The sequence below is a fragment of the Microcebus murinus genome, chromosome 3 (assembly GCF_040939455.1).
Source record: "Microcebus murinus isolate Inina chromosome 3, M.murinus_Inina_mat1.0, whole genome shotgun sequence".
Classification (NCBI taxonomy): Eukaryota; Metazoa; Chordata; class Mammalia; order Primates; family Cheirogaleidae; genus Microcebus; species Microcebus murinus.
Genome location: NC_134106.1, coordinates 73451887 through 73521793, shown reverse-complemented (window position 1 = coordinate 73521793; position 69907 = coordinate 73451887). Strand labels below are relative to the sequence as shown.

Genomic DNA, 69907 nt, shown 5'->3' with positions numbered 1-69907 from the left:
TGCCACCTGTAAGGAAGACAAGATCATCCTCATTCTGAGAATGAGGGGACAGAGGCTCAGCAAATGAAGAGACTTATTCAAGGCCACACAGGTGGCATATGGCAAGTGGCAGAGGTTGGATTTGGGCGTGTTTTTGTCCAAGGGTTGAGTTCACCTCACTTTCCTGAGACCATAACTTTAAAGATATCGGATAGCGTGAAGAGAGTTGGTTTAAAAAGCAGTTCTCAGGAAGGACTCACTTTTCCCCCCGAGCAGGGGTCAGCTGAATTCAAATCCAGGCCACCCTCTGCTTTTGTAAATAAAGTTGTATTGGAACACAGTTAGGCGTGTTGGTTTACAGAGTATGTATGACTGCCTTGTGAAATGACAGCTAAGTTGAGTAATCATGACAGAGACTGTGTGGCCCCTAGAGCATAAAATATTTGCTGTCTGGTCCTTTACAGAATGTTTGCCAATCCATGGTCCAGAGTGCAAGGCTGTCCCTCCTTCAGGGTTCACAGAGTGACATGAGACTCTCCCGGGTGCTGAGAGCGCTATTACTCGGCTTAATATATTACGACAAGGGTGCATTTCTACTCAGATCTGTTTTTATAAAAAGTAAACAAACAGTACCTGTCAGGCAAATGAGGGAGTTTGGTTTTCATTGTGTTCTTCTTCCCAGGAACTCAATGAAGGGGAAACAGAAATCTCAATTTTGGGGAAATTGCACAGGGGAAAAAGGGGAGGAAATCAGTTTCGACACTCCATTGCGACACTCGTCAGGGTTGAAAGTGACAACAGCAAGGGTTTCTCTTTTTGGAAATGTGAGGAGGGTATTTCCGCTTCTCGGAGTGGGACCGGGTGGCAGCAGCCTGGCTTCGGTGAGTGACTATTTCTTTATAAGCAGCAACTCTGAGCCCACAATGGCAGTCCAGTGCCTTGCTGCGGCCACAGGATGGACATCTGCAGGGGCCTCTGCGGTCACCTAATCTCTCTCCTCCTCTTCCTGTTCTATTCAGAGACAGCCTGCCGCCCCCCTGGGAGAAGACCCTGCAAGATGCAGGCCTTCAGGTAAGGCTACCCTGAGCAGGTAGGCCTGGACCAGCTGGAGAATGGGGTCACATCACAGCTTTCTGGAGCTGCCAGACCCTGTAGGGCCTGAGAACTGGATTGGGGCTGAAGAGGGTTGTCCAGTATTCAAGAAAGAGGCCACTACCTGCACAGGCTTTAGGGCTTGTGTTTCAGAATATCCTAGATGTGCCTGGCAGCTCAGTGAGTGGCAGACACAGGCCAAGGAGGGAGGCTGGACTCGGGCCTGGCGGGGTGTGCTGGCAGAGAAGCCGAGAGGGGCACCGCGGGCAGGATGCAGCCCAAAGGGCCAGGCTGGCTGTTAGCAACGCCATTCTGTGTTGTCACGTGGGGGATCCCCTCTCCTGGGGCTTGGTTTCCCCGTCTGTGACATGAGGTCCATCCGAACTCCCAGTGTGCCTTACAGGGTGGTTGTGAAGATTAAATGTGCAGGCAATAGTGTAACCACGTTCTGTGATCTATAAAGTGCCCGGAAACTATTATGATGTTTAAAATCAAATCTGGGGCTTTGTGAGACGTCACCATCGCTGTTGTAAAAATGACAGTCTGTCATGCTGGTAGAAATGAGAGTGTCATCTACGCATGCCCTCTGCCCTGTGACACCCCTGCCATGAAGCCTTGTTGGAGTGACTCCCCCCGACTGCCATGTTTTTCTGGCCTGAAAGGTCTGCTGCAGGTCGGGACTCTAAGTGTGTGAGTGGCAAGCCCCTTCCTTCCCAGATTGCTTCACGCGGTGTGCCTGGGCCTCCTCTGATCAGCTAGGAGCTCCAGGAGATGCCCCGGAGGCCTCCAGGAGGCAATGCACAGACTAGACTCATCTAGAAACTAGGATAATCACAAAAGGGCCAATGCGTACACACGTAAGGCTCCCCGGTCTGCCCGCCACCCTCACTGACACCATGGAGGTTGCCTGATGAAGTTGGTGTAGTTAGCGCACTTCGCAGGTGAGGAGATGCGGGGCAGATCCCAGGTCACCTGGCCAGAGCTCTGTCTGCCACATCTCACAGCTCTGAGGCCTGCTCTCAACCAGAGAGGCCCTTTACCAAGAAGAAAGGACTGGGAGCCACAAAAAGGTCTCTGGATGAGCGAGGAGAGGAGGCTGACTTGTCCCCAGAGGCAGCTGTCCTGCGGTGCCCAGAGCAGGTCACCGGCTGCTGGAGGGAAGACTCTAGGGACAGACCTTCCCACTCCAAGGCTGGGAGTGAGTTAGCTGCAAGGTGCTCTGTCCCTTGAAACTTCTAATTCTGTGCTGTGATAGCCACCAGTCTCAGGTGACTATTTAAATGAATGAACACAGAAGAAAATCAAACATTCGGATCCTTGGTCTCACTACCCACATTTCAAGAGCTAAGTAGCCACATGTGGCTAGTGGCTACCATATTGGACAGTGCAGATATAGAACATTTCTGCATCCCAGAAAGTTCTGTTGGAGGGTGCTGCTCTGAGCATGCTTTGCTGAAACAGAAGGTGCCTGTCCTGGGAATCTGAGGTGAGGGGCAAGCTGAGGAGAGGAACAGAATGTGAGCTCACCACTCACCAGCTGTGTGAGTCGGGCCCATCTCCTAACCACTGCCAGCCTCTGTCTTCTCACCTGAGGCATGGGTATACTACAATACCACAGCCCCAGCAGAGTTGGATGCAGATTCTTTGAGCTCTGGGGGCCGTGAGAAGGTGCTGAGCACAGGGCCGGGCACACAGTGGCTGTCCACTCCAGCCGGGTCCTTTTGCTTTTCAGGATCTGGGATGTAAACCAGAAGACCTTCTACCTGAGGAACAACCAACTAGTTGCTGGATATCTGCAAGGACCAAATATTAAATTAGAAGGTGAGTGGTTGCCAGGAAAGCCAACGTTGTATAAGCATCAGGCCCCTTTGCCCCTGGGGTGTGCGGCATCACAGTCTGCCCCCACAAATCCTAGGTGTGAGGTTCTAATCTCTGTTGGGTCTTTGTACCTGAGTCTGAAGCTGGAGAGGCCTGAAATCTAAAAGAGCACATATGAGGGCAGCCTCAGGAGGGCAGGGAGGGCAGTGTCTAGGTCAGGAGCCACCGCCTACAAGCACAATGTCCCAGGGGCACAGCAAGGAAGGATGGGGCCCAGAAGATAAAACTGACCCTTCCCTTCCCCTGTGCCTATTAAGCCTCCCATACTCCTGTGTTCTTCAAACCCTAAGCCCACCCCAAATTAATACATCACATTTAAGGCTGGGCTATGTCTCTTATTCCTGGACTCCATACTCAGTCATATTCTGGCCCATGCTCTAAACAAGCTAGATGAACTTGGACAAGCTCCACCCACTCTGTTCTTCAGTTTTCTCTTTAGTAAGATGAAGGCTGTTGGGTGATGGGATGTGCAATTCTTTCTGCACTGACCTTCTAGGCGTTTTCACTTCCCTGTTTGGTACAGTGGGATGGCATTATGTCCATCTCCCCACCCACCCTGCTCCCTTGCTGTCTCCCCCTCGCCTTGCTCTGAAAGAGCACGAAACCCACCTTTCCTGCCTTTCTGGTGGTTCTCATCATGAGCTTTTGGAAGTACAGAGAGGCTGAGAATTTTATTGCCACATGAGGGCAGAGACCCAAAGGGGGAGAGGTGGTTCAAAGTCCCCTGGGCTTCCGTGGAGCCCCACTTATGACCTCGTGTGCTGTTTTCCCTGCCCCTCAGCAGCACACCTGCTGCCCTGGAGCACAGGTATCCTGGGAAAAGCGAGGGAGAGGAGAGACCTCATGGAGCAGAATCTAGAATGGCAGTCCTGTAGGAGTAACTAGACCGTGTGGTTGGTTTGCTCTGTGTGGATGCAGACCAGGAAGATGGGACCTTTCTGTCCTTCTGACCTTGGGGTTTTAGTTGGGGAGAGACAGAAAAATATCCAGGGTCTCTTCACCATCTCTACCTTTTCTTCTCCCTGTTAACCTGGCCCTCCCTTTTCCCCTTCCCTAGAAAAGATAGACGTGGTGCCCATCAAGCCTCATGCTATGTTCCTGGGGATCCAGGGAGGCAAGCTGTGCCTGTCCTGTATCAAGTCTGGCGATGAGATCAGACTCCAGTTGGAGGTAAGGACCTGTCAAACCCCCTCCCAACCCAACGGCTTAAAACAACCACGATTTGTTCTTACAGTTCTGTGGATTGGCTAGGATTGACTGGGCAGTTCTGGTCCACATGGAAGAACATGCTGGGCTACTCCTGAGGCTGTATTCGACAGGGCACTTGGCTGGTGTTGAGGCAGCTGAGATGGTTTCTCACCCTCCAGGCTTTCTTTCCAAGTGGCCTCTTGGGTTCAGTAGTTGGCTTGAGCTTCCTTACAGCATGGCGGTTGGCTTTGAGAGCAACTTTTCCAAATAGATAAGCCTCAATGTTCAGGCGCTTATTAAACTTCTGCTTGCATCACATCATCATGTGGCCAGGTCCAGACTCACATGGAAGGGACTTCCTGAGGGTGAGAAGGCTGGGCAGTGTAGTCATTGGACACCATTCCCATTGTAGTCTACCACGGGCCTGAATCTCTATGTGCTACTCTCTTGCTCAAGGGCCCCCAACCCCCTTGGACCTGCCCTCTTCTAGCAAAGCCAACCCTCAGGATCTCTCTTCTACTCCTCATCTACTCACATTGATTACTCAGTGTCCCATCCAGGGCCCTGCACTCCATGACTCCATGTAGTATTGATGGGCTACCCAGCTCTGAGGAAAATGGCTTTGTCTCAGGGGCTTGTTGGACATGCTCTTAACCCAAATGTTCATGGCCATGACCGTGGTACTGCCTGTCCCTCCACCAGTGTACAGGGACATGGTTCTGGAGGGCAATTGCCTGTTCTGTGTGGAGTAGGGATGACCAAGATTTTGGGTGTAACACGTTGAATGAGCTGCAAGACTCTCCACCCCTCCCTCTCCTTGGAAGCTCAGACCTGACAAAGCACCAGCCTCCACAAGCCTTGGCCTCTGCTGATGCTGCCGTGTGTTGACCAGACTTACTGGTCTGTGGCCAGAGTGCCTGGATTTCCCAAAATCAAGGTGTGACTGTAGGACACCACTTTGTGTCAGTGCTGTCCTATGAAACCTGGGAGCTGGGGTCTCCTGGCAGTGGTCTCCAGGGCCGCACTTACCCCACCACTTACTCTGCATGGTGGGGGGTGGAGAGGTGGGCAGCGCAGGACTTCCCAGGCCTCAGTTCTCACCTGCCCATCTCTTGACTTCCAGGCAGTTAACATCACTGACCTGAGTGAGGACAGACAGCAGGACAAGCGCTTCACCTTCATCCGCTCAGACAGCGGCCCCACCACCACCTTCGAGTCGGCTGCCTGCCCCGGCTGGTTCCTCTGCACGGCGCTGGAAGCCGACCAGCCCGTCAGCCTCACCAACAATCCCAAAGAGTCCGTCACGGTTACCAAGTTCTACTTCCAGCAGGACCAGTAGTACTGACCAGGCCTGCACTTCCCCATTTCTGGCATATCATGACTCCAGGGACCTCCTCTCCACCCTGCCCTGGGGCTCCACTGAGGAGTGGCCTTGGCAGGGGGAGCCCTCAGAAGGAGGCATAAGAGACCTGGTAGCAGGACTCTGTCTCCAGCCTCTGAACTGACCCAACCTCCATGCTGCCTCCAGCGTGGTCTTTCTAACACGCAAATCGGACGACAGCAGCCCCCGCTCGAAGCTCTTCCGTGTCACCTCTGCATTCAGAGAATAAAGTCCAGGCTACCTGCTTAGCATGGACTCCCCCTGCTCTCCTCTGCCCCACACGGTGGTGCCCCAGACCCAGTAGGCCATGCGCTTGACCCCCAACCAAGTGGCTCCCACACCCTGATTTACAAACTGATGCCAGTCCATGGGGGAACTTCTCAAGGGTTTATGGAAAATGGAAATGGAGGATTTCTTGATTTTTAAAATTAAGCAAACTCTATTCCACGTGAAGGAGAGCCCTTCATTTGCAGACTATGTCCTTTCTGGAAGAAGATGAAGGGGATTTAAAATGTTCCCTCATTTGTGAAATGATGGTGAAAGTAGATGGTAGCTTTTCGTTTTTCCCCCTTCTTTTTATAATATCCCAACCTGTACAAATTAAAAGTTAGTGTAGGTGATTACAGTTAGGTGATTGCCCCCTAACTTTTTCCCTTTCTGAGACAGTCCCGTGCTGTGGGCCTCCCTGCCCAGACCCCTCTACCGGGCTCTGAGCTCCGTCTCCACTCCAGATCTACAGCCGCCTGCAGCACTTTGCCTCCTGTCAAAGTTCCCGAGCTCCCGAGGGACTGCGCAGACATGGCTCCCAGGAGTCCTTTCCTCCTCTGCCGGGAGTGATGAATTGCTTCCCGTCCACTGTGGCACTGCTGACCCTCTGAGACTCGTACGACAGATGCCTGTGCCTCTGTCTGTCTCCTGACCAGGCTGTGGGCCCAGGGAACGGGGACCCTGGCTTGTATGTGTCTCAGGTCCCTGCAGGGCCCAGCACCTGGCCTGGCCCCTGGCAGCTACTCAGTGAATGTGTGTTGTATGTGTTGGGTGCAAAGTTCCCCACTTGCTGTGACTTCAGCTCTGTTTTACAATAAAACCTTGAAAACATTTGCTTTGTTGACTATGTCCTTGGCCTTGCCAGGCTTGGGGCATACGGTGCTGATGGGGAAGCCAACAGGGCTTTCTCACCCCAGGGGTCGGGGCCTAGCTGCCTCTCCTCTAAGAGTCCTTTTCCTCCCTGGGGCTCACTGTCCCTGGATAACATGAGAGTGAATCTCCCTGCCAGGAAGGTGTGGAAAAGCATTGCCCACAACCGCCTCCCCTGGAAACAACCCAAACGCCCATCACAGAGGAATGAACACATAAATTGTGCATCTGCACATAATGCAATGTTTGAGAGCAAAGACAATGAATGAACCACAGCCAGCTTGTACCCAAGAAAATGGATGAATCTCACAAACATGATGTGCGTACGAGAACCACAAAGGCATGAGTAGAGAGTGATTGCATTTCTATAAAGTCCAAAACAGGCAACAGTGAGCTGCTGTGTGGGGGATGTAGAGACAGGGGGTGCAGAGAGAAGCAAGGACATGTTCCCCCTGAAAGCTGGATGGGAGCTGGTCCCTGGAAGGTGGAAGGGCAGACAGGAGCACCCAGGGATTTTTAGAGTCCAGGCAACCTCGTGCTTCTGGGCATGGATGTGGCTAGGCAGTTTTCTGTTGGGCTCCCCATTTCCAGGGGCCTTGGAGAAAGGGGTCCAAGAAGCTGTGTTTGGAAAACCCCCATGCAAGCAACACTCTCCTTGAACAAATGAAGAACAGGCCCCAAGGATGGAGGTGACTTGGCTAAAATCAAACAGCAGGCTCACGTTTTATTTCATGATTTCAAGATGCCTAAAACATAAAAAGACTTGCGCCCCTGGGGTGTGAGGAAAGGGGCATCTGTGGGATTATGAGGGTAATGGGTGGGGTGTTGAATTTGGCCCTATAAGGTGTGAGTGCATGACCAGAAGAGTGATGGCTTCGCAAACACACCTCGGCTGACAGAGTGGGGTGAGCGAGGGGTGGGCTCCTTCCTCCTGCACAGGTTCTGTTGGGTCTGCTCTGCACTTGGGCTTTGGAGCCTGAGAGTCAGGCCCCAGCTGGGCCATGAGCTTCTTGGACCCCTGTCTCTGAGGTCCCCAGAAATGGGGAGCCCAAGGGAAGGAAGGCTAAGCGGGCCAGGCTCCATCGCTTGAACTTGTTCCCAACCCATCCCTTGAACTTGAGCCCTCTGCTTTTCTGTGCGTTACAACCTGGGCTTTCCACAAGACTTTGTTTGAAGAGGAGATTTCATTGCTAAAAACAAACTGAACTAGGCTAGTTAAAAGGCAAGGAACCGGAGAACATGTTTAAGGTCTTCTCCAGCTTACTCTCCATCCTACTAGCTCATTGACAATACTGAAAACTCCCCTTTTAACACTTTTAACACTTCCTTATCTGGATTAAAGTGTTCAGTAAAATATTCCTAAGAGAAGAAACGATAAGCTCTCATCATCCTACTAGAATATCAGCCCAACCCATGCAGAGATTTTCATGTGTTGTTCTACTATGTATCGCAAGTGCCAAGACCAATGCTAGGCATGTACCAAGTGCTCAGTGAATATTCGGTGAATAAATGAATTGGCTGCTGATATATCATTCGGAGTTAATTTGCTAGATTGCCCAGCAAATTTGAGAAGACTGAGGACTCAGACCAGGGAAGTTATGAAGGAAGCCTGGAAACAGGGAAACAGGGAAAAAGTCCAGGGTGTAAAGCCTTCCAGGGATTTGGGGGCTGATCCAGGAAAAGAAATGACCACGAGGTGGCAGTAGCACACACAAGCTTTAGGGGTGAAGCTTCGACCAGTTTGCATTGTGGTACGCCCCTCATGGCAGGAGTCTATTCAGAAGCTACAGAGTGGAAATGGGGTCCTAGGCAGGAGGGGAGGAGGACAAGGGGACTTCCGGGGGAGAAGGGAGCTAGATGGGGGGCTTATGTGTCCAGGTGATGTTACCCAGCAGCACAGAGGGGAGTCTCTGGGTCAGAGAGCTCCAAAGGGCAGCAGTGGCTTGGGGTTTTCAGAGCTGGGCTTATCCTTGGCTAGCAGATATGGGTACAGTTTCATAGGATATGCAAAGCAAGAAGGCTCTAAATGGCTAAAATTCTGCTTATTTGGGCTACATTTAAAACAGGTGTGCAGATGTTTGAGTTTGGCACTGGGAAGGGCTTTGAGCTGAGGGGTCTGCTCTCAGCCTGCCATGGAGAAATCAGCAAGTGAGGGGCCGGCTAGAAGAGGCCGTCTCTGGCTCATTCACACCACACAGGACAGGGCACACGGCTCAGGAAGGCCAGACCCGGGAAGCGTGCTCAAGGGAGGCCTTTGTACAATCAGCAGGCAGTGCACGGGCGACCAGGAGGCCGGAGGAGCTCCGGTAGGAGAGAAAAGCACAGACAGGGAGACAGGCAAGTACCCAAGAGGAGTGTGGCCTTTTCTGTCACTTCTAGGCCCGACTGACTATGACACCGTGGAATCCCAGAACAACTGTTTGGAAATTCAAAACTGATTTCAAGTCTAGAAGGCTTTCACAGGTCAGAGTTCCCCTACCAACTAGTGGGGAGACCTTGGCCAAGCGACCTCCCCTCCCTAGGCCTCGATTTTCTCCGTTACGAAGGGAGGGGACTGGGTGGCATCTGCATTCGCATTAGGCTCAACTTCAGGGGCAGAGCAGAGCTTTTAAACACAAATGCCTGGCCTCCCCCCGCCCAGAGATTCTGATTCTCTTGGTCGCGGTTGGCCTTGGGGTGGGACAAGGATGTGAGCATCCCTGGGCCGTGAGACCTTCTGGACCCCTGAAATTTCTAAAATCCCTAAGTCACAGTGACAAATATCAACATGCTTGATATTCCATCCAGTTCTCTCAGAAGAGTTTGGGGAGAAAGATTAAAAAGAGGGAAGATCAGCCTCTTGGTCTCCTGTATGTGGAGATAAAAGAGTAGTGCAAGAAATGGCCACCAGGGGTCAGCATTTTCCACCCACGACTTTTGTCTCCGCTCTGGAAAGAATCTTGAGAAGTCAATTCGTTGAGTTCATGCCCTCAGATTGGTGAGGGGCTTGTTTTTAAATACCTCATAGGAAAATCTGGATTTTTCTGTTTTTTGCCCTAAGGAAAGTTTGTTTTCATTCACCTGTCAATGGAGCTGTAATATAGCCATAATTTGGGCTATTTACCTAATGAAGTTCATGTGGGGCCTGAGCCCTGACCAGTAGCCAATAAATGTTGTCTGCCACCAATGTCTCCTCTCCAAGGGGTGAGGCCCAAGGAGTCCTGAGGGTCTTCTGTGCCTGCATTAAAGCCCACCTCCTGGGGTCCTGTTTCCTGCTCTCACCTGCGAGATTGACTGCTGAGTGGAGTTAACCCTGACCCCACTCGCCCCAAGGAACTCACCTTGCCCCACCTTGCCAGAACTCACCACGGAAACCGGCAGCAGGCCTGCGAGGGAAGTGTGTAGTTCCTTGTGCTGGTGGCGGACAAAGCTCACAAAAGACAGATAGACCAAAACCCTGGACACTCATGACTATGAAGAAGGGGTCGGTCCAGAGGACAAACATGCCTGTACCCTTTCCCCACGGACAGTTGACACAGAGTCGGGTGGCTCAGAAAACTTGGAGTCAGAGCAGAGGAAAGATCCTAGTGGCCAGTGACTTCCAGCTGCCCCACCTCAGTCCACCACCTCTTCTCCGAGGGGCTTCCTGCCAAGAGATGGACATGTGCTTGTCCCAGAGCAAAGGCCCATCTTCCTTGAGCCATGATGGGGTCACACTGGCCTCTTTGCTGCTTTCTCTCCTTGGCAGTGTTCCTTGTAAGTCATAGAAGTTTGCTTTCCTTCCAACACAGGCCTTTGGAGTACAGGGAGCAGGGGAGAGGTAGATCCTGCTGGGCCTGGCAGGCAGTGGTAAGGATTTTTAGCTTATCCTAAGGCAGCAACAGGCCTTTAACTCTAAAGTGTACCTTCACCACTCCACGCTCCACTTTGGAGTGCTCTCTCTCCTTGTCTGCACCACTTGATTCCTACAAAAATCTCTTCAAAGCTAGGCTTTTGAGAAACTTGTTCCATGAAGACATTGAGGACCATCCCTGCTAGCTAGCCCTCAATAACCCACTCTTCTAAACTCCATGAGGACCTGTGGCCCAGATCTCTGATTTGCATAAGTACCTCTGGGGTCTCTCCAGGTGTGCATGTTTTAGCCTTCCCCTGAACACCTTACAGTAGGGACTAGGGCTGGCACAGTGGCTCACACCTGTAATCCCAGCACTCTGGGAGGCCGAGGCAGGAAGATCCCTTGAGGCCAGGAGTTCAAGAACAGCCTGGGCAAAATAGTAATACCCATCTCTACAAAAAATAGAAAAATTAGCCAGGCATGGTGATGTGCACCTGCAGTCTAAGCTTCTCGGGAGGCTGAGGCAAGAGGATCACTTGAGCTTAGGAGTTGGAGGCTGTAGTGAGCTATGATCATGCCACTTCACTCTAGCCTGGATGACAGAGTGTGACCCTGTCTCAAAAATAAAAAAAAAAAAAAAGAGATAGCATTCTACTCCTGAAAGTCACTGTTCTGTACCTTCCTTTGTTTTTCTTCCTAAAAACAATTACCTTCTGACATGTTATATATCTGTTTGTTTGCTTATTTAAGTCTATTTTCCTACTAAATTTTAAGCTCCATTAAAGCAAGGATATTTTTCACCCCCTCACCAGTGCCTGATTATTAATTCAACAGTCTTCTTCATCAAGCACCTCCCGTACTGCAGCCCCAGGTGCTGGGGACAATCCACAGAGTGCCCCCTTAGGGGTTTAATCAGCAATGGAGACCAGCTCTAATATATGAGCATAATTAGCAACATGTTTACGTAGTTCAATTGTATGTCCAGTTTGTCGTCTTCTTCTGTGTTGTGGAATGAATTGGGAAAATAACAATTCCTTCTCCTGCGTGGAGTAAGGGGGTCCTGGGGTACAAATTGGGTGTCTCTCTGTTTCCCTGTGGTGTGTGAAGAAAGCTTGTAAGTCCCCACACTCCTCCTCTCTGTGACAGCAACAAAATCCCATATAGTGTATGTGTGTAGGGGGGGGGCGTAAAATAAACCAAGAAGAATGAAAAGGTTTGAAATAGCAAATAAGGATCACAGAAGAGACCCTGAATATGAGCTGTCCCTGTCCTAAACACTTCCCGGCCATAGGGCAGGCTCCCCGGGCTATTGCTTTGGTCCCTGCCCCTCTGTTTCTTTTTTTTTCCCTAACTGCTAGGTCATGTGGGATCTACCCCTCTCCTCGCTGGGGACCATTCCCCAACGCTGTCTGGCTGTCAGTCCCCAATGCCCATAGTCCTGCTGCTGTCTTTTGGGAAGGATCTCATGTCTCCTGATCTCTTCCCACCCCTGTGGGTCCAAGGCTCACCTCTGCTTCTCCAAAAAGACCAAAGTACTCTGCTAAACACAGGGCCCATCTATACCAGGAGGGCAGAGCTTTAAATCGCAGTTATCTTTAATACCAAATTCCTGGTCAGAACTTTCACCCCTTTCAGACCAGAGCATACCTCCTACTGAAAGTGTGCCTTCCCCCCACCCAACCCCCGGAACACACACACACACACACACACACACACACACACAGTCTCAGAAACTTAGCCAGGAAGCCCCTGCTACAGTGATCGTGGGACACGAAGGAGGAAGCCCAGACAGAGCTGGCATACAAACAGGCCCTTTGCAAATAGAGGGGGACAAGAGTCTCCGGTTTGAAGCCAGACGCTCAGGAATGAGGTCCAGCTACATCATTTAATAGCTGGGTGATTTTGAACAAGCTCCTGAGGGTTCCTGAGGCTCATTCTATTTATTTGGAAAATCAAGATCATAATGCTTTTCAGAATTGTGGTCACAATTAAATAACATGCACATGTGCTCTGGGTAAATGCTTGCTTATTAAAACTGCTTTAAAAATGTTATAACCCAAGTGTCACCAGATGTCTCCAGCCAGTGGATCATCTGAATGTCCTGGTCCTGACCTAGCTCACCCTCCTGCACACACACACACCCCCCTCCACCAGTATTTCTGGGATGACCCAGTGAGGGGAATCTCACTCATGTCCCCCAGACCTTCCACCACTTCCCTCCTCTCCTCCTTCTTTGTCCATGTCTGTGCCGGGGGCAGTCTCTTCAGATAATCCCAGCACCTCCAGTTCTCACGGTGCCCAAGCAAGTTCTAAGAAGGCCCATTTCCCAGCTCTTGAACCACTAGGTGGCACTTGTGTCCCCATGTAGCACTCATTGACACCCTAAGTCCCCAGTGAAAACACGGGGCCTGTGGTCATTTGTTTCAGTAAGACACACATTCCCAAGGAGCGGCAACATTTGCAGGCACAGTGAATGAAATCTGATGCCAACGTACAAAAGAAACCCAGGTGAGCAGTGCGCTGCATGCAGCTCTTGTCTCCCACTCACATCGTCTGCAGAACATCTCTCGAATGCAGCGGTCCTCAACCTTTTTGGCACCAAGGAGCGGTTTCCTGGAAGACAATTTTTTTCCACCGGCTGTGGGGTGGGGCTTAGGCAGTGATGTGAGCGTTGGGGAGTGGCTGTAAATACAGATGAAGCTTCATTGGCTTGCCCTCACCTCCTGCTGTGCGGCCCCCTAGTTCCTAAATTTCATGGAACACAATTTTTCCACGGACTGGGATTGGGGTAGTGTGGAGCTCTGTGGCCCGGTCCCTAGCAGTCCACGGACCTGTACCGGTCTGCGGCACAGGGGTTGGGGACCGCAGCTCTAATGCTTTGTTTTTGGAGAATGGTTTTTGCGTTGCACATGTGCAATCGAACAGACCCATTCTTTGCCCAAAACAAAGGATCCACTTGCCTCAAATGTGTTCCCAAGTTTGCATCCTTCTTGCTTGCTGTTTTGAGATGATGATTTTCCAATTCAACCAACCACACCAAGTTTTTAAGATTAGGACCAAGGGTCAGTCCAAGCTCTGACTTCCCACTACCTTAGAGCTGTGTGCATGTCCTCCCCCCTGGTGATCTCTGTAAAGAAGGACACTTCCCCAGGAGCCTGGCAATCCAGGTCTATGGGGAAGAACCTCCCAGCAATGGCCACATCACCCTTCACAACCCTCTTCCCCCAGTTAACTCAGGAGCAATAAAATTATGCCTGTGACCTTCCCACTGTGGTTTCAGATGGTGTCTGTGACATTAAAATCAAGTGAGATTTCTTTTTTTTCCCCTTTAATATAAATTCATTTAGTCATCACAATCAAGCCCTCGTGAGGTATGAGAGGAAGTTTAGATTCTGAGCAATCAAGAGCCATTCAAGGATTTTAAGCTAAAAGGTGAACAGACTTGATTGGCACTTTTTATTGGAGTACACTTTACATATACTATCATGTATAGATTTTAAATGTTCAGTTCCATGAGTTTGGACAAATGTATATATTCATTTAACCACCGTCCCAATGAAAATTTAGAACAATTCCATAATTCTTAAAAATTATTTCATGTCTCTTTCTAATCAATTTCCCCCACCCAAGAGGTAACTCCTGTTCTGATTTCTATCCCCATAGATTAGTTGTGCCCTCTTTTGAACTTCATATAAATGGAAACACACAGCACATACTCTTTTTTATCCGGCTTCTTCCCCTCAACACGATGTTTTTGAGATTCATCCATGTTGTGGGAAATCAGCAAATTGTTTCTTTCTATTGCTGAGTAGAGTTCCAAATATGAATAAATGACAGCAGTTTACCTGTGTACTTTTGGGTTGCTTCCAGTTTTTGTCTATGACAGATAAAGCAGCTAATCCTTTATACAACTATTTTGTGGACATTCACTCTCATGAGTAAATGCCTGGGAATGGAATATCTGGGTCAAATAGTAGCTGCATGTTTACTTTTACTAGAAATTGCCAATTTATTTTTCAAAGTGGTTGTACAGTTTTACACTTCCATCAGCAAAGTATGAGAATACCAGTTGCTCCACATCCTTATCAATATTTGGTATTATCAGTGTTTTAAATTTTAGTCATTCTTGTGGAGGTGAAGTAATATCTCATTGTGTTTGAATTTGCACTAATGATATTGAGCATCTTTTCATGTGTTTATAGGCCATTTATCTTTTATTGTAAAGTGTCTAAGTCTTTTGGCCATTATTTTAATTCAGTGGTTTGTTTTTTAATTATTTATTTATAAGTGTTTTAAATATTCTTGGTATGATTCTTTTGTCACATAAATTTTTATAAATATTTTTCCTTATCTGTGGCTTGCATATTCATTTCTTGTTTCTTTTTAAAATTTCTAAAATTGATACATAATAGATGAACAGATTTTCTGGGTACGTATGATAATTTGATACATTCATACGATGTGTAAAGATTGAATCAGGGTATTGGGATTTCCATCACCTTAAATACTTATCTTTTCTTTAAGCTAGGAACATTCCAATTATGCTCTTCTAGCCATTTTGGAATGCACACTAGATTATTAACTATATTCGCCCTACTGATCTACCGATTACTAGGTCTTATTTCTTATTTCTACTGTTATATTTTGTACCCATTAATCAACCTGTCTTCATCTCTCCTCCTTCTTTCTCTTCCTAACTTATTCATTTTCTTACTAGGGTCTTTTGATGAGTAGAATTTTTAAATTTTTGATAAAGTCTAATTTATCAATTTTTTTTACCTTTCTAAGAAATCTTTGCTTTGTATAAAGCTGCAAAGGATTTGTCTCCTGTTTTCATTTAGTTGTTTTATAGGTTTCATCTTGATATTTAGATCATTGAGACATTTTTAGTTAATTTTTATATATAGTATGAGGAAAGAGTCAAAGTTTGTTTTGTAACAGATTTATTAACATATAATTGTAAAATACAAATATATTAACATATAAGTAACATATAATATAATTCACCCATTTAAAGTGTACAATTCAATGGTTTTTAGTACTGTATATTCACAGAGCTGTGCAATAATAACCATAATAAATTTGATAATATTTTTGTCACTCCAAAAGAGAAACTCTATGTTCTTTAGCAGTTACCCCCCGATTCCCTCCATCCTCCCTAGGCTTAAGCAACTATTAATCTATTAATACGTTCTCTCTGGATTTGCTTATTCTAGATATTTTCCATAAATTGTATCATACAATGTGTGATCTTTTATGACCGAGTACATTTATTAACATAATGTTATCAAGATTCATCCATGTTGTAGAATGTGTCAGTATTTCATTTCTTTTTATGGCTGAATAATATTCCATTGTCTGAATATACCATATTTTATTTATCCATCCATTAGTTGATTGACATTTGGGTTGTTTTCACCTTTTGGCTATTATGAATAATGCTGCTATGGACACTCATGTACAAGTTTTTATGAGGAGATATATCTCCATTTCTCTTGGGTATATTCCTAGGAGTGGAATTACTGGGTCACATGGAAACTCTATGTTTAATGTTTTCAGAAACTGCCAGCCTGTTTTCCAAAGTGGCTGCACCATTTTGCAATCCCACCAGCAGTGTATGAGGGTTCTAATTTTCCACATCCTTGCCAATACTCATTATTATTAATATCTGTCTTTTTGATAACAGCCAGTCTAGTGCTATATCACAGTGGTTTTGATTTGCCTTTCCCTAATAGCTAATGATATCAAGTATCTTTTGTTTGTTTATTGGCCATTTGTATATCTTCCTTAGAAGACACCCTATATTTGTATATTTTCCTTAGAGAAATGTCTATTCAAATCCTTTGCCTATTTTTAAATTGGATCCTTCTTCTTTTTATGATTGGGTTATAAGAGTTATTTATATATATTAGATACAAGTCCTGGGGTTCATTTTTTAACCATCTGGATTTCTATTAATAGTTGTTCCAGCAACTTGTTTGCTGAAAAGACTTTCCTTTCTCTATGAATTACCTTGACACTTTTGTCAAAAGATGTGTGGATCTATATTTGGATACTAATTTTGTCACAATGATCCATTTTTCTATATTCATGCCAATTCAATTTGAACTATTTCTTCACATTTCCTGTGATTTGTTCTTTGATCTATGGGGTATTTAGAAGTATATTGCTTTATTTCCAAATATTTGGATATTTTTCTAGATAGGATATTATTTAATTCTATTGTGCTTATTTAATTCCATTATGGTCACAAAACATGATCTTATAATTTCTTCCATTGAAACTAGGAGATTCTTCTATAGTCCAATATATGGTAAGTCTTGGTGAACATTCCATGAGCACTTGGAAAGAATATGTATTTTGCCATTGTTGGTATAATATTCTATAATGTCAATTTGGTCAAGTTGAATGAAGGTGTTGCTCAAATCTCCTGTATGCATATTGCTTTTTGGTGTATTTGTTTAATTAATGACTGAGAAATGGGTTTTAAAGTGTCCAACGATGATCATGAATTTTCTGTTTCTCTCAATTTTTGCTTGATGTATTTGAAAATTCTGTTTATAGGTTCATACACATTTAGGATTGTTATGTCTTCTTGATCTTTTTATCATTTTAAAGTAACCCTTTTTCATTTCTGGTAATACCCTTGTATTAAAGCCTACCTTATCTAAAATTAATATACATAGTATATTTGTCCTATCCTATCCTATTACTAGTCTGTGGTTTTATATTTAAATTGTGTGTCTTATGAACACAATATAGTTGGGTCTTGTTTTCTTAGCTTGTTTGACAGCTCTACCTTTTAATTGGGGTATTTAATGTAATTATTCATAAATTTTCTATCTCGCTACTTATGTGTCCCCTCTATTCTTTGAGTTTTTTCTTTTCTTTCCTGACCTCTCTTGGATTAGTTATTTTTTAGTGATTATTTTTATATCCTCTACTGGATTTTACTCTGAGTTAATATAAAATTTTACCTATAATACTCTTACAACTCTCACATTTATCTTCCACTTCTGTTCTTTGGGCTTGTCTTGTTATATTTCTTGCTTCTACATATGTTACTAATCTCCAAATATGTTACTATAATACTTTTGCTTTAAATAGTCAATGAACTTTTAAATAATTTAGTACAAAGAAGGGAAACAGTCTTTTATTTTTATCCATATACTTATCATTCCAAGTGCTCTTCATTCTTTCTCTGTAGATTCTAATTTTCATTTGGTATCATTCCCTTCACTTGGAAGAATTTATTAACTTTTCTTGTAATATTCACAGGTTTTGTCTATTTCTAAACATCTTGCTTCCTATTTTTAAAAAAATTGTTAGTAGATACAGAACTGTAGGTTGATAGGTTTTTTTTTTTTTCCTAACTCTTTAAAGATGGCATTTCATTGTCTTCTAACCTACATGGTTTCTGATTAGAAGTTAGCCATTATCCTTTTATGCAATGTATATTTTTTCCTCTGGTAGCTTTTAAGAGTTTTCTCTTTGTTAAGTCAGTAACTGTGAAAAGGTCTAAATTTGTATTCAGCTTCCAAGATAACTGGTTAACCTGTCACAATTTTAAAGATTCTGATAGGTGATAGAAGACAGTTTATTACTCTCAGCAGTATCAGAGTAATATTGTTGCAAAGGCTCTCTGATTGCCAGTTTCCACAGGGGAGTGTGATCAAGGCCATGTGTCACAGAGGCCAGAGGGGAGTGTGATCAAGGCCATGAGTTTCCTCTGAACACACAGAGGAGTACATTATAGAGAGGAACCCCACTCTTAGGAGGCCTGGATCTTATATAGGGTTGTTGCAAACCTGCCCAGCCTTCCCTTTGGAGGACAAAGATTGAAGTGTCTCTTCATTCTAGGATAGTAAAGATAGAGCCATCACCTTCACTGAAACAGATTTATTTCTAGTCCATTTGGTACTTTATTTAAAAAATTATTATCATATTTCTTCTGAAATTTCTGATTCTTTTCTCATTATGTCCATTATTATTTTTTGTTGTGGGTTCTTTATTATATTTACCATAGTTTTTTTTTTTCTTTATTTCGGCATATTATGGGGGAACAGATTTTAAGGTTTCAATAAATGCCCTCCCCCCCCCACAAATCTGTCTCCAGCATGACCATCCTCCAGATGGTGCACATCTCACTCCTTATGTATATATATACCCGCCCCCCTCCCCCCTCCCACCTGCCCAATACCCTATTACTGTAGTACCTATGTGTCCACTTAGGTGCTACTCAGTTAATACCAGTTTGCTGGAGAATATATCTGGTGCTTGTTTTTCCATTCTTGGGATACTTCACTTAGTAGTAGGGGTTCCAGCTCTAACCAGGAAAATATAAGATGTGCTATATCACCATTGTTTCTAAGAGCTGAATAGTACTCCATGGTATACATATACCACATTTTATTAATCCATTCTTGGATTGATGGGCACTTGGGCAGTTTCCACAGCCTTGCAATTATGAATTGTGCTGCTATAAACATGCAAGTGCAGGTGTCTTTTTTGTAGAGTGTCATTGGATCATTTGGGTAGATGCCCAGCAATGGGATTGCTGGATCAGATGGTAGATTCACTTGTATCGCTTTAAGGTATCTCCATATTGCTTTCCACAGAGGTTGAACTAGTTTGCAGTCCTACCAGCAGTGTAGGAGTGTTCCTCTCTCTCCGCATCCACGCCAGCATTTGTTATTTGGAGACTTTTTGATAAAGGCCATTCTCACTGGAGTTAAGTGATATCTCATTGTAGTTTTGATTTGCATTTCCCTGATGATTAGAGATGATGAGCATTTTTTCATATGTTTGTTGGCCATTCTTCAGTCTTCTTTAGAAAAGTTTCTGTTCAAGTCCTTTGCCCACTTTTTAATAGGGTTATTTGATTTTTTTCTTGCTGATTTTCGTGAGTTCTAAGTATATTCTAGTTATCAGCCCTTTATCAGATACGTAGGATGCAAAAACTTTCTCCCATTCTGTAGGTTGTCTGTTTACTTTCATGACTATTTCTTTGGCTGTGCAGAAGCTTTGTAGTTTGATCATGTCCCATTTATTTATTTTTCTTGCTGCTGTGATTGCCTTTGGGGACTTCTTCATAAACTCTTTGCCTAGGCCGATGTCTAGGAGAGTGTTTCCAACATGTTCCTCTAGAATTCTAATAGTTTCATACCTTAGGTTTAAGTCTGTTATCCAGCGTGAGTTGATTTTTGTGAGGTGAAAGGTGTGGGTCCTGCTTTAGCCTTCTACAAGTGGCTATCCAGTTTTCCCAGCTCCATGTATTGAAAAGGGATTCTTTTCCCCAGCGTATGTTTTTGTCTGCTTTGTCAAAGATTAGATGACTATATGAGGATGGTTTTATATCAGGATTCTCAGAGCTGTTCCACTGGTCAATATTCCTATTTTTGTGCCAATACCAGATCATTTTAATTACTACAGCTTTGTAGTATAGTTTGATATCTGGCATATTAATGCCTCCCATTTTGTTTTTGTTGCCTAGAATTGCTCTTGATATTCGGGGTCTTCTTTGGTTCAATACAAAGCGTAAAATTATTTTTTCTATATCTGTGAAGAATGCTGATGGGATTTTAATAGGTATTGCATTGAATCTGTAGATCAGTTTGGGTAGTATAGACATTTTAATGATGTTGAGTCTGCCGATCCATGAGCATGGAATGGATTTCCATCTGTTTACATCCTCTGCTATTTCCTTCCTCAGTGTTTCATAGTTCTCCCTGTAGAGGTCTTTTACCTCCTTGGTTAAGTATACTCCTAGGTACTTTAATTTCTTTGTTGCTATTGTGAAGGGTATTGAGTCTTTAATTTGGTTCTCAATTTGATTGTTGTTGGTGTATATGAATGCCTCTGATTTCTGTGTATTGATTTTGTATCCTGAGACTTTACTAAATTTATTGATCAGTTCCAGGAGTTTCTTGGTTGAATCTTTGGGGTATTCTAAATATAATATCATATCATCAGCAAACAGTGAAAGTTTGATCTCTTCTGCCCCTATTTGGATACCTTTAATTCCACTTTCCTCTCTGATTGCTGTAGCCAGGACTTCCAGCACTATGTTGAATAGACGTGGAGATAGTGGGCAGCCTTATCTGGTTCCAGTTCTAAGTGGGAATGCTTTCAGTTTTTCCCCATTCAGTATGATGTTGGCTATGGGTCTATCATATATGGCTTGTATCATTTTTAGGTATGTCCCTTCTATGCCTATTTTCTTAAGTGTTCGTATCATGAAAGGGTGTTGAATTTTGTCAAAAGCTTTTTCTGCATCTATTGAGAGAATCATGTGGTCTTTGTTTTTGCTTCTGTTTATGTGGTGAATTGCATTTATAGATTTACGTATGTTGAACCATCCCTGCATCCCTGGGATGAAGCCCACTTGGTCATGATGGATTATTTTTTTAATAAGCATCTGGATTCGGTTAGCTAAGATTTTGTTGAAAATTTTTGCATGTATATTCATTAGGGATATTGGTCTGTAGCTTTCTTTTTTTGTTGCATCCTTTCCTGGTTTTGGTATCAGAGTAATATTCGCTTCATAAAAGGTGTCGGGGAGGTTTCCGTTCTTCTCGATGTTGTGGAATAGTTTCTGCAAGATAGGTACTAGTTCTTCTTTGTAAGTGTGGTAAAATTCGGGTGTGAAGCCATCTGGACCGGGACTTTTCTTTTTAGGGAGATTTTTAATTGCTGTTTCTATTTCAGCAGTTGAGATTGATCTGTTCAGGGAATCTATTTCTTCCTGATTGAGCCTAGGGAGGCTGTGTGTTTCTAGAAATTTGTCCATTTCCTCCACATTTTCCAATTTGTGTGAATAAAGATTTTTGTAGTACTCATAAATTATATCTTGTATCTCTTTGGGATCAGTTGTGATATCTCCTTTTTTGTTTCTGATGGAGCTTATTAGAGATTTCTCTTTTCTGGTTTTCATTAGCTTAGCCAGTGGTGTGTCAGTTTTGTTTATTTTTTCAAAGAACCAACTTTTTGTTTTGTTAATCTCCTGAATAGCTTCCCTATTTTCAATTTCGTTTAGTTCTGATTTGATCTTGTTGATTTCACTTCTTCTGCAGGGTTTGGGGCTGGTCTGTTCTTCTTTTTCGAGCTCTTTGAGTCGTTTCATTAGATTGTCTATTTGTGATCTTTTTTACTTTTGGTTATAGGCATTTATGGAGATAAACTTTCCTCTCAGAACTGCTTTAGCTGTGTCCCAGAGGATTTGATAACTTGTCTCTCCATTGTCATTTTCTTCGTATAATTTTTTTATTTCCATCTTGATTTCTTCATTTATGAAGTAATCATTTAGTAGGAGGTTGTTTAATTTCCACATTTTTGCGTAGAAATGTGAGTTTCTGTTACGGTTGATTTCTACTTTTATTCCACTGTGATCTGAGAAGATACATGGTATGATTTCTATTTTCTTAAATTTCTTAACGTTTACTTTGTGTCCTAGGATATGGTCAATCTTAGAGAATGTCCCGTGTGCTGATGAGAAGAACATATATTCAGTGGATTTGGGGTAGAATGTTCTGTAAATGTCAGCCAGACCCAATTGTTCTAGAGTTTTGTTTAAGTCCATTATTTCTTTATTAATTTTCTGTTTAGAGGATCTGTCTTGTGCCGTCAGTGGGGTGTTGAAATCTCCGGCGATTATGGTGTTGCTATTAATCCATTTGCTTAGCTCCAGTAAGGTTTGCTTTATGAATCTGGGTGCACCTAAGTTGGGTGCATATATATTTAAAATTGTTATCTCTTCTTGTTGAACTGTGCCCTTCACCATTTTATAATGACCCTCTTTGTCTTTCACTACTTTTGTTGGTTTAAAAACTAAATCGTCTGAAATTAGAACTGCCACACCAGCCTTCTTTTGGCTTCTATTTGCTTGGAATATTGATCTCCACCCTTTTATTTTTAGTCTATATGCATCCTTGCAGGTTAGATGTGTTTCCTGAAGACAGCATATATTTGGCCTGTATTTTCTTATCCATTCAGCCAGCCTATGTCTCTTGAGTGGAGAGTTTAAGCCATTCACATTTATTGAGAGAACTGATAGGTAAGGTAGATTACTGTTCATTCTGTTGGGTTGGATGTTGTTGCTATGATTTCTGTCTTGAGCCATTGTAATATCTGGCCTTTAATATCTTTGGGTTTTGGTTGTTTTTATATTCGTGGGTTATTATTATGATGTTCCGTGCGTAACGCTGTTTTAAGTACTTCTTGTAGGGCTGGTCTTGTCTTGGCAAATTCTCTGAGCCTTTGCTTGTCTGAGAATGTTTTTATTTCTCCTTCATATACGAAGCTTAGTTTTGCAGGGAATAATATTCTAGGCTGGGCATTGTTTTGTTTCAAAAGAGTGAGAATGGGGCCCCAGTCTCTCCTTGCTTGTAAAGTCTCATTAGAGAAGTCTGATGTTATTCGAATTGGCTTTCCCTTGTATGTTACTTGCTTCTTTTGTCTTAAAGCTCTTAGAAGGGCCTCTTTAGTTGATACTTTGGTCAGTCTGATGACTGCATGTCGTGACATCTTCCTGTTTGCATTGAATCTCCCAGGGGTCCTCTGAGCTTCTTGAACTTGTATATCAAGATTTTGAGCAAGGCCTGGGAAATTTTCCTCTATTATATCTTCAAACAGCTTGTCCGACCCTTGAGTGTTGTCTTCTTCCCCTTCTGGTAACCCTATGATCCTCACATTAGGTTTCTTCACATAATCCCACAGCTCTTGTAGGCTTTGCTCTTTTCTCTTGTTTCTCTGCTCTATTTCTGTGACTGATTTATTTAATTGGAGGGTGTTATCTTCAAGCTCTGAGATTCTTTCTGTTTGATCTACCCTGTTCTTGAGACTTTCCACTGTATTTTGTAGTTCCTTGAATTGATTCTTCATTTCCAGGAGTTCGGTTAAACTTTTCTTCATTGTGTCCATTTCTTTTTCCAGATCCTGGAGGCTTTTTGTGGTTTCTTTGTGTTGGTTATTGAGTTGTTGTTGCAGCTCGGTGAGTGTTCTTATGATCCACAGACGAAATTCCTCTTCTGTCATTTTGGTTGCCTGATTTTGGTTGGTGCCCGTTTCTAGGGGGCTGGGGCTCCTCTTTGGGGGAGAGTTTTCCGTTTGGTTCTTCATATTTCCTGAGTTCCTTCACTGATTTCTTCCCATATCGATCGGTTGTTGTTTCTTTTCTTTAGGTTTTTGTTTGGGTATTCACACGCCTTGTTTAGTTTCTGAGCCATTAGGTGGTGTCTGTGGGTGAGATTTGTCCACTCCCTGTCCTGATAAGGGTGTGCAGGATGCTCTCCCTGTCAGTAGGTGGCACTTGTTTGGAGGAACAGGCTATGCTGTTGTTTTTATGCCCTGTTATCAGCTCTTGTTCCTGTAGAGAGATCTCTAGTGCCTCAGGTGGTGGGTGGGGCCTTGGGACTTCCAGGTGTGTCCTTTTCTCCCCTTCAGTGAGGGCTTGTCTAGGAGAGAGTCTGGGCAGAGCTGGGTTGGGTAAGCCTGCCCTCAGGCAACACCAATGTCGTTTAGCAGAGGTCAAAGTTCTGTTCTCTGCTTCCAGGCAAAGCTTTCAGGTCGGGGCTGGAATGGCCCGGCTCAGTCAGAGAGTCTGCGTGTGGGGGTGGGGCTGTCTGAGACTCGCAGTCTGGAGCGGGCCTGGCTTCTTTCCACTGTCCTCAACTCGGCAGCTACTGCTGGGCCTCTGCCCGCAGGCCAGACCACATGCCACCACTCTTTCCCTGGCTGTGCTGCCTGCGGGTGAGGTTCCTTACGCGGGAACGCCACTTGGGCTGGGTGCAGGGCCTCCCTTTTGGGGGAGGGTTGCCCTCTATGACGCTGATCTGCACCTGAAGGCACACACACCTCAGTAGGCTGTTCACAAATATCCCTTCTGTGCCCCAGGCAATGCGAGGCCTCGGTGCACGGGATGTGGTCTGCAGGTCTGACCTCTGGGTCCCAGAGTTCAAACTATATCCCCACCAGGGAGAGCAGTGCCAGTCCCAATTCACCCACAGGGAGCCCAAGCTGTGTCTATGTCTCTCAACCTCAGGGTCTGCCCCGTTCTCCTGGGATCACTGTGCCAGCAGCACCTGGGAGGGCTGGCAGGTAGGGAGCTCACAGTCTGAGTTCCCCTTAGTCAGCTGTAGGGCTTCAAAAGGGTAGGTCCCGTTCCCTGTAGGTGCCTCTGGCTGGTGGCTGTATTGTCTCTCTGTCTCTCTGGGCAGCCGCAGGTAGGGTTAGGGGAGAGGAGGAGGAGGCAATATGGTGCCTGCTGCGCGGCTCGGGTCTGTGCACACGGAGGTGCCCTGAGGGAGTTGGGAGCCTGGTGCCGCATCTGCCACTGGCTTACCGCTCACTGGCAGCAGCCGTCGCTGTGCTGGTGTCCGCAGGTCTCTCCACTCGCTGGGGAGCCCACCAGCAGTCCAGGATGCAGGGAAGGGGAAACGGCCGATACTTCCCGCTCGTCTCCGGGCTGCTCCGGTGGTCCCAGCTTCCAGTTCTCCTCCGTGACCTCCTCCCGTGGAGTCTCCCGTGGTCTCAGGTACTCCTCCTTCCGACCCTCATCTGATGTAGGCTCGTCTTCTTGCTTCTTTCTTCTGATTTCTGCTAGAATCTATCTTTTCTGCAGAGACACTCTGTCTGGCGGTGTTTCTCATCCACCATCTTCATTTACCATAGTTTTAATTTTTAATTCCTTGTCCCTTAACCCCAACATCTGTGTTGTCTGTGGATCTGTTTCAATTGATTGTGTTTTCTTCTCTTGACTATAGTTCATATTTTTCCGTTTCTTTGAATGTATAATAATTTTTGTTATATGGTGAAACTTGTGAATGATATATTGCAGATACTCTGAATTCTGTTATTTTCCTCTGAAGAGAGTCAGTTTTGTCCTAATAGGGAGTAAAATTATTGGAAGCTCACCTTGGTTTATGTGGAGACTTGATTTTGTACTTTGCTTAGATAAATTTCTTTTGGTTTTGTCCCTAATTCTAGGGTGTATCCCTTAATCCTGGGATGCAGTCTTTCTTCCCTAGGTATGGCCATTCTAGGGTTTCAACGGAAAGCCCAAGGTGCTTGTTGAGTCCCTCTCAGATGGCAGGACTTGAACTCCATTCCCCAGCAGCAGGCAACTCACTCAGCAGTCTCTGCTCACTATTGTTTTCCTTTGGGTTACTTAGATTCTTGGCCCATTCATGGTTATTCAGGAGTCAGCCAGGGATTTGAAGTAGCTAAAGGAATTTGTATGTAGTTATTGGGCTTCTCCCCTTTGTGGCTCCTTCCTTTCCATGATTTTCCCCTTTGGGGAGCTCCACTACACTCCAGTTTATAATTTTCCAGTTTACATCATACTACTGCTTACATCCCCTGCTAGGCTGTAAGCTTTTGGGGTGTTTGGTTCATCCTTCTATTCCACAGTGCCTAGTCAGTGCTTGGCACACACATAAAAGGTACATGATGAATATTTGTAGAATGAACAAATGAAGTAATATGAAGAGACTTCAAAAAGTTTGTGGAAAAATGGAATTAAAAGAGACAAAGGACAAATATAAACTTTATTTCTCAACATAAGCACCATCAAGTTCAAGATACTTCTGCAAGTGATAATATCAGCCATTTAGTCCATCCCTAACGAACTGAGGGTCCTGGGAATTCAACCATGACATGCAGCCTCTTTTACATTATTAACAGAAGAAAAAATATGTGCCCTTTAAAGATTCTTTTAACATTAGAAAAGAAAAAGACAGAAGGATTCAAATCAGGACTGTTGGGTGGATGCCTCATGACATCCCATGGAAACTCTTGCAAAATGCCCTTGTTTGATGAGAGGAATGAGTGGGATTTTTGTCATGGTGGAGAAGGACTCTCTGGTGAAGCTTTTCTGCTACTGTTTTGGCTAACTTTCTTAAAACGCTCTTAGTAAGCAGATGCCACCATTCTTAGGCCCTCCAGAAGGGAAATAAGCAAATGCCTTAAACATCCCAAAAAACTGTTGCCATGACCTTGCTATGACTGATCTGCTTTGGCTTTGACTGGACCACTTCCACCCCTTGGTAGCCATTGCTTTGATTGTGTTTGTCTTCAGGATCTTACGGTAAAGCCATGTTTCATTTCCTGTTACAAGTCTTTGGAGAAATGCTTTAGGATCTTGATCCCACTTGTTTAAAATTTCCATTGACAGCTCTGCTCTTGTCTGCAAATTATCTGGGCACAATGGTTTTGGCATCCAGCAAGTGGAAAGTTTGCTTAATTTTAATTTCTCAGAATGGTGTCAGCAGAACCAGTTGAGATGTCTATGGTGTTGGCAATTGTTGCTGATGTTAATTGTCAGTCCACTTTAATTAGTGCATGAACACAATGGATTTTTTTTCCTTGCAAACTGACATAGATGGTCTGCTGCTGCGGGCTTCATCTTCAACATCATCTTGTTCCTTGTTAAATGCGTTATCCATTTATAAATTGCTGATTTCTTTGAGGTATTGTCCCCTTAAACTTTTTGTAAAGCATCAGTGATTTCACCATTCTTCCACCCAAGCTTCACCATAAAATTTGATGCTTGTTCTTGCTTCAATTTTAGCAGAATTCACGTTGCTCTGATAGGGGCTCTTTTCAACCTGATGTCTTATCCCTTTTAGTGCCTCAAACTAGAGACTGTTCACATATGTTATAATAAGTTAGTACAAGTTTATTTTGGTGAAAAAAAATTTGAAATACAGGCATAGTTTTTTTTTCACAGTACACATTTTCCATGAACTTTTTGAAGACTCCTTGGTTACAGGATTATTAACCTTAAAAAGACAAAGCAGGGGCCGGGCGTGGTGGCTCACGCCTGTAATCCTAGCACTTTGGGAGGCCGAGGCGGGCGGATTGCTCAAGGTCAGGAGTTTGAAACCAGCCTGAGTGAGACCCCGTCTCTGCCAAAAATAGAAAGAAATTAATTGACCAACTGAAAATATATATACAAAAAATTAGCCGGGCATGGTGGCGCATGCCTGTAGTCCCAGCTACTCGGGAGGCTGAGGCAGTAGGATTGCTGAGCCCCGGAGACTGAGGTTGCTGTGAGCCAGGCTGACGCCACGGCACTCACTCTAGCCTGGGCAACAAAGTGAGACTCTGTCTCAAAAAAAAAAAAAAAAAAAAAAAAAAGACAAAGCAGCAATGTTGCACAGTGATTTAAAGCATAATACCCTTGGGTTCTGATTGTCTGACTGTGTGACCCTGGGCAGGTTCCTTTACCTCTCTGTGCCTCAGTTGCCTCATGTGAAAAGCTTCCTATCTCGTAAGGTTGTTCTAAGGATTAAATGTGTTAAGACAGGTAGAGAGCTTATTGTCCAGCACACAGCACTTAATATTAGATGCTATGGCTGTTGTTGCTTGTGGAGAGCCTGATCAACTCTATTTTAGGCAGCATTTGTAAACTAAAATAACATTTTAAGGCTCACCCCCCCACACACACCAGCTGACTAAATGGACCCCCTCAGGGCCAAAGGAATATCCTAAAACTAAATTGTCTGCCAGGAGGAGGGAGGTCAGACATGCCTCATCATGTCCCCCTCCCTCCTTGGAGACATCTTTTGTACCCTATTAACAGGCTTAAGGCAATGCACGACAAACCTGCAGGTCCTCAATTTGCACAACAAATCTATGTCTGGTGGTGGCTTATCTCTGATAACAGCTCTTTCTGTTGAAACATTCCAAGCCTTTAGACAAAGCTTCAAGTCTTTAACCAATTACAAGCCCAAGAATCTTTAAACCAACCTATGAGCCCCACCCCCCACCTTCTAGATGGCCCACCTTTTCGGCCAAACCAATGTATGCGTCCCACGAATTCATTTTTGACTTTACCTGTAACTCCTGTCTCCCTGAAATGTATAAAACCAAACTGTAACCCAGCCACAGCGAGTACATTTGCTCAAGGCTTCTTGGGAGTGGCTCCATGTCATGGTCCTAAAATTTGGCTCAGAATAAATCTCTTTAAAATTATTTTACAGAGTTTGGCCTTTTTCCGCCGACACATCAAATCAAGAGATGGACTTCTCCAGTTTGCCTATCCCCAGGGGAGCTAAAATATCACTGGATATATAGCAAATATGGAATCATTTAACTTAAAATTTCACATATAGTGCCTTGCATATGTGAAATTAAAAAGAAATAGAAACCAGATGGTGCTATCAAGTGGAATATTGAAAAATAAACACTTCTCGCCAATGCCAACCTATGTGTGAGAAGATATGTTTGCTAAAAAAGTTTGTTTCAAGTCCTATTTGCCACCTTGCCACCAATCGCCAAATCTGCTCGCGAAAGTTTGCTGCAAGTCTACAGCCAAACAGCTGACATTCTAAACTCAAATAATGCAATTTTTTTTTTCTTTTGCCCACTACATAGTAAATAAATAATGGGTTTGTGGAGACTCCAGATTATTGCCCTGTTCAAGGCGTGCACGTATCTGGGGCTGGCCTCAGTTTCCGGTTTCTGCGCTGCAAAAAAGATAAACCAGAGGGCTCTTGAGTGCCCGCAGCTCGGGAGGGCGCAGGCTGTGCGGGGCGTGCACCGGGCGCCCCTCCCTGCCCGCCGGCCCAGCCCGGCGTCTCTGCGGTCAGACTAGTTTGACTGCTTCGCTCCCCTCAGCCCCCGCCAGGCCGGGCCAGGCCCCAGCCCGCCCCTCCCCGTCCCGCCCCGCAGCCCGCAGCCCGCCCTCCCGGAAACCGAGTCCCTCCAGCGAGCGCGCGGAGCTGGACCGGCCGGGCCCCCGCGCAGCCCTCGCTGTCTCCGGCCGGCGCCTGGGCTCGGGGCCATGGGGCGCCGGGGCCAGCGCGAGGCCGGAGCAGGAGCCCGGCAGGAAATGGGTAAGGGTTGGTGGCGAGGGCGGGGCCTGGGGCGCCCCCGCCGGCGCCCTTGACAGTGACTGTGTGCCACGCACCGGTGTCGCGGAGCTCGGTGAGCACCTGCGGAGTGGCTGTTCGGCCCGGACGCCAAGGGCGCGGGGTCCTGGAGGAGGGAAGAGGCTGCAGGAGGGTTGAGAGCCAGCAGTGTAGAACTAGGTGGCGGGGACCGGGCCAGCACGGGAACACAATCCCCACTGGGAGAGACCGCTGGGGCCTGGGCTGCAAGATCTGGGCTCCAAGCCGTGCTGAAGAGCAGAAGGAGCCCTTAAAGCTGCCCTGCATCAGAACTAGGCGACACTGAGGGCTTTGCTCCTAATCTCTCATGGTCCTGTGCCTCAGTGGTCCCTGGCACCCATGACCACACTGGACCCTTCTTCCTGGCCGCCTGCTTGGTGGGAGCTGCCTCCCAGGAGTGCACTGGGACCGAGGAGAAAGCAGCTCTTCCTCACCCCACTGGATGCTGGCCCCTCTCCTGGGTGTGTCTGGTGAGACAGTACCTGAGAGGGTCCTCGGGAGGTAAACAGTGTCCACTCAGCTGTCAGACTCACAGCCCTCTATAGTTCCTTTCTGGCCCTAGAGTTGAGTCTGGCTTTTCTTTTGGGTAGGATGATGGGTAGTGATGTGAGTTCTTTGCTGGGTTTTTCCAGGCTGCAAGATGGATTTTGCTGCTCTGATCAAAGCACTCACCAGACCTCTGTGTCTGTGGTCTGCACGTCCGTGTCAGGAGGCCAGCTTCAAAGTGAAGGCCTGGGCAACTTGGGGCCCCACCTCCCCTTGAATTTCATTAGCTTGGCCCCTCCCCAGGCCCAGAGCTGATCGAATGTAATTAGCAACTCACTGGATGTCTGGTAGCCCCTCTACCTAAGGAACATGCCGAGGTCAAGTTTAGACAGTGCCTAGTGCTGAGTGATTCATTCCTTTCTTTCAGATGTGGCTTTTCCTCTACGTGGAGGGTATGAGGAAGAGGCATTCATTCATTCATTCATCCAGCAAATAGTTACTGAGTGCCAACTACGAATCAGGCACGTAGGCACTGGGAATACAGTTGTTCCCATTTACATACGGGTTGGAGAGAGAAAATAAGCAAATAAGCAGATGCATCACATTATTTTAGACAGCCATAAATGCTGTAAAAACAAGAACCTAAAAACCCAAACAGGGTGTCGAGGGATATGACAGTAAAACAAATAAGAGAAATCGGTCTTTAGAAAGTGTAGTAAGCAGACTTTCTAAATGAAGTGGGAAAATCGTACCATTTTCAGATCCTGAAAATCTAGGGACACAGCAGAGGGTCCTCTGTTCCTATGAACAAGTAATTTTAAACTGCTAATAAGGGATCAGTGAGCAATGTTGATTAGTAGCCCTCTCTGAAGTTCTGAGAGTATATTTGTTGTTGGGAGGCCGAAATCTAAGGCAGGGATTTAAGATTCTCCAGAAGACATGCTCTATTGACTCACTCACTCATTTGTATATTTAATCAACAAACATTTATTGAGGGCCTGTATGTTCCAGGCACTATTCCAGGTTTTCAGGATAGATACATCAGTGAACAAGACAGTCCTTCCTTTCACAGAGCTTATTTTCTGGTGGGAGAAATGAACGATAATCAACAACAATGTTAATGTCATGTCAGATTGATGCTATGAAGAAAAGGAAAGCAGCTTAAAGGGTTAGAAGGTTATAGGGGCTGCTGTGTTCATAGAGTGATCAGGATAGGGTACAATGAGGATGATATTTGAGCAGAGACTGAATGAAGACAGGATGCAGCCATGAGGCTATGTGGGAGGAGAACATTCCAGGCAGAGGGAATAGCGAGTGCAAAGGCCCTGAGGCACGAGCAAGGCATCAGTGTGCTGGGCATGCTGGAGCAACTGGAGGGAGGCCAGGGTGGCTCTGGGGGCTGAGTAGACATCTCGGAGACACTCCTCTCCTTTGCAGAGCTGGGGCTCAGCCTGTTGACCAGAGGCATCCAAGACAGCAGTGTCCCTACTGCTGTGGCAGGAAGTCCTTACAGACTCCCAATGAAACTCGGGTCAGGCCTAGTGGTTTACAGCAAGCAGGGCAAGAGGAGATCACCAGAGATGGAGAGAGTGTCTTTTGGCAGAAGAGTCATCACTTACTTTTGTACTCACACCCTCATCCCTCAAAATACCAGGGACCCACACAGAAAGAACTAAAGTGAGAGGCAGACCCAGAGGAAGTAAAGACCCTGGGAACTGGAGATAAGTAGAAAAACTTGCCTTCTGGGAAAATTCCAATAATCTGTTTTTTCATCCTTAAATTAATTAGGTGATCTCATTAGCAGGCTTAAAAAAAAAAAAAACCAACAGGCGAACGTATAATAATTGGCATTTATGGAGCATGTCGGATAGGCCAGGCCCTCTTGTGGGCACTTTATGTTCAATAATAACACAAACGGTCCTCATAGCGGGTCTGTGAGGTGTATATTATTATGATCCCCCTTCACGGATGACAAAACTGAGGCCTAGAGAGAGTAAGAAAGTTGCCCAAAGTTACTTGGCTAATATATGAAGACCAGAATTTGCCATCAGGTGGTGCTGTTTTTGAGCCAAGTGCTCTCCACGCTATGCCATAGTGACGTCCGAGATCCTGCCCGGGGCCCAAACTGGGAAGAGATTCTGTCTGTCAAAATGGAGTTCCATCTGCTGCCCCAGCTTTTGGAGAAGCACAGAGCTGGCAAATGAAACTGGTCACTTTATAAAATAGCTGAGGCCTTGTGGCTACTTCCCACAAAGGCCGGTCCCAAGCCGGGGCAGGGTGAAGACCACGCAGGGTGCACTGGGTCAGCGAGTCAGGTCCAGTCAGCTCTGCCCCAGTATTGGGGCCCAGCCTCGTGCTCAGGGCCCGGTTTCCCTGCGAGGTGTTGGAGCCCTTGGCTGTCACCTTGCATCCACCCCTCTTGGATGTCAGCCCTGTTCCCATCACTCTCCTCTCCACCTCCCAAGCCCCAGTTCAAGCTGGGCAACCTGCATCAAGGATGTCACTGCAGTCTAGCCAAGGGCCAGGAGCAGGGGTCTGGAGCAGTTGGCATCACATTTGGTTCCGTCCATGTTCACACAAGAGATAAGGGATGATGGGGGAGTGGCAAGTGGGCATAAGCTCAGTGCTGTCCCAGGAGCAAGGGGAGGTGGCCTGCAGGGTTGAAGTGGGGCCCCAGGAGGCGTGGCCAGGGGTGGAGTGGGCTTTGTCTGCAGTGGAGAGAGGGCTCCATGCTGCATGACAATGGGTGGCCAGAGAGAGGATGGCACAGTGTGAGCACATTGCACTTCTCTCCTTCTTAAGATAGCACTTGCACAGGCTAAAAATATTTTTATAGGTAATACATGTGTTAAAAATCTTAATTCAAACAGCTCTTAGCAAACGCATTGAAAAATGTCCCTCCCTCTCCAGTCCTCCAATCTCCAGTTCTCCTCCGTGGGGCAGTTTCTCGAGAATACTTCCAGAGAGACATATTGCAATTGTAAACAAGATGTATGCATACATTCCTTTTGCTCTTTTTTTTTTACACAAATTTTAGAAAATAATACTCAGGTATATGCCTTTTTTTTTTTAACTTAACATACTTAACATTTATTCTGCTTTAAGACATATAGGTGGAGTTCCTCCTTTTAAGTGAATCTGTCAAACTGTGTCTTGTCGAGTGGGTGTTGATCTAGCCAGTGCACTATGGGCTTATATAGGATGTTTTTGCCTATTTTTGTTTGTGTGCTGTGGCAGCCAAGAAAGCATTAAGCATACTTGCACTTGTATGATATCTCACTTCTGTGACTGTTTCAGCAGGAGAAATTCACAGATGTGGCTCAAAAGTTGTATGTTTTTGAGATTTTGATGGGTGCTTCTAGCCTGCCGTCCGGAGGCGTTTGTGACTTGGTGACTATGACAGTGCTGATCTCCCCTCAGCTCTGCCAGCTCCACAGGTCATCAACTTTTTGCTGTAGCCAATTCGACAGTTGAAAAACTGTCATCACATTTTAGTTTTAATAGGCGTTTCTTTCTAGTGAATGGTGTCATGGGTCTCACGAATGTTTTAAGCTATTTGTCTTTCTGTGGACTGTTCACGTCCTTGGCCTGTGTTTTAAATTAGAATTTTTTTCGTTGCTGTCATTGAATTATAAGAGGTCTTGTTATTTCCTCTGCGTCCTTCATTCCTTGTCCCAACAGCCGCCCCTCATGCCTGCCACCTTACCCTACTTTCGTGTGCAGCATCCCCTCCGGTATAGTCAGGATAGGTTTATCCTTGGATCTCGATGTGTTCTAGAAAGATATGTAGTGTTGATTTATATATGCATGTGTTTTAAACTCACACAAATTGCATTGTGCTGTAAATCATGATCTTTTTCTTTTGGTAATGTAATCTTTTTCTTACTTTTTAAAACTAGTGTTATTTTTTTAAAAAAATCTATGAGACTGCGATGATGTATGTACTTGGTTTGTTCCTTCTGATTGCCGCACTGTATTCCATAGCTGGAGGTATGGAATTATTATAAGTTTGTTTTTTATGATTTTATCCCTATTTTTAAAAATTATTTATTTAATTAGATGTCAAACTATTGAGGGGGTACAAATATTTTTGTTACATGGATACACCGTAACAGTTGGTTCTTATTGGATTGGTCTACAAAGGTTGTGTGGAGAAGTAGCCTTGTGGGGTGAGCCCTGAATGATGAAGAGGATTGGGTAGATGGAAAGGAGGATGGGAAGGAAATGGAGCTGACCAGGGGACACGTGGACAATCCAGGAACATTTAGGGAAGGCCCCGTAGCCTGCTGGGGCTGCAGCTAAGGGCATGAAGGGTGTTGTCTGGTCATAGGGGAGGCTAGAGAGGTCTCAGGTGCCAGGGTTGGACTTTCCCTAAAGCCACAGGTCAGAGGCAGGGGGGCAGTGTTGGGGATGGGGGTGTCGGGTCAACAAAGATTTTCCAGGGCTGGAGTGATCTCTTGGTAGAGAATTAGGGTGGACTGAGGGCATGAACTGTGAGAGGCGGGTGGTCACTGCAGGCCTCCAGGTAAGAGAGGAGGGGGCTCTGTGTGTGGGCGGAACAGTGGGGCCTGGGCTCTTGCCAAGGCTGCTAACTTGGGGAGCTGGCAGATGTGGTGCTGGTCAACAGGCAGGACCTGGGGGGGGCAGGCGTGGGCACAGGCAGGGGGAGGGTGCTCGTGGGCACATGGGCAGGCTGCGACGTCTGATGTCCCACTGCACATCCGGCTAGAGGATTCCTGCTGGCAGTTAGGACACTGGGCCGGAGAGGGGTTTGTGAACCTTCAGTGAGTAGGTGAGAGGTGAACATGTGGGAGTAGGTGAGGTCTCCCCGGAAGAGAGTGAGGGTGAGAGAGGCCCAGCCAGGACAGAGCCCGGGACAGGGATACAGGGAGAGGTGGATAGATAGGCAGAACCAGCCAAAGAGACCTGGTGCATTTTTGAACTCTGCCCTTTCCTGGCTAGATGACCAGGGAAAGCCTCCTCTCAGTGTGGACTCAGTGCTGCCGTGCAGCCTGGGCAGGGGTGGGGTGGAGGATGGTTACACACAACAAGGCGCTAGGAGCAGTCCTTGCCTTCCTAGAGGCTCTCAGTGCAGCCTTGGAGGACACAGAGAAGTACTGAGACAGGCCACGTGCAGTGGCTCACGCCTGTAATCCCAGCACTCGGGAGGCTGAGGCAGGAGGATTACTTGAGCCCAGGAATTTGAGGTTTCAGTGGACTATGATGATGCCACTGCACTTCAACCTGGCCAACAGAGACCTTGTCTCAAAAAAGAAAGTAAAAAAAAAGGATAAAGAAGAAGTAGTATGGAGACGAAGAGGAGGGAAACGCAGGCTCCCCTTCCCAGGCAGGCGCTCAGAGGCCTCAGCACTGTTTCTGCTGGGAGCTGCCAAGCCAGGCTGCCCCTTTGTCCCCTGAGGGTGACGATGGATAGACTGTGGATTGGCCCCTGCTGCTGCAGAGGGCACCGGAAGGCACAGGGCTGTGTTGCTAAGGGTAGGATTAAGTGTGGGCATCTCCAGGAGAATACATGACACTTTGGGTGGCCCAGGAAATGTGCTGCTCTGAGCGTGTCCTCCTCCTTCACCTTGTCAAGCATGCCTGTTCTCTGTTTAATGCCAGAGCTTTGCTTTCCTGCTAATCATACACACCTGAATTCCTATGCAGTGAGCATTACAAGGAAGACTTTCAGTTCTCTCTCCAAAGGAGTAATGCAGGAAAGGTGAGATCCAGCTGTACAACGTGTCTGCGCATTTACATATTCATGGCATGATTTTTGACATGAGAGTTTTACACCTATATCATTATTTATTTATTGTTTTTCTTTGAATACACATACTTAAAAAACAACCTAAAGTAGACATTATCTATTTTAATGTGTTCCTACACAATAACATCTATAAATCGCAGGTTTGCTGCACCAGTTATATTTTTTTCTAATGCATATTCGAATAAATGCTTAGCTATTAAAGATGTTCATTGTGTGTACCACATACCCACGCAGGCAAACACAGCCTTAGATTTGTGGGTTCATGGAGAAGGTAGTCTTTAGGCAGGTGCTTCTTCCCAACCCTATGTAGGGGAGGAAAAAGCCCTTTTCCTCTGCCCTCTTAGGTTTAGGTGACTGGAACCTGTGAATTAAACTGACAAAAGACAGACTAATAGAAGTAAAGGTTATTCACTTGCATGTGGGAGCCAACAAAAGGAGTATCTGGTTTGTTGAATGGTTAAAGTTAAGGCTTATCTACATAACTTAGTAGGGGAAAGGGAGGGAGCAGAAAAAGTCTTTCATGGGAAGAGCAAATGAGTTTCTTTAGGAAAAACAGATGTTATTTTAGGAGAACAAATGAGAGATAAAATTTATGATAACGTTTGTCTATACTGGTATGAGTAGTCCTTTTGTCTCCTTCAGGGCCATGAAACTGTCCTGGAGAAGGAATTTGGGATGAGTTTCATTTCTGTTCCCCCTTCTGGGATTAGATCTGCCCTGAAGAAGGAATTTATGACAGCTTTATTTCCCCAAAGTTACTGCTTTTAGTCATGTAAGGGAAGCTCCGTGAAAGTTTTTTTCTACGTCTGTGAATCTCCAATGTCTTCACCTTAAAATACTCTTTATACCAACTCTGGGGTTCCACGTGGGTCCCTACACCTGCATCGGAGAGGTCATGTTGGCCACAGCGAGACCCTGTCTCTATAAAATTTTTTTTAAAAAAATTAGCCAGACATGGTGGTACACGCCTGTAGTCCCAGCTACTTGGGAAGCTGAGGCAGGAGGATCACTTGAGTCCAGGAGTTCGAGGCTGCAGTGAGCTATGATGTACTCCAGTCTGGGTGACAGAATGAGACTGCATCTCTAAAACAAAGAGAGAGAGAGAGGGAGAAGTCCCACTGGCAACCTGGCAACCATTTGAGAGGTGGTGCTGGTGAGGCTGAAGAGCCATAAACACCTGGACAGACCCCCTCACGCCCGCACCTGGGTAATTCTCGGCCTCCACCGGCAATTGGGGAGCAGAGGTTGTCAGAGGATCTCCCAGTCTTTAAAGTAAGCAGAGAAACGCAATCATTATTTAATCCAACAAATTTAATTTGCTAATACCTTTATGATTCTTATGAATGATAAACATGATGAATATTTATTTTAAAAAATTACATACATGCCAAACATAAAGAAAGTCTACCCAAATATACCAAAAATGAGTAAAAAAGAAAAAAAAAAGGGAAAAAAAGAAATTAAAATCATGTATAGTGTTATCAGGCATAGATAGCTACTATCAATCAATGTTTTACTGTCTTATTGCATAAATGCACAAACAAGTTTTTAAAAAGTTGAAATCATACTGAATATATGAACAGTTTTCTTAATAATAGGCTGTGGGCATCTTTCCACTTCATTAGATACTCTTCAAAAACAAGATAGCTGAAGGGCCATCATGGCTATGTGGCTATACCGTAATCGACTTATCTGATTCCCTATTGTGGGTGTGGAGGTTGTGAGCATTGTTGCCATTGTAAGTAACTATGTGCACATGTGTTTCAGCAGAATTTTTGTGGGTGGCTCCTGGTGCCAAGGGGGCTGGGGCACAGAGGGTGAATGTAGAGCCCAATTCACATGAGCAGCCCAATTCACTGCTCATATGAGAGGGACAGAGCCATGGCAAGTGGCTGCAGAGAAAGTGCTGGTCGAAAAAGCACGGAATCGGGAGAGAGCCGAGAAGGGCAGCCTTGGGAGAGGAAGGCTAGGGTGGACTTTCGTGCTGGGGTGGGCAAAAGCCGGGGAGCTGTGGCCTGGGCAACCCCATCCCTCCCTGGACATCTGTCCACAATCACAGTGTTTCATGTGACTGGCCACAGGCAGGGTGGGGACAGTGAGGTTGCTGCACCCACCACGGGATTGGTGAGGCATGTGCAGAGATAGAAGCTCATCACTCCCTGCCCTCCTCCCTGATGCTGAGGGCAGCATTGGCACACGTGGATGGCATGCGTTGGGGAGGTTGGTGACGTTACCATTGGACTCCTCTCCCTTTCCTCTGTGTCCTGCCTCTAAGACTTCTCCCTCCCGTTCTAAGACCACAGGCATCAGGCACGGGACACCTTTGGCCCTGCCATGTGCTCAGTCATTGCAAGCCCTGGCCCAGCCCTACCTCCCAGCTGCCTGCTCTGATCCTGGAGCCCACAGTCGAGCTGGCTGGAGGGCTGTGAGCATCTCCTGGGCAGAGGAATGAGGAGGGGCCCAGGCTGGGAGGTGGGAGAGCTGGGAGGGATGGGGCCTTTTCTGGAGAAAGGGGCGTGCGGCTGCCTTACTCCCAGGCTTCTCTAAAGGAGAAAACTTTTATGTAGACAAGTTCAGGGGCATGGGGACCCAGTGAGGCGCTTCAGGCCACCAGTGGCTGGTGTCCTAGAAGGACGTATTTAAGCTCCATTAGCTCAAGAGTTTTTATAAGCTTTGAGTTGGGAGACATGAGTCAGGCTCACACTGTCAAGAGCTGTGGGGTTTCCTATCTGCAGCGTGTGGGTGGTAACAGGGTGCAGCGGATGGGGTGCTTGCTGGGCTTCCACAGCCCTACGTCAAGACCCCAGCTTTGCAGCGGATGGGGTGTTTGCAGGGCTTCCACAGCCCTACGTCAAGACCCCAGCTTTACATTTACTGCCTGCGGGAGCTGAGCAACTGCTCTGACCCTCCGATTCCTCATCTGTTCTGTAGTGCGGGGGGCGGGGGGGGGGGGAATGATGCCCCTCGCAGCCCCACAGACCCCTAGGGACTGGAGATGGCGCCTGGAGAGGGCTGCTGTGCGTGTCAGCACATAGAGGTGCCCAGGAAAGGGAGGTTATAAGTCAGGTGCCCATTCTCCACCTTTGTAGCTCCCTCCTCTGTCCCCTTTGCGTCCCAGGAGTGGCAGACTGTGTGCTGAAACCCCCAGGGCTCCTCCCGGGAAGGTGGGCTTCACTCCCTCTTCTGTGCTCGGAGCATAGGAGCCGCCTGGCATCTGTGCCGAGCGCTTCCTCTGCGTGCAAACAGGAAGCAGCTCAGCTTGAGGGAGGCAGTGCTGTGTGCCTGCGGGCCAGGTCGGGGGCTCTGTCCTCTGGGCCCTGGGGAGGAGGACAGGCCAGGGAGGGAACCCCAGTGGGGGAGGGGGTACAGCAGATAGAAGCTCGTAGCTGGGTGGGGCTCTGGGGCAGGAGCCAGGACACCCTCCTGACCTGGAGGCCCTCCCTGTCTGTGCCGAGGGATCTTCCAGCCAGAGTTTTGGCCATTGCAATTTGGGGAAGGAGGTAAAAGTGATAGGAGACAGAACAGAGCTGGGGACTCTGGGAGTCTGGGAGGTTCTTAGAACCAACCCCTGGCCACACCTCACACCCCCTATCCCATGTGCACCCCCTAAGTGTATAAGACCCATTGCCCTGATGGAAAGGGGAGAGATGGGAGACAGGGCCATTTCCCACAGGATTGTCCCCAAGTCACTAAAGAAGAGATGAGCAGCTGTTAGTCACTCATGGAGTGGCTGTGAGCCAGGCTCTATGCTGGACGGTGCATGGGCCAGTCCAGGGGAGGATGGAGCCCCATGAACAGCAGAGGGCAGGCCTGGGCTTGGGGAAGGGGACAGACCACTGGTGCCTCCCCTGACCACCGCTGCTCCAGTCCTGGGAGCCTCATGGTCACCTGGCTTCTGCCTCTGGGTCACCTCTGAGCCCTGCTTGTCTGTACCCATGTCGGTCACTTCTTACCTTATTTGACTTCCCAGCAGTGTTCAACAAAGTCACCACTTCCTCCTTTTGAAGCAAGCTCCTTTCTTGTCTTCTGTGACAACACACTCTCTCACTTTCTTGACAGTCTCCTGTCAGTCTCCTTTGCAGACTTGTCCCCTCCCATGCTGGGCCAGTGGGCTCAGACCACCTCTCTGCTGGTCACAGATGTGCATTCGCTGCAGGAGCATTTTTCAGTTGCCTACTTGGATATCTCACAGATAGCTCAAACGCAATATTTAAAAAAATCAAATGCTGGATTTTCTCCCCAGAACCTCATCTCCCCATTTCTCTCCTGTTTCAGCAAATGCTGTTATTGCCACTCATCCAGTCACTCGAGCCAAAGTCTGGAAGTTGCTCTCAACTCCTCTCCTGTTATTCGTTATCCTTCCCTCTAATCAAGCCCAAGGCCCACCATCCCCCAGTGTGCACTCCCAGTCCTGTGCCCCCCTTCCCTGCCATCCCTGCCCGCCAGGCCCCTGCCCCCCTCTCCTGGCCTCCCACAGAGCCTCCTGACTGCTCTCCTCGGACTTGGTCTCCACCATCCATTGTCCATACAGCAGACAGATGATCATAAAAATAAGTACACGGGTGCTCACTGATCTATCATTTCCCCACTTAAAATGCACCCCGTGCAGCTCACCGCCCGGGAGCCCTATGGGATCTGGCCCTGCCCCTCTGGCCCATCTTCTTCCCAACCCCCCACAGGAGTGTCTCTGTTCCCAGGATCGTGGAGACCTTTCCTGCCTCAGAGGAGCAGCTAGGAGTGCAGTTCCCTCCGCATGGCCCCACTTCCCCTGGATATGGAGTGCCCTGTGAGGCCTACTGCCCACCCCGACTCCCCCCACCCCCCAGACGGTGCCCTCAGCCCTGCTGCTCTCTCCCTTTCTCTCTAGCCCTTCCTCCCTCTCAGCATTCACCCAGTCTGTGATCAGGTGTTGATTCATCAATCGCTTGTTTATCTTCTGCCTCTGTCCCTGGACTAGAAGCTCCCTGAGAACAGGGGTCGTGTGTTTTATTCCTGACAGGTCAGCAGGCTGCATGGAGTGGGCACTGACCTCAGCCGTGGCCACCCGAGGGGCTGCAGGCCTGAGCAGAGCATTGCATTTAGGCCTTGGTGACTTTCTGGCTTACCCAGCTAGGCAGAGTGTTGTACGAACCCCAATATGGGAGGAAGACAGCGTGGGGGAGAAGGAACCAGGTGTCCCTCACAAACACGAGGTTCGGGGTGCTGGTGAGATAAGCCTGACCTGATGCTGCCAGCCACGGGAAGTGAACGGTGGAGGCCCCGGCTGATGTGTCCGAATGTGTGCAAGTTACAACCAAAGCTGACAAGCCGTCATACAGAGTGTGTCCTATCATCCTGTCCCCTACCTCTGTCGTGGCCTGGAGGTCCAGGTTTGGGTTAAGATTCTCAACCTCCTCTGCTTGGGCTGCTGGGCCAGAGTCCACCCCAGCCTTTGGCCCCTGCCGTGGCCCTACTCACATGTGCACGTGGGTGGTAACCTGCCCACAGGTCCAAGCCCGGTCCACCCCCGTCCCACCCCTCTGTCAGCACTCCTGCCCCCACCCTGCCCCAGTCTAGGGCTGCGCAGAGCAGCGCTGCAGCGTGCCCATGAGAGGGGGTAGCCATTCCGGCCCCAGAAGCAGAGAATCACCCAGGATCCTGGTGCCCAGTGTGGCGGAGGAACCGGCGTGTGGGCTCCAGGCAGGCGTGGCCCTGTGGACTCCGCGTGCTTTGGGGAGGGGTGAGGCTGGAGGGAGAGCTAGAGCCCGACCCTCTCAACTGTGGGCCGGCATGGCCGGTGGGTGGACTTGCAAGTGGAGGAGTCCACTGGGCAGCTGGATTTGTGACGACTAGAGTGTAGGGCAAGGCAGAGTCTTTGGACCCTCAGCAGAGAAGTCTGTGGTAGTTGAGGCTGAAGCGGTAGATTGTGTAGACAGAGAATAGAATGGTACAGTGAATGTGGTTCCCCACAGCCCCGGTCTCACACTTGCAGAGACAGCCATGGGTTTGGAGGACAGTCAGTTCATATAGTCAGAGGCTCTGAGTTCTAACCCAGGCTTTGTGACTTCTCAGCTGTGCAACCCTGGGCAGTGGCTTAACCTCTCTGAGCCTGCCTCTGGATCCGTATCTGCACAGTGGGTTTAGTAATGCCTCATAAAGTAGGTGTGAGGAGTGGCTGAGGTGCTATTGGGGGACACTTGATAACTACAAGGCAGCTGTGTTGGGTGACTTGAGATACAGTCGCATGGAATTTGAAATGTTAAAAACAGCAAAAGAAAAGTTGTCCGGCCTGGGGCCCTCCTGTCTCCTCCTCTGTGTCCTGCAGGGACAGAGAGCCGGGGAAAGGAGGCAGGAGGTGGGGCCTGCTCTCAGTCCAGACTGGGCTACTTCTCCCTTCTGTCTCCCAGGCTTTCCATGTGGGAGAAAGCCAGTCCGAGCCATGGCAGGTCCTTCTGGCCTGGTGTGCAGAGTGGGGGCCTCCCGGGAGTGGGCACGTGGGGAAGGGCCCAGCTGCTGGGCCTAGGAGTGGAGGCTCTCGTGTTGTGGGCAGGAAGTGTGGGGCTGAGTAGCTCGGAGCCCTGGGGAGGTGGTGGGGAGCAGCGGGGGTGTGTTGTGGTGGAGGAGGGCGGAAGGCGGAAGCACTAGCCGCCCCAGCCGTATTTGCTGGGCAGGACTGTGCAGCCAGGACGTGCTCCTGGGGCGCCTGGGCCAACCTTCCCTTCTTGGGCCCTCTGGAGGTGAGTGAGGTGGGCATGCCGGGGCGAGGCTGGAGGGAGAGCAGGGAATGTGTGGGGTGGGGCAGGAGGTCAGGAAGGGCGCAGGAGGTGCAGGGCAGTGTGCACCTCCTGGGTGAGCATGTGCCATGAGCCTGGCCTAGGCTACACCCCAGCCTCCCCTTCCTCCTCTCTGTCCCCCTCATCCCTCAGCCGACCCCTCCACATCTGACCCTTCTCCAGATTCCCTGCCCTGGTTCCCCCAACCCCTGCCATTTCCCTTCCCCAGCACCCCCAGGCTCCCCGGAGTTCTGCCACAGTGAAGAGTGAAGGAATCCCCTTGCTCAACCTCTTGTGGTCTCCCCGGTGACTGCTATGGCTCAGTATCCTTAGGGGCTTTTGTAGTCAGTGGCCCCAGGTGAGCTTTGACCCCAGACCCCTGGAGGGAGGTAGTCAGGGCTGGCCTGGGCTTGGGGTAGCTCTGGGTGTGGCCTCTGCAGGAGCTCAGCGTCCCCTGGGGGCTCCCAGCCTCAGGCCATTCTAGGAGTAGAGGTGGGGACCCTCCTTGCTGGTTTAGCACTAGTTTAGGCCTGTTGTCCTCATGTGCTGCAGGAACTATTGCACTCCCTATCGGGGACGCTATAAGGCCCACTCGTTATGGTTATTATTGTCATGGCAAAGGCATCCTCGTGGAGGGAACCTCCCCAATCATGGCCCCCCATTCTAGAGCCAAAAATTCTATAGTTGTAGTCCTCCCTCTGCTAAAATGCAGGGAAAGGCGGCCTGTCATCAGCTGATGATAAGTACCCCTCAGGTCCGTTGGGCCTTAGCTCAGCTTGAAAGAGTGGGCCCAGATGGGCCTGTCTCCCCAGCTTTCTGGGCCCTAGAGCATCCCATCGTCTCCTCCTTCTACAGAGAAGGACCCACCAGCGTACGGATTAGAACCCACAGGGGGAGAGGAAAGATCCAACGAAGGGGTGAAAGAGGTAAGGTGAGAGTACAGAGGGAGGAGAGGCCCAGCCTGGCCCTGAACTTCCTGGGGATCTTTGTCCTTCCCAGGCAGCAGCTGCCCAGGGGCCCTCGGGTGCGCTGTGGCCCCCATTCTCTCTCCACCATCCTCTCTGCTCATGGCAGCCCCCGTCCTCTCTGTTCCCTCTCTCTTCTCCCAGCTGGCCCACCACAGGCCTTCAGCTCTCTGCGCGCATTTGCATGAAGGCTCCTTCCGTGTGGGCAGGATGTGGGCCTCCTCTGCTCACTTCTCTCACGGTGCTTCAGGCCCCGGTTCAGACCGGGCGGCTGCCTCACGACTCCAGGCCAGGGAACTCCGCTCCTGGCTCCCGCCCGCAGGGACATCTCTAGCCCAGCAGCTTTCTGTGCTGCACAGGGACACAGGACAGGTCACCTCCTAAGTCCTGGACAGGCCAGACGCCTTCTTGCTTTTCCACAGGAAGGAAAAGGTTTCCAGAGTAAAAGGAAGGAGTGTCTGCCTGCGGAGTCTGGATGCTCAAAGACAGAGAGAGATAGAGACAGACACCCTCCACCCTCGGGGTAGGAGGCTTAGGGCTGGCGCCTCCAGGAGGCTGAGAGCCGAGAAGCGTGTGCAGTTCAGGCTGAGACTGACCAGGAGGGCTGTTTGGTTTTGTTTATTTTAGCATTTCTGAACTGACAGGCAAAACAACAAAGTTAAACTGAGCAGGGCATGATATTTCTCGAGCACCTGCCAAGGGCCGGGCCCAGCATAGCACTCAGACCCCTTCCGACTTTGTAACAAACCTGCAGAGTGGCTTTGCCGCATCTCAGTTCCCTGTTTTACAGATAAGGAACCAGGTGACGTTTTTTCACCCAGAGTCACATGACTCATCAGTTGTAGAGGTAGGATGGGAGCCTGGTGTGTGAGCCTCTATGTCTGTGTTCTTCACCATGGGGGGCAAGGGGCGCGTCAGTGCAGGGCACCCTAGGCTGTGTGACCCTTCCTACTCGGGACAGCCCTGTAGGTACCCCAGCCTCCGCGCCTGGTCCCCAGCCAGAGGACAAGGCTGAATCCCCAAGCTGAGGGTAGAGAACAAACCCACTATTCAAAAGCACAATCCGGGTGACATCTGTGCTTGTTCTTGCTTCCTAAAATCAAAAGGAAATTGCCTTGAAGCCCCAGGGTGGCATGGGGTAGGGTGGGGTGGAAGGGATTGTCTTCTTGATTCCTCAGCCATCTATTTCTGGGTCCTTCACCTCCCACTAGCTGGACGCATAGCTTAGCCCCGGCAGGATTCTCCGTGAGAAATGCACCCTCAGCCATGGTGAAAATTTCCTAATGTCATCAGCTAAGTTCGAGATGTGAGAGTTGGTGGTGCACAGTGGAGCAGTGCTCTCTTGTCCCTGCCCGCTCCCTCCCTCCCTCCTCCATACCCTCCTTAAATATCCTGAGCTGTAGCAGTGCTGGGGGGGGGGGGCTGGAATGAAGGGCCACTTTATTGTAGAGGTGACAGGACTCACCTTACCAGGCATGTGGCAGATCTTTTATCCTGGATTCCCTTCCCTTTGCCTTTGTTCTGGTTTGGATAACTGAAACAGACTAGATATTTCAAAAGAGATTTTACTAAACACCAGAGGTGGGGGGGAAAAAAGGTAAATCAAGAAAATTTTGGATGCGGAAGACCTGGGCTATGCTCCCCAGTTCCTGGCCTGCCTCTTCTGAAGAGATGCCATCCTACCTCCAAGGCTGGTCTCCATCATTGCCCTTTCCTAGGTCGGGCTGCCCTCACCCAGGGGACTGGTGGGATTGCCTTGTGGCCATAAGAAGTGATCTCACCCTTTTTAGGTCACCCCACCCCTTCATTCGGGTCAAAGCTATTAAAAACAGTTGGGGCCAGGCATGGTGGCTCATGCCTGTAATCCCAGCACTGTAGGAGGCTGAGGCAGGAGGATCTCTTGAGGCCAGAAAGTTTGAGACTTGGCAATATAGTGAGACCTTATCTCTAAAAAAAATAAATAAATAAAATTAGGTGGGCATGGTTATATGCACCTGTAGTCCCAGCTGCTCGGGGGGCTGAGGCAGGAGGATCGCTTGAGCCCAGGAGTTTGAGGCTGCAGTGAGTTGTGATCATGCCACCAGACTCTAGCCTGGGCAACAGAGCAAGACTCTTTTCCTAAATAAATGAATAAGGAAAGAAGGGAATAAATAAGGAAAGAAGGGAGGAAGAAATCTCTTAAACACTTGATTACACAGCATCCCCTCCACAAGTGGAGAGCACACACAAGGTGATTGAAAGGGTCCTCCTCAAGTCTCCTGCTTTCTGTCCAGGCAGCTGCCTGGGAGCTAAAGCCCATAGGGACATTTTGACTGCTGACCTGGCAGGGGTCTGCCTCTGCAGCCCTCAGAGTGCAGGGCTTCCCGGGAGGAAGAGGCAATTCGTTCATGGGCAGACTGGCCCCCATGAAGAAGTCATCATGTCATAATGATGCCAATTCTCCTTCTCCACGCCTCAGTCTCCCCAGTCCTCTCGCTTGGGTTGTTGTGGAGGAAGTGTTCTGAGGATCCATCCTATCTGTCTGTCTCTCCGCCCATCTGTCCATCCATCCACGCTTCTCTGATTTTCACGAACATTTCTGGAGTGCTGCCTCTCAGCAAAGCAGGTGCTGCGCTGGGCAGTGGGGAAACAGGAGTTCGAGTGACTCTCTGCTCCACGAGGGAATTCAGGAATGTCCACGGGAATTGACTTGTGGGTGGGAAGAGAGTGTGACACTTAAGAGAGACACAGACCTGGGTTCACACCCCAGTTCAGGCCGCAGGCAGGCCTGAATGTCTCAAGGCAATGCTAACTTTCTAGTGCACCTGAACTGCAGTATAATTCTCTGCCCCCAGGACTTTGTGGGTAGGAGTGGGTACAGCACAATCAGTCACGTAAAGTGACTCAGTCATTCAGCATTTAGGTGCTGAGACACAGTGGTGAGCAGGAAGCACAAAGAACCTGTCTTCTTGGCTCTTGCCGTCTAGGCCAACTGGAACCGGCCAGTGAACACGCTAGGAATGAGATGGTGGATAAGTGCTCTGAAAGGGAAGCATGCAGGATGGCATGTGCTGGATTGAGTCTAATTGGTTTACAGAGTCATGGCCCAGTCAAAGCACACACTGTTCCCCACCAATACTATGGTCTGTCTCCGCTCCCTCATCCCCCATCGCCTTGGGCTCCCTCCAGTTCCCACTACCCCCCCCCCCAGGCTATTTGGATCCCTCAAGCCCCAGAGATCAGAGATCTGCTCTCTCCTCTTCGCTTTCTGGAAAGCTGTAGCAGCTTCTCTGATCCCCCCCCCTCCAGCTCTGAAAAAAATCCAGTGAGAAACACTGGGTTCCTTCTGGGAAGGCAGATCCAACCCTCATTTATGTCTGGCATAGTCATTAATTACCTGCACTGCTGCTTTAGGTACATATGCATATTTGTTTACAAGTACATATTTGCAAGGACACATGTGGGACTCCCTCTTATCTTATCAAAAATGCAAGATGCCCTTTCCAGTTGGCCCTGTGTGTCATTCCGTTCCCATTGTTGGCACAGGAACTTCTGTTAAGTGAGCTCACTGCTGAGAGAGGGTGAGTTGATATCATCCTGGCAAAATGCTCCAATGCTCACAGGGACATGAGGCTGTCACCCATTCAGATACAGTGTGCGGGGGTGGGGGATGAGGACAGGAGGAGGGATCACGCCCAGGAGGGCCACCAGGAGGGCCCAGACTGATCAGGCCTTAGCAGGGAGGGAGGGGCTTTGGGGCCAGCTAAGGGAGGCAGTGGGGTGGAGCTGGGGATGCTCTGTGCTCTGGCCCCTGTAGACCAGGTGCTTCTCCCCAGCTCTCCTCTCCTCCTCCCGGGAGAGATCTTCCAGTTGTTCCCTGTACCCCATGGGCTGGTTACTTGGGGTTGCAGTGGTGGGATGTTTCACTCCTTGCTCACGCTCGGTAGTTTCCCACCAGGCAGGCCTGGGAGGGAGCTCGGCAACTTGGGGAGCTGCCTGAGTGTAGACAGTGGGTCCTGAGTCTCACTGACCCCTTCCGCTTTGGAAGTAGGACTGTCGCAGGCCTCACCCAGAGAGCACTGAGAGTGGGAACTGGGCGGCTGCTCAGGTGAAATAGGTAGCGCTACTGACTCTCAGACTTTGGAGCAAATGGTGCAGATCCTCAGCCTGGGGGTGGAGTCTTCAATGTAGAAAACTGTGAGTGAAGAAAGTGAGGCCAAGGGAAGATAAGGACAGACATAATGAACCCAGTGATGTGTTTAAGACATGCCACCGGGGCCTGTGTACTTAACCCTGCACTCTGGAGAGCCAGCACCATGAGGGAAACAGACTGTGAGTTACCAGCTTCACAGTGTCCATTGGATCAAAGCAAGCCAATTGCTTTGAGGAAGCAAGGCACTCCGGGAACCCTGTAAGCTGGGGGCCACATAGGGGAGATGGAGATGCATGCTTCCAGAAAACACCCTGTGAGGTTCCTAGCTGCGTCTGATAAGGGCTCTCCCGGAGCGTTGGTGTGGCTGACGCTCAGGGCAGCTCTGGTGTTGGTGCTGCAGCCGCAGGCAGACACAGCCACCATGGCCCAGAAGCCAGGGAGGTCCTCCCCATGGGGCAGGTGGTCTGCTCAGTGCTGGGCAGCAGGGCTGAAGTGTCCTCCCTCCATGAAGCCTGGGCTGAGCTTTGTGGATAGCCCTTCACTTGTCCACCTGGGCCAAATTGCACAGCTGTCAACAGCTTGCAAGGACCAAAACCAGCCAGTGATCTAGCCTCATGAATGGTGTAGGCCCCAAAGACAGAGGCCTTGGCAAGTGGAGATAAAGCTGGCGGTAGCCTTATCTGACAGGTGCCTGGGTGCCTACTTCTCCCAAGAGTCTGTTCCAGCCTCCGAGTGGCTCCCGAGCACTTTGGTGGCCTGCCTGAGGCATTCCCACCTGTGTTCCTGCTGCCAGCCAGCTCGTCTCCACTCTACAATTCTCAATCCGTAGAGAATGATCTGATCTGGCTGGTTCCTCCTTTTCAGCCAAGCCACCTTCAGCCAACAGACGGGTGTCTTTGGGGCAGGTGCTGCGCTGATGTGTATATGGTGCACCGCTCACCCACCGCAGGGCTGTGGGGGGCAGTGTCCCTTAGCAGTGGGCATAGAGTGGCAGGCACTCCAAACACATCTGACACACCACACGTGTGCTTCCAGTGGCTGACAGCCCTTCCTAACCTGTGATTGCTTTGGTCATTTCCAGGGTAGATGTGACTCCCAGTTACCCCCTGGGCCCGCACGCCCCCTAATCCACACAATGGGACAGTGAAGGCAGAGCGGATGATGGGTGACTACGGACTCTCTGACCAGCCCCAGCCCATGGACTTTCTCAACATCTATTTGGGAGACAACCTGCAGCCCCACCCAGGAGCGTGCCTGAGGGAAACCTGCGGAGGTCAGGAACGCCCTGAGCCCCTCCAACAAGATGCTCCTCCCCAGGGCTCAGGGGCGGAGCTCACACACCTGGGGAGCTGCTCTTCCCCGGGGGAGCACAGGCAGAGTGCATCACCGCCAGGGGCATCTGGGGACAGCCGTCCTCTGGGGAGCCCGCGGCAGAGCCAGAGCACGTCCACGCAGGTGGTGTTCTGGGCGGGCATCCTGCAGGCCCAGATGTGCGTCCTGGACCTGGAGGAGGAGCTGGAGAAGACGGAGGGGCTCAGGGCTGAGCTGAGATGCTGCATCCCCACGCCCCCAGCAAACCTCCCCGGGGACGTGGGCCTGTGCCCCAGCCCACCTGAGGAGGAGGACTCAGGGGAAGACAGCAGCGGGCCTGAGCAGGGGCACCAGACTTGGCCAAGAGGGGGAACCCCAGGCTCTTCTCCAGAGTGGGGTGCTGAAGAGGAGAGTATGTTCTTCAACAACCCCCTCTTCCTGGAGAGCCCTTGCTCGGAGACCAGTGCTTCCGGAGAGCGCTTTTCCTGGGGGTTCTCGGACTCCCACGCAGATGTGAGGGCTGGACTTGAGTGCCCACAGACCCAGGAGCCCCCACTCCCGGGAGGTGCGGTGCCATGGGAGCCGCCGGGAAGTGAGCTGGATTTGGAGGACGGCACTGCCAGTGGACACAGCACCCCTCCGTTCCCTGTGCCTGTTTACAAACTGCACTCCTCCTGCTGGGCCTCAGAGGCCACTGCTGAGGGGACTCCAGCAGCCCCTCCTGGTCAGTGGGAGAGCGAGGTAAGCCCCGTCCTGGGAACCAACCCAGGGCTGTGCTGGGGACCTGGAGGGGAAGGCCTTCCTCTGGGCTCACCAGGCTCAGAGCACTGTTTTCTGACGCTGGGGCCTTTCGGGGTCTGGCGTAATACAACAGAAAATCAGGACCGGTGTGGCCTTCAGAATTAAAGGGAATTTTATCAATGCCATGATGTCACCTGAACACGATGACAATTAAGTCCACAAATATCTCCATCTCACCAGCTACAAGGGGCTATGTCTAGATACGTTTGGAGAACAAATAGCTCCTCCAATTGCAGCGTGTTCCAGGCTGTTCTCAGATTCTTCCCCTCCCACCTGCAAGACATTCTCACTGTATCAGGGAAGGGGCAGCCTGCAACGGTGGCCTCTACCCCTTACAGAGAGACATGTCTATTTTAGGAGTCCTGTCCTCTCTTTTCATGAGAGATGTTGGCATTTTGTTACTTTTAGCTCACCATCTTTCCTTCTCCCCGTCCAGTGCTAGTAGATCGGGTGAGAATGACAATGGCACAATGGCGGAGCTCTTCGATATCAACCAGGGATGGGGACGAGTTCTGTGAGACAATAGGGAGCACAGTTTTCCCAGGGAGGCCTCTGCTTACAAGATAAGGAGACTCAAGATGGCAGAGGAGGCTGTAACTTTCTAATCTCTCCGTTCCCTGAGAACAACGGAGAAGAGCTGCTAACCAGAGCATCTCTCTCAGCTGAGCCCCAAGATCACAGAAGCTCCCTAGTGCTGACCAGAGTTCCTGCCACCGCCAGCCAGGGCCCCAGTGTGGGGGTCTGGGGCTCTGTCCCGTGCAGGTGCATTTTCCCAGGACCTTCTTGCTCTGAGCACTAAGGTCCTCAGAGGGAAGCCTGGAGTGCCTGGAAGCTGGAAGTTGTCATCCATTCTGGGATGGCAGAGCCCCCCTCCCCAGCCCAGTCAGTGCCTGGGGCTGTGGCCCTCCCTGTAACAGCCCTTTCTTGGGCTGGCACCACCTGAGGACCTGGGGCAGGGCCATCTGGGCAGACCGAAGGGAGGAGGCCTTATGGGTTATGGGAAAGGCCCTGGGAACAAGTTTGCTCTAGGCAAACCCTTTTCTCTCTCTCTCTCTCTCTCTCTCTCTCTCTCTCTCTCTCTCTCAGACTTCTCTGGGAGACAGGCTTGGCCCTGCCCCATCTGCGACACCCTGTGTGGACAAAGCGCTAACCTGGGAAACAGAATGTGCTGGATCTTACCTCGGCCCTGCCACATATCCTGTGCAACCTTGGGCAAGTCACTTCCCCTCTCTGGGCCTCACCTTCTCCATCTTTGAAGGAGGAACATGAGCCCGTTGATTTGCAGGGCCTGGCACCAACACTCCTAGGATGTGGGTCTTCTCCTGGACATCCAGGCCCCCTCTTCTGGTGCCCATGTGGTCTGGGTGGGAGAATGACAAGGAGGGAGGGGCTTCTGCCACCCCTGGCTCCTTCCCCTCCCTTCCTCTCCCCTCCTCCAGCCTGGCCTCTGCCCCTTTCCCCTCTCAGCACCTCCAGGGCTCCTGAAAAGCCTGCCTGTGTCTCTCTCCACAGGCCCCGCCCAGCCCTGAGGGCCTGCAGACCACAGGGGGTCCATCCTGGCCCCAGGGGCCTCTTATTTCCCAGGACAGAGGTGAGCCCCTATGGGGGGGGGTCTGGGAAATTGGGAGGTGAGAGGTTTTAGGATTTGGACTGGAGACAAGTGTCATTCTTAGATCCACGGTTGTCATTAAGGGGTCCCACTGTATTGTGTTGGAGCCAGACAGACTTGGGGTTAACACTGCCTCTGCCTCTCGGACTTCCTCATTAAAATGGGTTTTAAAATATTTAGAGTAAATGAAGGAAATGTACAAAAGACTCAGGTTTTTATTTTGTTTTTAAGAAACTAGGGTCTGGCTCCCCTCAGCCTCCTGGAGTGGCTGGGAGCCACCTGTAGGCATGAGCCAGGTGCCTGCTCTAGACCCAGCATTTTTGACCCCTGGGTCTTAGTAATTTAACAGAAATCCTGAACCTTTAGTTGCCTCAGGGCAGGAGTCCTGGGAGCCTAACCCCAGCCTGTGGGGGAGGTCACTGCCAGAGGAAGGGACAGGGAGTGCTGCCCAGCTCCAGGGGAGGAGCTGCAGGGAGGGAGCCGGGAGGTGGCAGCCCTGCCTCCAGCCCTATACCTGCCTCACTCTAGGCTCCTCCTCAGGTGAGAGGGAAGCTGGGCACCCCCAGGAATCTGCTCCCTGCACCTTGGCCCCCAGCCCCTGGGAGAGCCCAGCTTCTTCACCGCACCCTAGCAGCCCCGAGTCTGAGAGCAGAGGCCCTGGTCCCAGGCCCAGCCCTGCGTCATCCCAGGAGGGCAGCCCGCAGCTCCAGCGCCACAGCTCGGGCACTTCTCCCAAGTGGACACCAGATGCTTCGTGCTCTTCACTCTTGGAGGAAGATGGGGCAGAGCCAAGTTCCGTGGAGAAAGAGGAGGTGCTGGAAGCTCCAAGCCCAGGGCAGGGAGTGAAGAGTGAAGGCACAGTCGGGCCCGCGGAGGCTGGGGGCGCCGAGCCCGACGTTCACCTGACTCCCCCAGAAGGGTGAGTCTCAGACTAATTGGCTCTCTGGCTCCTAATTACAGATGCATTCAAGAGTAGCCTAGTCTGGATGGAGCATGAGAAATGCACATTGGGATTTAACATACTAATACTTATTAAGAAGGATAACAGGACTAGGCACCAGGAGAGTTTTCAGAAAGAGTGGAGGGTTTGAAAACATCCGAAACGAAAGGGCAGATGGTCATTCACGTGGGGGCAGGATCTGAGTGTGCTGGGGCAGGGCCACGGGAGGAGTGTCCACAGCTAGACACCAGGAGAGGAGGAAGGGGAGGAGCTTTCCAGGGTCACCTGACCAGAACCATGTGACCAGACCAAACTGGAGCCGTGTTCGGCAGGCTGGGGGAGTAGAAGGGGAGAGCTTGTGCTTTGAGGGTTATAGACTGCTCTGAATTTGAGGAGGTTTCTGAGAGGAATTTACCAAAAAGCCCAGGCCCAGGGTGCTGGCTCAGGGCTCGCCACACGGAGGTTTGATGGGAACCAAGGGAATGGATCTCGGGACCCCTCGTAGGGTTGTGTAACCTCGAAACTGTGACCAGCAGTAGGAATAGGCCAGCTGGGAACCCAGCCTAGATGTCCACCTGCCCCAGGATGCTATGTCAAGACGGTCAGCCCTGGGATCTTGACACTGGAAAAGGGTTTTGTCCTTTGGTTGGCTGAATAGGGTTCATATTGAAGAGACTTGGAGGGACGGGCAATGGTTTAGGTCAGGGACTCAGTGGTGCAGTAACTGGAGGGTTAACCCCACTCCCAGCGTGGTGGCCTTGGGTGATGGTGACAGAATGTTAGTCAGTCAGTGCCAGAAACCAAAGAGCCGTCTTCCTCATGCACCTGGAAACCAGCTGCCCTGGAGATGTTCAGAGGCCTGGCCACCAGACAAGTCCCAGCCTCTAAAAAGGGAGCCCAAAATGTAACTTCCTCCAAACCAAAAGTGAGTAAATGTACCTAAAATGAGAACCATACTTTCACATCAAATAATGAAAAAGGTTTAACTGCGGCTTTATCTTGGTAAATGACACTAAACGTTATATAAATAAGTTTATTTAATCTTACATTTAACACAATGTAGGAAGTTTAATTTTCCCAGCACAAGTTTGCTGATCGGAGACGTCTTTCACTCATGCTTGACTTTCCCAGTGAGATCATAAAGGTCATTTTGTAAAATAACAGCTTTATTGAGATATAATTCACATACCATATGATTCACCCATTTAAAGTGTACAATTCCACGACCATTTACATTTGCATATTTTTTCCAAAGTGCTTCCCCATCTTATTTTAGTAACAATGCTAATTGGTCAATTTTTAAAATATATTTTAGTTGATTCTTCAAGTAATTCTCTTTAGTTCTGACAACCGGGTCATTATTTTAATTTTCTCCTTTTCCATTGTTTATTGGACTAACCGTGCCAGCTCCTCATTTGTCAGCGGCTTGCCATGTGATTCCGGGGGTCTACCAGCATCACTTTGACCAACTTTATGAAATCTTTGGGTTTTTTTGGCCAGAGTTGTAATTTCATTTTTCAGCTAGTTTCTGTTATGTTTATCCTGCATTGTTAATGAGCCTCAGGAAGCAGGGAGAAGACTCCAGCAAAAACCCTGACCTGTCTGCATTAGGGGGACAGGGTGGTCGAGTGAAGCCTAATGTTGTAAGTGGTCAGTTGATCAGTGAATATTTTCATATTATGATGACCTTTGCTTACCTGTACAACCCCCTAACTATGGTAACCTGGATAATGAATGTTTAAATAATAACTAGGACACCCCACATGTGGTTGTCATGTTGCAGGGGAAACAGAAGAGTCAGGCAGAAATTGGACTGAGTGGTAACTGAGGGTCTTAGTGCCAGACTTGGAGTATCCTCTGAATCTACTGGGGGTTGCTGGGCCTGTCTGTGCTCATGATAAGTCACCACCTGCCCTCCTTGTCGTGGGACTGCCAGGTGGGGGAAAGGAGAGATTGGGGACCACCTCCTGGACTCCCCCAGCTGCTGTCATTCCCAGTTCCTGTTCACAACACATCCTTACAGCTTTCTAGGCTCCAGATCTGGGAGTGGAGCTGGAGGTGGGGCTGGGAGGTAGGAAAGGGACAGGGAGATGTATGAGGATCACAGGACAGGTGAGGGAGACAATCCCACCTGTCTTGTGTTGTACAAACACCACTGTGGTCCTCACAGGGCGGCATCTGCCACCTGAGATAAGCTCTGCACCTCATGTGGCTTACCTGAGGGGTGCAGGACACCCAGCTTGGCACTGACCCTGGTGGCCTGTGTGAAGACCTTCCTGCCTGGGCTCTCCAGGTCCTGGCCAGGCCAGTCTGGCTGTGACTCTGCCTCCTCCCTGCTTCTCCAGGCCCCTCCATTCAAGGCCCCGGAGCTTCAGCTGTGACCCTGAGGTCAGGGCACCCCCTGCCGAGACTGACCTGCAAGGACACTTGGACCAGAGGCCCTGCATGTCCATCTCCAGTGAGAGTCTGAGGACACCGCTGGACTCTTCCAGGCTTCCTGAGCGCCTCATGCCCCAAGCACGGTCCCCAGAGGAAGGCCAGAGGTCACCAGCTGGAGACAGGCTGGCTAATGGTGTCAGGAGTGACAAGGTAGCCTGGAACTTGGCCTCACGCCTCTATCACCTGGATGGCTTCCGGAAGTCTGAAGTGGCTGCCTACCTGCAGAAGAAGTAAGGGACTCAGAGCCTGAGGAAGGTTCCAGGCTGAGGCAGGCGAGGGAGGAGCTGCTGATGGGCTCCTTCATTGGCCACCCTGACCTCCCTGTCCTGTCTGACCTTTCATTCCATCTTCCCCATCCTGGTCGTCCCATTCTCCATCCTCAGTCTTCCCCTACCCTTGCCATCCCTGCTGTGGTCACACTGTATCGCCTCTTCTCCACACCCTCCATTCTTGCTCAGCAACGTGGACCTCCCCTCCTTGCCCACCCAGACTGCACAGTCCCTCCTGCTCAGCACTGGGTGCAGGTACAGGGGCAGGAAGTCAGACTCTGGCTACCCCCTTGCCTTCTCGGGACCCGGAGTCCAGCCTGGCTGTGTCTTTCCCTTGCTCAGCTCCCACTCCGTCAGGCCCTATGGCACGTGCCAGCCCTGGGGGGGGGCCTCTGCCTCTGTGGCCCCAGTCCAGACCCCTGGTGCAGGCTTCACCCCCGTTTCCCCTCTGCAGCAACGACTTTAGCAGGGCTGTGGCTGAGGAATACTTGTCCTTCTTCCAGTTCGGAGGCCAGAGCCTGGACCGAGCCCTCCGGTAATGCCTTCGGGCCCTCCCTGGGGAGGCTGTGGAGGAGGGATGGCCATGGGGCAGTGGCACCAGCCTGGGGCTGGGCTCTCTCCCTGACTCTGGCCCTCCTTGGCAGGGGCTTTCTGCAGGCCCTGGTGGTCAGTGGGGAGACACAGGAACGGGAGCGAATCCTCTACCAGTTTTCTAGGCGCTTCTACTACTGCAATCCTGGGGTCTTCCCCTCGGCAGGTAGGGAGGGACTGGCCCTGAGGGGAGGGCAGGGGGCTGTGTGGTGCCTGTGCCTGCTGGGGGGCTCACTGGGTGGCAGCCGGTGGGAGCGTTCTGAGGGCTGTGGAAAGCAGAAGCATTCCAGGGTGGCAGGGTCACCTGCCTAGTGTGGGCAGAGGAAACCGAGCAGCCCTGGTTCCAATGAGCTTTCTCTCCCTCACTACTTTGGGGCAGATTCCGTACACACCTTGACATGTGCAATCATGCTCCTTAACACAGACCTGCACGGACAGGTAGGAAGGTGGGGAGAGTGCCCGTGGGAACTGAGGCAGGGCCGGGGTCGGGGGCAGCGTGCGGGTGAGGGGAGGAGACCAGAGGCCTGGGACGGATCAGGGAAGGGCCCTGGGGGATGTGGTCCTGGGGAACTGGGGAGGTTCTGGAGTGGCTGGGGAGTTATTCTATTGAGTGTGCTCAAGCTGTCCCACTTCGCTCCATGGCCACAGAACATTGGGAAGAGCATGAGCTGCCAGGAATTCATAGCCAACCTGAACGGCCTGCAGGATGGCGGGAACTTCCCCAAGGAGCTGCTGAAGGTATGGCACAACTGGACCTTTGTGATGGGCTCGGGAACCCGGGGCTCCCTGCTTGGGGACTGGAGCCTTGCTTCCTTGTCCCAAGGGGAATGCCGAGCTCAGGCCTGGCTCTGCCAAAATATGCTTGAGGGGACAGGGCTTGTCCATGGAAGGGCTACTAAGAGTAGTCCCTGGCTGGCAGGCCCCTGCCCTGGACCTACTAAATCAGACTCTCTGGGGCTGGGGCCCCTAAAATGTTTTATTAAGTTTCTGGGTGATTCCCACCTCTTTGAAGTCTGAGGAACACAGGTTTAGTGGTCTTCCGAGTGGACGAAGGGCAAAGCTTCACATGGCAAAAGTCTGCAGCTCAGACTCGGGAGCCTGGTGCTCCTGGGTTTGAATTCTAGTCTTGGGCAATTTACCCGTTGGCCAACTCAAGTTCCTCCTGGGGCTATAACCACCTTACAGTGTCATTATTAAGATGAAATAAAATTGGTCAAGTGCTCAGCACAGTGTTTGGTGCGCAGCATGTGCTTCAGAAGCAATTAGATCATTTCCTCTTTCATCTACAGTCACGCATTGCTTAACACCAGGGATATGTTCTGAGAAACTTCCATTATGTGGACATCAGAGTACATGTACCCTAACCTGGATGGCACCTGCTGTGCACACCTAGGCTGTATGCTACAGCCTGTTGCTCCTGGGCTACAACCTGCACAGCAGGTGACTGCACTGAATACTGTAGACAACTGTAACACGATGGTACGCATTTGTGTACCTAAATATATTTAAACATAGGAAAGGTACGCTAAAAATACAGTATAAAAGATAAAAAATGGTACCTATTTGGGGCAGCTCCATTATAACCCATGGGCCCACCATTGCATATGCAGTTGATCCTTGACTGAAATATTGTTATGCTGTTACGCAGCATATGACTGTATTTAGTGAACATTTATCAAACATTTACTATGTGCCAAACGTCTTGCTAGCCACTGCGAGGGCTATAAAAGCAAGCAAGATGCATCTATATTAATACTATTTGCTATTATTTCAAAGCTCTCGCACATCATTCACTCATTCATTCATTTACTGCACATTTACTGCGGGGGCCAGTCAGCCGGTTCCTTCTCTACCAGATCCCTCCCGGCAGGATGGGATGTGGCTGATTCGTTTACCCTTCAAGAGAACTAGTTCAGGCCTCACTAAGCTTGGGCAGGGCAGGGACTTGGCTGCCTGGATCATCTTTATGTCTCTGGCACCCAGCACAGTGCCTGGCACATGGGAGATACTCCACGGATAATTTGTTGCATGGATGGATGGATGGATGAGTGGGTGCTTGCCTGCTCAAGAAGAAGGCAGCTGTGCTGGGGGTAGAGGAGATAGGCTGTGCATGTGTCCCTGTCCCACCTCTGCTGACAGAGGCTCCCTGTCCCTGGTGTGCTTCTGTTCTAGGCTCTCTACTGGTCTATCCGCAGCGAGAAGCTCGAGTGGGCCGTGTGAGTGAGCGTCCCTTCCTTCTCTCACCCTCCCCATTCACCCTTGTCTCTGGGCTATCCTCCCTCTGTCGCCCACCTGAAAGTTGAAGAAGCTCAGCGCCCTAGATAGTGCTCCCCTGAGTAGGGTGGAGCCAGGGGCAAGCTGCTAGGCTCAGAGAGGGTGCAGGAGCCCAGATAATACTGGAAGGGCTAGAGGTAGTGGGGTGGTGGTGGCAGTGTTTGCAGGAATTGCTGGGCTGCCTTTGAAGGAGGACTTTTTTGTGGGGTCTTGGGTGTGGCTCCAGAGCAAGGGAGAGGGCACTGAAGCCCTAGGAGGCAACAGACACCTCCCAGTGGTCTTTGCCCAGTCAGCACTCTCAGCCCGATTCTCCGATGTCCAGGGATGAAGAAGACGCAGCCAGACCAGAGAAGGCCCGGCCATCCCCACCAGCTGGCAAGATGAGCAGCCCCTTCCTCCAGCTGGCCCAGGACACCACAGTGCCCACCTACAAGCAGGGCATCCTGGCTCGGAAGATGCATCATGATGCAGATGGCAAGAAGAGTGAGTGTCTGCTGCCCAGGACAGGGTGGTGTGCTCAGAGTGGCCCTGCTCAGGGACCCATGTCTATGAATGATGCATGCGTGTGCAGAGAGATGGCCTGTGTCTAGGACAGGCAGCCCATCTTCCTTCCTCAATGTGTCCTGAACAGTGACTGCATGCCAGGTGTTGTGTAAGGCTCTGGGGGATGGGGTGGCCCAGATATTCCTGGGCCCCTGAGCCCCTGTGGTCAGGCAGAAATCACACAAGCACACCAGTGTCTGGGATAAAAGGTGGAGCCGAGTGTGTAGGGAAGGCTGGATCAAGTGAGGAGGGAAAGGTTGTGGTTTCGGGGACAGGGATAGGTAAGGCTTCTGGAAATGATGGATGGAATCTGAGCTGAGGATAAGAGGGTCTGGGTTTTTGAAGTTGATCAGAAAGAACCCCCCACAGAGAAAAGAGTAAGCAGAATTTGCTCAGGACGTGGGGTGTGTGAAAGGGACTGGCGGGAGGTGTGTTTGGGGCAAATTTTCCAGGGTCTGCATTTGGGCTCATTCCCCAGGCGGGGAAGGTTTCTGAGTAGGGCAGCAACAGGACCAGAGCAGTGATCTCAGCAGACTAACGTGGGATCACAGACTGAATGGGGTGGGGCCACCAGGAAGGAACTTGCATTGGCTGTGAGAAGCCACTGGGGCCTGGGTGGGGCCCCAGGGAGGTGACCACAGGGAATTGGGCATTCTGCCCAAGGAGCTTAGAATGGGTATCACCCCACAACACCAGGGTGGGGAGGTGGGGAAGGGGGCGGTTGCCCAGAGTTGGGTACACAGGGAAGGACACCCCAAGGCTGGGACCTGAGCCCATGAACCCATTGAGATGATCTTGCAGGGACCAGAAAGATGACTGAGTGGAGCAGTGTGACTGGGCATTTCCACAATGGGGTTCCGGGTGTGTGTTTGGAGAGGGGTGTTCTGTGTGAACATCCTCATTTGTGCACGAGTCGTTCTGTCTGGTTTTCTCCCAAGCGGGATCGCCGTGTGGAGAGATCCTGTGTGTTTGTGATTGTGTGTGTTTTCTTGTGTTGCTATGCTCTGTTTTTGTGATCCCAGCGAGGGACTGGAGGTGGTGAGGGGCCGTGGCGGGGATGACTGTGTGCACACTTGTGTGTGTCTGAGTGTGTCTGGATGCGAGTGCCACCACCCACCTTTGTGTTCTGCTCGTGGGACAGCGCCGTGGGGCAAGCGAGGATGGAAGATGTTCCACACCTTACTGCGGGGCATGGTTCTCTACTTCCTGAAGGTAGGAAGGGAGCGGACAGCCCTGACTGGCAGAGTGGGGACAGGGAGTGGGCGACAGTGTACTGTCCTGTCGGGAGGGTGGGCCGGTGATGACTCCCTCTTCTCTGAGTCCCTGTGCCCTGTGGCAGGGAGAGGACCACTGCCCTGAGGGTGAAAGCTTGGTGGGGCAGATGGTGGACGAGCCCGTGGGGGTGCACCACTCGCTGGCCACCCCGGCCACCCATTACACCAAGAAGCCCCACGTCTTCCAGCTGCGGACGGCCGACTGGCGCCTCTACCTCTTCCAAGCTCCGTAAGTCTGGGGTGGGAGCTTGCCCCCTTGTTTTCCTGCCCCTAACCCTCCCGGCCCCAGGCAGTGGTGGCAATGCCATGTGACCAGGAAACCTGAGAATGCTGCAGCGGGAAGAGGCAGGATGAAGCCTGGGCGCTTCCTGCCACCCTTGCCCCGCCCATGTGGCCAACTCGGCCAGTGCATCAGCCTTTTCCTTGTGAATCAGCTCAAGCCTCCTCCCAGTTCTGAACAAGGGATTCCAGGAAGTCACCAACACTTGATCATAGTTAGTATTTGATATAAAATCTATAGCTTTCCCCGTATTCTGCTCTTTGACAAATAAGAAAAGCCATGGGCAGAGATCAAGCACCCTGCTAGTGGCCGGGCTTCTGGCTGTTGGAGGTTTGAGTCCTGAGCCCTGGACGGCAGTGCGGACCACAAGAGGATGGGGTTAGTGTGACAGGACCGACTCTGTGTCCTGGGCACCCACAACCTCCTCTGCCCGCAGCACTGCCAAGGAAATGAGTTCCTGGATCGCGCGCATCAACCTGGCGGCCGCCACGCACTCGGCGCCGCCCTTCCCCGCCGCCGTGGGCTCCCAGCGCAGATTCGTGCGGCCCATCCTGCCCGTGGGCCCGGCCCGGAGCTCCCTGGTACGGCCTGCGGGGGGGCGTGGTGGGCGGAGAGGAGTGTGCACCCCAAGCCCCAGCCCCAGGTGGTGGCGAGGCGGGAGGGCGGTGCCCTGCACCTGGCGGGGGGAGGGGCGGACTGGAGGGGGCCGCTGCACACCTGGGCCCGGAAGGGTGGGGTGGGAGGGGGCTTCGGACAGCGTCCCCAACGCCTCCCGCTTCCAGGAGGAGCAGCATCGATCCCACGAGAACTGCCTGGACGCTGCCTCGGACGACCTGCTGGATCTGCAGAGGAACTTACCGGAGAGGCGGGGCCGCAGCCGCGAGCTGGAGGACTACCGCTTGCGGAAGGAGTACCTGGAGTACGAGGTGAGGCGGAAGGCTCCCGGCCCGGCCCCGCGCCACCCCCTCGCCCGCCCTCTGCGCCCTCTCGTGGCTGCCTCGGTCCCTGCCGCCGTCCCTCCCGGGGCGCGCCGGCCCGCGTGCGCTGTCTGCGAACTCGCGCCAAGTGTGTCAGTGCACGCAGGCCCCCTCCTCTTGTCCTGGGGGAGACTCAGAAACTGCTTGCCTGGAACACTCATAGGGGGTGTTATTTGTATAGTTTTCTCTCTCCTAAGAGTGTATGTGACTTTTCCTACATTGGAGGAAAAACTATATTTTAGCTGAATTATTCCCTCTCATACCTTCCTGATAATAGTAGGTAGTATTTATGGAGCTTGCATTACTTGCATAGGTTATCTCATTTAATTATCTAACAACTCTGGGGTAGGTACTATTATTCTCACTTTACAGATGAGGAAACCAAGGCAGAGATAGATTAAACAATTTGTCCAAAGCTGATAAATTTACATGCTGCTCAAATGCCTCATTTATGATCTTAACTAAGGAATGACCTTTAATAGCTCTACGATTGATGTCAAAATGTTTTATCCCCTGGTGTCCCCCCACCATCACCCACCCCAATTCTGCTTTGGCCTCATGTCGGTGCTCATTCTAGGAGCCTATCACTGAGCGACTCCTTCAGGGGTCCTGGGTGTGCTGCTTAGGGTGGGGGCCTGCTGGGCAGGAAGGGCAGGCAAGGCGCAGTGTGAGACAGGGGATCAGAGACCGTCTAGAGGCAGAGACCAGGGGGGTGTCAACAGCATGCCCACCTGTGCCCATGGGGCCCTCCCACAACCCTCTCCCACTCTTCCCAGCCTGTTTCCAAGGTCTCTGCCTATCTCTTGGCTTGCTGGTTGTATCCATGGCTGTGCAGACCCAATCTCTCCCTGCCACTGACCAGCTAGGACTTTTAGCATGCCACTGGCCCTGCTCTCTACAGAGGTTTGTCCCCAAACAACCCCCCAGGCTGGGATGAGGATCCAGTGGGATGGATGGAGGGAAAGCACCTTGTACACTGGGAACTGCATCCTAAGGACGCCAGTTACAGAGGCTTTAGGAGCCCGTGTTAAACAGACGAGGGTAGTTAGCATCACACTGTATGGATGCCACTTTTAAAAATGCTATTGAGACTCAATTAGGCCTCAGTACAGATGTGAGCTGTTTGTGAGCAGGGCTGCACGGATCTCAGGCATAGTAGCTTGCACATCTTTTAGTGCCTTGGAGATGTAACATGGTATAGAGATGTTGGGTACAGCACCACAAGGTGTTGGCTATTATTAGAACAGGACTGGGCTGATAGGCGTCATTATACTGCTATCCAGAGGTGTGCTCTGCGAAGTCTGGTTGCTCAAGCACTGCACAGACACTCGCTGTTGGTCCAGCCCTCTTTCTGCAGAGGTCTGTGTAGCCATAGCTTCCTACATCTGAGAGCTGTGCCTCGAGATTCCAGCCTCCTTCCGGCCGTGTGTTGCAGAAATCCCGCTACGAGACCTACGTGCAGCTGCTGGTGGCCCGCCTGCGCTGCCCCTCCAACAACCTGGACCTGTGGGAGGAGCAGCTGGGGAGGGAAGCTGGAGGCATGCGGGAGCCCAAGCTCAGCCTGAAGAAATCCCACTCGAGCCCGTCCCTGCACCAGGATGAGGCCCCCACCACCGCCAAGGTGAAGCGGAACATCTCAGAGCGCAGAACCTACCGGAAGATCATCCCCAAGCGGAACCGCAATCAGCTGTGAAGCCGGCGCCCGTCACAGCCACTGGCTTCTGCTCTGGCGTAGACTTGAGATGAACCTCTGTGTGTTGGGGGGAGGACTTATGTCACTGGGTCCATGACCAGGGATGAGCCATCTCCCTTCCCTGCTGAAGAACAGCCCTTATTTCCCTGTGGTCCCCTGTGGTCCTCATATCCACCCCCAAGGGAAGTGGGAGGTCAAGGACTTGGCTCTACTCCCAGAGTTTGTCCCATGTCACCCTCCATTGCCCACCCAGAATCTGGAGTGGCCTCATTTCCTGGGCCTGGTGGTGCTTGGCACTTGTTTGAGATTAGGGCTCATGTGCTGTGGATCTGGCTTCTGGGAGAGAGCGTGGGGCCGCAGGGGCATCTGGGCGGCCCAGCCAGGGGAGCCACAGCCCTGAGGATGGTCTCGCTCTGGGAAATAGGTGACCGGCTGGGGGAGGCCCCAGGAGAGCGGGTCAGGGACTCCTGGGAGATCCCAAGCAACCTCCTGTCACCTAGGGAGTAGGGTTGCGGAGGCCCTGCCCACTGAGGGACAGCTTCTGGGCAGGGACCTCTGCAGGCTTTGAGGGCACCGTGAGGCTGTGGGGCCCCGTTCCTTTGTCTCCTGGCTCGTTTCCCCCTATAATCACCTATGCGCAGGGGGCAGATGAGAGCCTCACACACCCAACTGCTGATCAGTAGAGCAGAGCCGAGGACGTGAGCAAGAGCTGGGAGGGGTGGGGGCCACAGAGCTCTGTGGAGAACCCTGGAGCCCTGGGAACAAGGAGCCTTTGTGTCCCCAGAGCAGGGAAGGAGGTTCTCCAGGTTCCAACCGCTGGAGAGTGGGGAGAGGTAAAAGAAGGTGACAGTTCCCCCTTTGCAGTCTGTGGGCAGGAGCCACAGATGCAGAGAGTTGTGAGGGGTGGGATGGGGACTGCAGACTAGGGGAGGCCTAGGGCAGGCTGGCGAGACCCTTCATGTGCCCCTTCCTACCCACCTCTGAAAGCTTTCTTCCTGAGGGGTGCCAGGTCCCCTTGTCCACCCAGGGCCAGCACACAGGGGCTCTGCTGCTCTCCCCTGGGAAACCCCCTTGCCCTGCCCTCTGGCTGCCTCCCAGCTGAGCCTGCGCACTGGGGGAGGTTCCGGAGACTCAGGGATGCGGGGCTCTGCCTGTGGGGAGGAGGCTGGGCTGGAGGAGCAGCCACCATTGTCTCTGTTCAGCCAAGTGTGCCAGTAGGCAGTGCGCCAAGAGGGGCCTCTGCCGCCGCCCGCTGCCACTGCCTGTCGCTGACGCACTGCTTCTCCGGCCTTCCTGCTGGGCCACCCTCCTCCCTCCCCATGCTGTGATCAGCCTGGGCCTGCAACTCCACGGAGTGGGGCTGGCCCGTGGGGGTCTCTGGCTGTGGGGATAAATACAAGCCAACAAAGAAGGAGGTGTGCGTGAGTGTGAGAAGGGAGGGTCAGCGTGGAGGCTGCATGCCCTTCGCCACGCGTGCATCTGCGCGTCCGTGCTTGTGTGTAGACCGTGTCTGTGTGTTCACATGTACACAGGAGTTGCACAGTTACAGGCCGCCAGAGCTGGAGGGGACCTCAGAATCATGTATTCATCCACTCATTCATTCATTTCACAAATAATACTGAACAATTTTTATGGGCCAGCACTAGGGGACTCACAAATGAGTTAAACATGTCCCCGACAGTCCTGCCCACTGTTCCCAGCTGTCAGTATGGAGACACGTTTCATATGGCTGGGGAAGCATGCTGAAAGACACGTTCCCGCCCCATGCCTGGGAATCGGATTCAGGAGGCCTGAGTCCAGGATGGATATATGTGCTTCATGCTCCTTGGGCAACGTTGACACGTCGTAGCAGTTCACAGCCACGGTCAGGTCCGGCTGTCTTGTTTTATCGAGGTGGAGTCCTAGCATCCAGTGGACACAGATTGGCCCAGGATCTATGCTTATAAGCGAAATGACCTTGAGTGGGTTATTTGATTTCACTGGACATGTGTCCTTATTTCTAAAACCAGAATAAAAGGTGGCAGTTCGTCTGCATGTATGTGTGACACTTCAATGCTACTATGCTTGTGTAGAGCTGGCATCTCCCTTTCACCTGGGCAGGTGGAGCCTTCAGACCAGGGGAAGGTGGCTGCCTGGCCTCACCCAGTGGGTGCAGCCCCAGCACCTCTGCCTATTGGGCTGGAGCATGGAGATGCGCTGTGGGCTGCAGTTGTGATGTGGGGCCACTAGGGGGCGGGCTTTAGCTTTCTAGCTCCTTTGGTCTGACTGCAGAGCTGTGCTCATGGAAAGGCAAGAAGTTAGTCCATGTGCCCCTGTGCCATCATGAGAACTGGGGCCTTCAGCTTCCCCAAACCCACAGTGGCCTGGGCCAGGAATCCTCCCATTTGGGAAGCCTCTCCCAAGCGAAAGGGTGGGACTCTGGCACCTTCCTGCAGCCTTACCGAGACAGCCCAGAGCCCCCTACAGTGTTGTTCCAGGCCGCCCATGAAAGTGAAAGCTGGGTGGTCCCCAGCCCCCGCCATGGGTAAGGAACAGCTCAAACCATAACAAGCCTGCGCCTTACCTGGTCTCCATCCCAGCCTCCTTTCCTGTCTGAGCGGCAGGTCAGTCCTTCTCTTTGCAGGAGAAGGGGTGGGCAGAGGGGCTTGGTGATGTGCCCTGGCTGCACGAGGGCAGTTGGAGTTTGGCTTCAGCCCTTCCCTTCCCATCTAGGCTCGCTGTGACTCAGGATGACACCGCTGAGGTGACCTCTCCCCACTCTCTCTCCATCTCTACTGATGCCAGTCATTTGTTCGTTCACTGAGGCTAGGATCCTTTCCTGAGACTCAGTGTCTCCTAGAGATGGAGACACAGGGTTGATTGGGGTTGAACAGAGCTGGAGGGTCAGGGTGAGGGTGGGCTGCGGCCAGATTATATAGTGTCTTCGATGCGGCCAAGGAGTGTGCCTTTCTGTGAATGTGCAGTGCAGTTTTTAAGCAGAAGAGTGACCGGTTCAGGGCCTGGGAGACAGCCTGAGAGCTCTATAATGAGATGACTTGAATAAGTAAGGCCAGTGGGTAGGGTTAGAGTATGTCCTGAAAATGCACTGTGCTATTTGTGCAACTTTTATGTAAATCTGAAAAAAATATTTCAAAATAAAAAAATGAAAAGAAAAAAAAAAGATAATGGCCTGGGGCCTTGGGAAAACCTGGCTACAGCTGGGCCTTCCTCCTCCCTTGCCTTCCTGCTGTACCCGCACGGGCACAGGTGCTCATAGGTTTCCTGAATGGCCGCTCTCTCATGGCTCCTGCCCAGCAGCCCCTCTACCAACACCTTTGCCCCAGCTTTTCTGGGTGCCCACACCCCTCAACATTTAGCCACACTCCCTTCTCTTCCCTCCTGCGGAGGAGGGGCTGTCTGCAAGCCTGTGATTGACTGCCCCCTCTTCTGCCTGCCGTGGGCCTCTCTCCCCATCAGGAGTCTCTGGGCCTACTCTCTACCCTCTCGCAATCATATTCAAGGGAGACTGTCACGTGGACAAAGAAAAATAAAAGCCTGTATTAGACTCTGCTGTTTCTGGTAGCCGAGCCCTGCTTCCCGCCTTTTTACAATGAACTCACAGGATACGTGGTCTTTGCCAGCTGTTTTCCTCCCTCACCTACTTCCCATTGGTACCTGGTTCCCATTCACACCTTGCAAACTGGCTTCCACCCCACTTCTTCCTGAAGAGACTGATGACCCCCTGAGGGACTGATGACCTTCAACCATCAAATCTATGTCTTCCCGGCCTTCGTCCCGCCTCACCTGTCAGCCACCTTTGGCCTTGCTGGCCACATGGCCTGCAGACCCTGCGCCAAAGCCCAGCTGATCAGGCCCCAGTGGCCAGGCACTGGGGTTACACTGCCTGGGATTGAGTACTGTCTGTACCTTTTCTAACCGTCTGATCATGGCCCAGTTATTTAGGCTCGTGTGCTGTTTGCTTCTCTATAAAATGAGGATAATAACACTACTTATGTCATAGGATCCTCGTGAGGACTAACTGAAATTATGTACGTAAGCACCTCAGAACAATGCCTGGCACAGAAGGAAAGTCTGGTGAGGTTAGCTATTAGCACACAGCCTGCCAGACTTACCCATGCACCCTCCCCTCTTCTGGGCTCCAGCTTGGGTCCTGCCCTCAAACATGCCATCCTGCTTTGATACTGGGCCTCTGCACTTGGCTTTCCCTCTGCCTGGACCTTACAAGTAACAAACCTTAGCTCAAATGGGCATTGGCATGTTGAGATTTATCTGATCACTGGATAATCTGTGTCCAGGTCAGGTAAGGCTTCCTCTAGGGCTCACCACTGATACAGGCCCCTTTTATCTGTAGCTCCTCTGAGGCTCCAGTCTCCCAGGCCCAAGAGGCAGGAGCAACCCTCATGGTACCAAGATGGCCCCAGTAGCTCCCAGGATCCCTCTTCTTGGTACAAATCTAGCAGATAGAGACTACGAGCTTCCTGGAAATTTCAAACTCAAATCCAGGAATAGAGTCTCCTTGAGCAGCCTGCCTTAGGCCATATCTGAGCTAATTACTTGTAATCAGAGCCCACTTCTGAAGATGGTGGGGGTGACGCTGATATTGCCCAAGGCACAGGGACCAGGACCAGCTACTGAGAAATTCTGAGACCTACAAGGAAAGATGAGGAGGAGCAGATGATAGGGAGAAGACTGACTGTTATTTAGATGCCATTAGCTCCACACAGCCTTCCTTGGGTCTTCTCCTCCAGATACTCTCTGCCATGTCAAACTCTAACTTTCAGGGGGGAGGGGGGCGGGTATATACATACATAATGAGTGAGATGTGCACCATCTAGGGGATGGTCATGATGGAGACTCAGACTTTTGGGGGAGGGGGGGGGAATGGGCATTTATTGAAACCTTAAAGTCTGTACCCCCATAATATGCCGAAATAAAAAAACAAAACAAAACTCTAATTTTCTCCTCCTCTCCCCTCCCCTCCCTTCTCCTTTCAGCTCCCCAAGGGTAGGAACTGGGATAGTTGGATTCCATCATATCCCTGAGACCTGATAAAACTTTGTCCTCCCAGGGCCTTCAGCACTGCACACTCTCCTGGCTTTTCTACTTTCATGCAGTTCTTTTTCTGTCTTTTCTGCTACTCTTTCTTGCTCTTCCCACCCCGAAACTCAAGTCTTTCCACAATGTATAGCCTCAGAGCTGGCTGACTGTAGGGCTTTCAGCATAGCTTCTGGTTGAAGTCTCCAAATCGAAGCCTCAGCCCTGACCTCTGTTCTGAACTTCAGACCTGGGCTTCTGTCTGTAAGATGTGGCCCTTCAATAAATCTTCCTGGAAATTGTAAGGTACTGTACTGTACAGGGTTACTTATTACCTGTAAGACCCAACTTAGTGTCATCTCCCCAAAACTAGTCCCCTCCCGACTGCCCTGTTTTTATGAAGGATTATGCAATGATTGGTCCATTGCTTTGAAAGACAACACACCAGGATAGACAAGGAGATTTGACCCAGATGGGCCTTTGCCTCACCTTTGGTATCAGGATAGAAGCTTCTGGTTTTCTGATTTCATTGTCCTCCTCTGTGGTGTGACACAGGCTCAGGAGGAGGTACGTGGATGGAGAAGGGACACCTCCCTCGTTCAGGGTTGCTGAGCAGTCTGGCCCCTGCCTCCCAGGCCCTCCCCACCACAGGTCCACATTCACCTCGAGGACCCTGGGTTGGACCGAGCTTGGAATCTTGACATCAGCTACTCATCAAGAGACTCTGAGACTCTGCTCCTACCGTGGGCTAATCTGTGGTCCCAAACCCACCTGAAACAAGTACCAATGCTGAAGGGAGAGTTGAAGGACACAGAGTGTTCCTTTGCTCAAGATTTTCTGGATTTTAATGCTCTAACTGATAAGTTCTCCCTGCGGGACGCTGCCTGAGACAGCCCTGGGAACCTGGACCTGAATTTGCTGCTGTGTGTTTGAGGGCATTATCCATCGTTAGTCTCCTTTGTTGGGGCCAAGGTGAGTAATTTCCTTTACAGCCAAGTGCCAGGAAAAGTGCCACATCTCCTGATAGCTGGCACGTTGTCTTCTTGTGAGTGAGAGCCACGTATGGGATCACGATGGCTCTTCCACTCGACCACCGAGAGACGGAGGCCACTTTCCAGCTTGACTCTGCGGCTGCTTGGGGCCCACTCTAGCACCCATGGTCTGTCTTCTGTGGTCCCGATGCTTTCTCTCCTATTTGTAGTTTACTCATTTATTGCATGCATTTCCTATGAGCTGTCTCAAATCCTCGCTGGAACAAGGTGGGGAATACATTAATATTTAAAATAAAATAAACAAAATGTCAGTGTGGGTGTGTGTGTTTTAGGTTGGAAATTCCTTAAGGGCAGGGACCATGTCTGTTTATATAGCACCTGGCACAGTGTCAAATTGAGGCTTAACAAATGAATTTTGATGAAGAGCAGAAAGAAGCTGCAAAGACTTGGGCCTCATCTTCCAGCTGACAGACAGCCAGACCCCCCTTTGGCCAGGGGTCCCCTTCCTCAAACCTCGCACATCCTCACCCCGTTCCTGACTGTGCAGCCTCGCCCCCCTTAACCAGTGTGACTCACACTCTCTCACCTGCAAGACATAGCCACACCTGCTCAGAGCTTCACCCCCAAACATCCACCCACCCTTCTAACCCCTTCCCCGCCGCCCACAAGCCCCTCCCAGGCTGGGCAGCCACGCGTGTTGCTTGGAAATGCCACCGCCCTTTGAAGCATTTGAGGTGCTGTCCCCACGCGTGCCTTGGCCCCGTGGGGGCCTCCAGCCAGGCGGGGTCCTGGCAGAGGGAGGGAGAGGATAAGCCGCTTCAAAACTCCAGATGCAGCAGTTAAAAAGAGGACAGAGGCAATGATCCTTCAAATTGCCACATCTGTATAATCTGCCTTTTATTTTCTGCTTCATGAAGTTTTATTTCCTATTATTTATTCACCTCCCCGCCCTCCCCTCCCCTGCCTCCGCTCCTCCTTAGCAGGCGACATGCTCAGATGGGCCCTGAGCCTTGGCCTGGGTCTGGGCCCACCCCAAGCACCCCCTCTCCCAACTGGCTGTGGGAGGAGGCACCTGCTCCCCCTCTTCTGACTCCCTCTCTTCTTTCCTCCCTCCCTCCCTTGGAGCATTTGGGGACTGCTCCCCCCCTTCATTGTGTTTCAGCCCCTAAAGCCCCTTCCTCCATCCTCTAAGTGAGAGCTCTGAGAACATGCACATGGTGAAGGGGATTGTGGAGGTGAGACCTGCCCCTAAGGCCTGGATTACTGTCACCGCCCCCAAGAGTCCTAGAACTCACAGGATGAGTTCCCAGGTGATGTCCCCACCTCCAGGCAACCGCCCCTCTCCTTTCCTGAGCTTGTCATTCCCCACTATCTCTGCAGAGCAGCCCTCTCTCCCTCTATACCCTCCAGTCCTGGGGC

The 69907-nt window shown here is 50.3% G+C and overlaps 2 protein-coding genes across 6 annotated transcripts in view; both read left to right on the top strand.

Moving 5' to 3' along the window:
* The window catches only part of IL1RN (interleukin 1 receptor antagonist), a 14636-nt gene extending 8020 nt beyond the window's left edge, over positions 1-6616 (top strand). Inside the window, exons 1-5 of one of the 3 annotated variants that reach the window (XM_076000967.1) lie at positions 776-860; positions 999-1050; positions 2804-2892; positions 4007-4119; positions 5261-6616. In XM_076000967.1, the coding sequence (XP_075857082.1) occupies positions 1037-1050; positions 2804-2892; positions 4007-4119; positions 5261-5476 (432 nt within the window). In that variant the 5' untranslated portion in view covers positions 776-860; positions 999-1036 and the 3' untranslated portion in view covers positions 5477-6616. The other 2 variants (XM_076000966.1, XM_012742850.2) reach the window with 2 other exon arrangements.
* A 35606-nt stretch (positions 6617-42222) lies between these two features.
* PSD4 (pleckstrin and Sec7 domain containing 4) lies at positions 42223-64487 on the top strand. 3 transcript variants are annotated; one of them, XM_012742838.3, is made up of 17 exons: positions 42223-42328; positions 48543-49513; positions 50660-50785; positions 51086-51164; positions 51723-52101; positions 54468-54791; positions 55285-55365; positions 55475-55587; positions 55801-55859; positions 56070-56159; positions 57594-57637; positions 58018-58178; positions 59380-59450; positions 59578-59741; positions 60229-60373; positions 60575-60718; positions 62205-64487. In XM_012742838.3, the coding sequence occupies exons 2-17, from the start codon at positions 48620-48622 to the stop codon at positions 62460-62462; spliced, it is 3132 nt and encodes a 1043-aa protein (XP_012598292.2). In that variant the 5' UTR covers positions 42223-42328; positions 48543-48619; the 3' UTR covers positions 62463-64487. The 3 variants fall into 3 exon arrangements, with proteins under 3 accessions (XP_012598292.2, XP_012598288.2, XP_075857080.1); XM_012742834.3 differs by having other exon boundaries at positions 51711-52101; XM_076000965.1 differs by lacking the exon at positions 42223-42328 and adding an exon at positions 43093-43290 and having other exon boundaries at positions 51711-52101.
* The last annotated feature ends 5420 nt before the right edge of the window (positions 64488-69907 follow it).

Bases quoted from the DNA above. Each gene is read 5' to 3' on its own strand.
- PSD4 (XM_012742834.3), top strand. From the start codon at position 48,620: ATGATGGGTGACTACGGACTCTCTGACCAGCCCCAGCCCATGGACTTT. The intron at 54,792-55,284 runs GTAAGGGACTCA...TCCCCTCTGCAG, and splicing joins GCTGCCTACCTGCAGAAGAA to CAACGACTTTAGCAGGGCTG. The intron at 57,638-58,017 runs GTGAGTGAGCGT...TCCGATGTCCAG, and splicing joins GAGAAGCTCGAGTGGGCCGT to GGATGAAGAAGACGCAGCCA.